The following is a 72,089-nucleotide window of genomic DNA, read 5'->3' on the forward strand; positions in this document are numbered from 1 at the left end:
AGTTTGCTCGTTGGAGGCAACCGACGTCTGTCTGCCTGGTTGGATTTGGCAGTAGGTTTTAAATGGATTAATTTCCTTTCTACTTAAATCCTTAAGAACGACTGAGCAGAGGGGCAAGGGCCCTTTGAACCCCGAGACATGTGAGAAGCTAACAAGGCTGCCCTGTGAACATATGCAAGAGCAGACTAAATAAGGAGTAGCATTTGCAGAAATGCTTTTGGAATGGCAAAATCAATGGGGTTATTTGCTGACATATTCCAGTCCTCCCCCTAAGCTGTGTAAAGTACAAGAGATAGTCATCAAAGTATTGATCAACCAATTAGTCATCACAAGTAATTACAGCCTTGGACTCTTGAAGAAAATTTAGTTCACTTAATTACTCTTCAGACCCAAGCCCCGCTGTTTATTTTGGGCTCAGGAATGCTTCGCTTGTGTAATTAATCCGGAGGGGGAGCAAAAACTCCAGCAGGCAGAAGCAACCGTAGCTGTACATTTCATATTTGTTACAAATGAGCTCAGGTCGCATCATGCCAGTCAGCAGGCAAGCAAATAGATGACACTTGGCTCCTGTTGCTCTCAAGGAGGATGTCAGATGTCATGTCCAAGCTATTTGTTTCTCTACTGCTTTTGCAGGTTTCCACGCAGAAGGCTTCCCCCACCCTCTTCCTCCGACTGTGTTAAGAAATATGTTTGCTGCTTTGTTTTGCATTGCTGTGACATTGGAATGCTTAAGATCAAAACCTTCCTATCTGAGGAGGCAGCTCTGGCCAATTGCTGTCTATCAGATAATACTTATTAACCTCAAGCCTCTCTCCTTGTCAACTGTTTTTACAGACTAGCTCTGCTTGCTGCCCTGGGGTTCTGCAGAAACTCTGCCAGGCTCCACAAAGGTGAGCGATGCTTTGGTGTGTGCATGCAACAATTTGCCTTCTAAAAACAGTTTGATTCTCCCAGAGAACTTCTTCTTTCCTTTGACGTTTTCATTAAAAAGAGAAAGGAGAAAAGATAGAAGTTGGAGATAATTTGGCTTTAGAATCTCCATACCTAAAAGAAGCAATGTGCTTATTTATGCTGTTACCAAATAGCTGTAGATGATCGAGTGAACAGTCCCAGTCTCAGCTTCTCTTCTGGGATGGCTTTTCCCCAGTAGTGATATATGGAAGTGAGAGCTGGACCATAAAGAAGGCTTAATCTTCGCAAGAAGATTAAACCTCTCCATTCTGAAGGAAATCAGCCCTGAGTGCTCACTGGAAGGACAGATCGTGAAGCTGAGGCTCCAATACTTTGGCCACCTCATGAGAAGAGAAGACTCCCTGGAAAAGACCCTGATGTTGGGAAAGATTGAGGGCACAAGGAGAAGGGGACGACAGAGGATGAGATGGCTGGAAAGTGTTCTCGAAGCTACCAGCATGAGTTTGACCAAACTGCGGGACGCAGTGGAAGACAAGAGTGCCTGGCGTGCTATGGTCCATGGGGTCGCAAGGAGTTGGACACGACTAAATTACTAAACAACAACAATTTCCCATGGCCTCTGTTTCTGCCAGCTGAATAGGTAGGGATAGCTGGACCACTAGTTTTGGTCTGTATCAGGCCAGCTCCATAGATCTTAGATTTTTATGTCAATTAGGAGGGAATATTCTGGAGCAGGCACTGGGAAATGATGGGAAATGGAGCAGAGAAAAGGATTGCTGTAATATTCTCGCACAGTGCAAAAAACCGAATATAACTGGGGTGCCAGGCTTAAGAAGTATTGTGTGTGAAATTCACACTGACATTTCTCCGAAAATGAAATGTAAAGGAAATTCAGATTTTGGGCCTCAGGAGAAACATCTTACAGATGTCAAAGGAAGCTAAGAGTGTTTTCATAGAATCATACAATCGTAGAATTGGAAGGGACCCAGGGGTAATCCAGTCCAAAATGGCAAAAATGTATAAATCTAAATCAAATAAGTGTTGGAAATGTAAAGAGAAAGAAGGTTCTTTTTATCATATGTGGTGGTCTTGGAGTAAGGTTAAAGCTTACTGGGAAATGATGTAAAATGAATTGAAAAGGATGTTTGAAATAACGTTTGTACAACAAAAACAAGAAGGTTTTCTTTTGGGAATTATCGGGACAGAACTACCCAAACTGTATAGAAACTTATTCATGTATGCTACAACAGCCGCAAGAATTCCACTTGCCCCAAAATGGAAAGACGCAGAAGTCCCAGCAAAGGAAGATACAAAAACTTAAAGAATATGCAGAAATGGCAAAACTTATTGGAAGAATAAGAAATCAAGATAACAATTTTTTTTGTATAAAAAAATGGAAATGGTTTATTGAATATGTACAGACAAATTGTGAACAGATAAGAACATTGGCAAGGTTATTGTAATAAGCTGCAGTTTGATAAGAGTATATATTTAAAGTAGATGAATAAATGAGCAAATTAGCTATTTTGGATATGCTTGTTGTTTAGTCGTGTCCGACTCTTCATGACCCCATGGACCAGAGCACGCCAGGCACTCCTGTCTTCCACTGCCTCACACAGTTTGGTCAAACTCATGCTGGTAGCTTCGAGAACACTGTCCAACCATCTCATCCTCTGTTGCCCCCTTCTCCTTGTGCCCTCAATCTTTCCCAACACCAGGGTCTTTTTCAGGGAGTCTTCTCTTCTCATGAGATGGCCAAAGTATTGGATATGCAGAAGATATTAAAAATAAATTTAAGGAACTGCAGAAGGGGGGGAGGAAGTCAAGTTTTGAAAGATTAAAATGATTGTAAAATTAGGGAAGTTTAAAATTGTAAAAATAGTAAAAATACTGAATACATCTAAAATTAGTGAGATGTGTATATATGGTAGAGGGACGCAGGTGGCGCTGTGGGTTAAACCACAGAGCCTAGGACTTGCTGATCAGAAGGTTGGCAGTTCGAATCCCTGCAACGGGGTGAGCTCCCGTTGCTTGGTCCCTGCTCCTGCCAACCTAGCAGTTCGAAAGCACCTCCAAGTACAAGTAGATAAATAGGTACCGCTTCGGCGGGAAGATAATCGGTGTTTCCGTGTGCTGCTCTGGTTCGCCAGAAGCAGCTTAGTCATGCTGGCCACATGACCTGGAAGCTGTACGCCGGCTCCCTCGGCCAATAAAGCGAGATGAGCGCCGCAACCCCAGAGTCGGTCACGACTGGACCTAATGGTCAGGGGTCCCTTTACCTTTATATATATATATATATATATATATATATATATATATATATATATGGTAATCCAGTCCAACCCCCTGCAATATGTCACTTCAGGGCCTTCTGATGTCTACTGCCAGTACGCAGTCTGCCAACCACCCATTTTGCAGGTGGAAGGGAATGGACTTTGCTGGCCACAGGAGATCAGCTCATCCAGGATAGCTGAGAAAAAGAAGATTTCTATCAAATCCAACCCTTACTGCCTGGCAGAATGGGGTGGCTTTGATTTCAAATCAGGGACTAATTATTTTCCCAAGAAACGAGGGGGGTAATGATATGCATTTTGCTCCACGGGTAGAAGCTATTTGGGAAGACAGTTACAATCAAGAATGCTGGAAACCATAACGTTTTCTGCCAGGTGATTGCTAACTGAATCGAACGTTCCCCATGCACACAAAAAAAGCAACTGTTTACAGCTGAAAGCCCATTTCAGATTGAAGAGAATAAACAGGGCTAAGTGAGTTTAGAAAGATGGACAAAATCTCTCTTACAAAATAAACACAGATATTGCTACATCATAACAGGCACTTAATGACCAGGTCTTTTTGGAGGATCAATGGAGTAGATCAATACCATAACCCTGATCCTCATGGAAACAAATGGGGCTTCTGATAGTTCAACGCTTTGTGGAAAGTGCACGCTCATCTTCCTCTGCCTTGATATATCATCTGTAAAACAAGATCAATACTTTCCCCTTTACTTGTAAGACTACCGTGCTATGGGGCACAATGAAGTTATATCCCCTGCAGTGAGACAGGTGTCAGCTGGCTACTGTGCGAAGGCCTCTAAACATTGTTATGAATTACATATCTGTATAAGCAAAGCCCCCATGTGGAAGACAGTAATGCGCCACAGTGGTGTTCAGCTCTTTTTAAGGCACATTTGTCTAAATGTAAAAAATGAGGCATTGGCAGACGCGAATGCCTCCTTTTTTAAACAACGCTTTCAAAGTGTTCTCTTACTCCATCCTGTGCTCTTTTGAGACTGGTTGTTGTCATTTCTATTTTCTATCTGGGATTCTGAGGATGAGGGATTTTGAGTTGCACCCTCTCTCCTCACTGAATTAAATGATTCCCTGCCTGAGGTGCTGTTCTAATTTGCAGTGATAAAACGAGTTTGGGCTGTGCTACTACAGATTATGGGTAAAGGTAAAGGTAAAGGTACCCCTGCCCGTACGGGCCAGTCTTGACAGACTCTAGGGTTGTGCGCTCATCTCACTCTAGAGGCCGGGAGCCAGCGCTGTCCGCAGACACTTCCGGGTCACGTGGCCAGCGTGACAAAACTGCTCCGGCAAACCGGCACCAGAGCAGCACACGGAAACGCCGTTTACCTTCCCGCTGGTAAGCGGTCCCTATTTATCTACTTGCACCCGGGGGTGCTTTTGAACTGCTAGGTGGGCAGGAGCTGGGACCGAACGACGGGAGCTCACCCCGCCGCAGCGATTTGAACCGCTGACCATGCGATCGGCAAGTCCTAGGCGCTGAGGTTTTACCCACAGCGCCACCCGCGTCCCTGCCACAGATTATGGGTAGGACTCCCTTCATTTCACAAGGGGGGATGGGTATTGCCACGGAGAGAGAGAAGCATTAAATTAAGGGAGTCCTACAGATTACGGGTAGGACTCCCTTAATTTAATGCTTCTCTCTCTCTCTCTCTCTCTCTCTCTCTCTCTCTCTCTCTCTCTCTCCGTGGCAATACCCATCCTCCCTTGTGAAATGAAGACACCAGACACATTGTTTAAGGTTAATGGGTGAAAAAAAGGCCACAACTTTATTGATTACAGGAATTGCATGGTATTGGCCTTAGGCATTGGCTCCTATTGACTACCCGGCATGGAGACTGGGAAGGGTTAACCACCAGCCGGGGGCTGGGACGGGGAAGAGAGGGCAGTCCCCGGGCACGCCAGCCTTAAATGCGCCAGGCCACACCTCCCTGGCCCGCCAATTGGCTGGCCAGGTCGGTGACGCGCCCAAGGATTCCCCTGCTCTCGCGGGGGCTGAGAGCCAGCCCCACGTGCGTGGCAAGGGGGTGGGCCCGCAACCCCACCTCCTCTCCAGCTCGGAAGTGGCTTTCTCTCTCTCTCTCTCTCTCTCTCTCTCTTTCTCCTTCTCCTTCTCCTTCTCCTCCTCCTCCTCCTCCTCCTCCTCCTCCTCCTCCTCCTCCTTCTTCTTATTCTTATTCTTATTCTTATTCTTTGTCTTTTGCTATCACTCATAGCCAAGTAAGATTGTCTTCCATGAACACGGTCTTAACAGTGAGTCCATAAGTGACTGTGGAGGCCAATTCTGGATCCACATGTCCTTCCACAGGTTTCCGGGTGGGAGCTGATCATGGTGAGAGTTTGCCAAGCATGTCTCCCTCTTAGCATGATTCTCCCTTTCGTCCTGATTTTGAGCGTGAACGGAACGGAAGCACTGTTTACCTTCCTGCCACAGCAGTACCTATTTATCTACTTGCACAAGCATGCTTTCGAACTGCTAGGTTGGCAGGGAGCTCACCCTGTCACAGGGATTCTCTTCCCTTGCTGAGTTCAATGAGTCCCTAAATTGTTTGGATGGCATCTTGTACACCTTCTTCCAGCGACCCCTGCAGCCAAGCTGGTGCCAGATGTATTGCTCTGCTTTCCTTTGGACCACATCGGTGAGGCTGAGTGGGCAGTGGGTCTTGTCAATTGGGCAGCCCAGGATGTCCATACACACTGCCCAGGCTGCTGTCCCGGGGAGATCGCTTTGGTGCTGCCTAAGAAGTGGTTTGACTTCTGCCCCAGAGGGCTGCTGTTGTTGGGATGCGTCCAAGGAAACGGGGGCAATTGGCAAGCCCCCAGCTGGCTCCAGCTCACGGGCCGGCAGCCGGGTGATCTCTGGTCTTTGGATCAGCATGTAACTGTGACTCGAGCTTCAGAAACCTTCAGAAGCTGAGCAGGCAAGCCAGCAGAGAAAACTCTTCGCAACAGAAGGACAGATAGAGGCTGTGTAAAGTGTATTTACAGGCATCTTATTCAGCATCAGGACAAAGGGGGAAACATGTCTTCTCCCCTTTGTGTCCAAGCAAACAACATAAGCAAAAGCTATATACACAACGGAAGTTCCCAGCAAGCTGTGCTGGAAGGTAAACAGACATGTGACATACAACAACTCCACATATCTGTTAAGGTGGAACGGAATATCGTAACAGCTGTATGTGATGATTATTTTTGTTCTAGTGGAAACAGAAGGTGATGCTTGTTGGTTTTCAAGCCAAAAGTCAGAGGAATTGGCCACCCTCCAGGTGCCCGGCTTGAAACCTTGTTGACCTCCCTGTCAGCGACTCCCGGCAAGAGCAAGGCGAGGTCTCAATCGGCGATCCTCCTCAACGTGAGAAGAACACACCACTTCACCCCTCCCATTCCCAGGGAGGGGAGAGAGACAGACAGAAATGTATTTACATGTCTTTATTTCTGTCCTTCCAGCAGTACAGAGAAATTGTGACTGCTCTCTCTCATCACCAACAGCAGAGAGAGAAAAACTCCACCCATGTACTTCCAGTACAGGGTCATGTGACACTCTGAGCTAACATCCGGCGCTCAGTGCACTGAATAGACTGTCCCTTGTTCCCACGGTACAGTCCCATAACGTCAACATCCTGTTTGGCTTTCCAGCCACCTGGAGCTCGCTTCTGCATTGCTCCTTTTTCGTAACAATGCTTACAAAGTTGGCATTGTTGCCTTCAATATTCTTAGCTAAACCTACTGGAAAACAAACTTGCTTCCTATCTATTTTTATTCTAAGGTTTTCTAATCTTTTAAACATTATGTACAGGGCTTTTTTTTCAGCCGGACCAGAGTTGTAACTAGGAGATCTTGCGCCCTTGGCAGAACCGTCCAGATTGCCTCCCCTAGCCATGGACAAATTAGCTCTTATTTCTGCCTCTCCTCCACCACCCTTCAAGTCACCCTCTATTTAAAACATTTTCTTATGAGGCAATAATCAATATTTTTAGTTATAAATGTATTTATGGACATATTTTAAGCTGATTTTGTACACACACACCCTTGCCTGCACCCCTGACAGCCCCCCAACCCCCTAGCTGTGGCCCTGGCCGGAACTTACTAGAATTCAGTTCTTGCACCTCCTAGGTGGGTGCTATTGTCATTCTAAGAGAACAAGGAGGGTGTTCGTGGTGAGTTCCAGCACATCTTTTTCTAGAAAAATATTACTGATTATATAACAGTAATTATTAAAACCTCTATTTGCTGAAGAAAGAAAGTATGTAGTGCTTCATTTTTTTCTGATAAGGTTGGGGATTAGCAGCAGAATTTGATAATGTTCTAGATAATAATTCCCATCTCAAGTTTTTTGTTCATTGAACAGATTAACTGACATTTGAAATACTTTTTTTCTGCTTTGGGGAAATTGAGAGCCTTAGATTCCTCTTGCAAATAGAATGGTTTCATTTAACTCCATGAGAAACTTTCTCACCCCAGAGCTAACTGTATTTTCACTTTATTAACATATAATTTATGTTCTGCCTTCAAGTGGCTAGAAAATACTCAAATACATTTTGCATAATCCTGATTATTACAGGCTTTGACTATCTCCACTGCAAACTAGTATGATAAAAGGTATGTTTTTTATGATTTAGTGTCTGATTATTGACAGTAGAATTAACTTGTGCACAATAGGTAATAGGCAATCAAGAATCCGGCTATTAAATTTCCTTAAATGTTGGAATTCATGTACAAAATAATCCCCTCCCTTTTTAATCAAAGGGAAATATGTGAATTAAATATGTGAATTAATTACTGTTGGCACAGCTAATTATCCTGGTCTGATTCAATTTATCTATCAAAACTTTCCTCTTGAAACTGAATTGATATCGTAGTCAATTTGGAGGAACTTTCATTGGATGTCCTTTGCTATTTGTTCCTGTTCATCACAAAAGATCGGGTTTCCCATGAGAGGAAACAGTGGAGCAAATGGAGGTGTGAAAGGAACAGGCAGGGTTTGTCTGTGAGTTAGGGACCTGAGTTTTAGAATTAGGGACTTTATATCTGAGTGGGCAGCAGGGGGTCACTGGCTATTTGAGCAGACTCAGATAGGGTTTCTCTGTTGGAGGGAACAGATTGCAAAGCGGATCTCAGTTAGAGTTAGGAATAGTTTTTGGCTTGGCAACATCTACATGTCTGATGGAAAGTCTAGACCTGCAAGAGGGGTGGAAGTATTTTATGGGTAGGTTAAAACAACAGCCATCCTATAAATAGTTTCTCTGTCCAGTGGCAGATTTAAAGTGTTGAGTTAAAACGGTTACTCGTAAATCATCACTGTTAGGAATGTCTATTTGAAACAAAGTGTCATGCCTTGGAAAAGTAACCACTAAGCTACAGCCGCTTTTGTTGTTGTTGTTGTTGTTGTTTTTATTAAAGATTTTCTTGTTTTACAGAAGTATGTGTAATGTCTCTCGTATTTTTTCCATGCAACATTTTTACAAATCAGTTTCATTTGTTGAGACATTAGGGGGAAATAAGGGGTGGAGGGGGGGAAAGATGGGTGGGGTTGGGGTTGGGTGGCAATGTTTCTATTTTGCTTAATGTATGTAGGGTTTGGTGTCAGCGTTGCTCGTGCAGGTTCTCTGCTGTTCATTTGTGTTTCTTTGGTGGTGAGAGAGGTTGGAGTTGGCCTAGGGTGTGGTTGTTTGTTTGTGATTGGCTATGGTGATCTTTGTTTTCGTGTGTGAGTGGGGTGGGTGGGTGTTTTGGATCAGGTTAGCCATATTGATTTGTATGCTGTTGGTGGATTATTGTCATTGTCTTGTTGGGCTGTGTATGTGATAAAGGGGAGCCATACCGGGGTAAAAGTGTCTTCTTCTGTTTGTCCCCATGTCAGTTTCAGCTTATTGGTTAATTTTTCTAGTAGGGCTGTTTCCCATACTATTTGGTACCATTGGTCCATGCTTATGTTGGGATACTGCCAGGGAGATAAAGTCCATCTTGGCCCCCAAGCTCGGTGCCGGACGATCCATCGACCTCCCGTAGTCAGGCAATATCAGCAATTCAGCGACACTAAGCCTCAGGCTTAGTGCACACTATATCAGCAGAATTCACACAGCAGGAAGTTGCACAAGCAGAGAGCAGAACATGCATATTTACAGTTTATTAGGCATTGGTCAGAACAAAGAAATCATGACCGTCTCCTCCGACTGCTCAGGCAAAACAGGCAAAAACGAAACGAACTTACAACATAAACATCCTGTGAGACAGGAACTTACGCAGGCTGTTATACAAACATCCTGCTCCCTTTTAAGGTGGAACGGAAATATCCTAACATCCTCCCCCTTTCCGTGTAACCAGTAGTACCTGTGGTTCAACCCAATTGCAACCTTTGTGCGTAAACCTTCAGTTGTTCTCTGTTAACAACCTTAGACAACAGATCAGCAGGAATTTCATTTCCTGGCATGTAGGACACCTGAATGAGTCCTTTCTGAATACACTCTCTTGCACGATGTAGCTTAATCTGCAAGTACTTGGTTCTTTGCTTGCAACTCTCTGAGTTCAGCAAAGCCAAACAAGATCTATTGTCTTGATACACATGTATAGGACATTTCACAGAAACCCCAATGTCCTTAAACAGTTGCATCAACCATTCACAATCCATGAGTGAAAATGACAGAGCATTGAGTTCTGCTTCACAGGAACTTAGGCTAACTGTCGTCTGCTTTTTGCACAACCAGTCAAACAGGCAGTGGTTGTACATGTAGCATACTCCAGAAGTGCTTGTACCATCCGTGGTGTCACTTCCAAAACTTGCATCTGCAAAGATTTCAAGACCTCCAGTCTTCTGACTGGTGAACCTCAGCCTGTAGTGCATAGTCCCTTTCAAATACCGGGCTATGCGCTTCAGAGCTTTCCAATCCTGAACAGTAGGATTGTTAGCATGTCTGCTAAGCAGGTTAGTGCTTACAGCAATGTCAGGTCTTGAACATCTAGCAATGAAATTCAACTTGCCTAGAATGCATCTGTACAGCGTTGTGTCAGAAAATGCTTCAGCAGTACTGTCTACCTGGTAACCTGTCACCATCGGTGTGTCTGCTGGGTTTGCATCAACCAAATTCAACCTGGTTAATACATCAGCAATTTTCTGTGTTTGGTGTACCAGAAAATTACCTGCTTGGTCCCTCTCCACCTGCAGAGAAAGATAGTTGGATACCTCACCAAGATCCTTCATGTCAAAGTGCTCCTTCAGCTGAGCTAGGGTGCTTTGGTAAAAAGCCTGATTCTTCCAAAACATCAGAAGATCATCAACAAAACATAAACAATACAGTTTGTTTTGCCCCTCCTCCTTGACAAACACACATGGATCAGCCTTGCCCTGGTGAAAACCTAGAGAAAACAACGTTTCAGTGAGTTTTGTGTTCCAACACCTGGCACTCTGCTTGAGACCATATAAGGATTTCCGCAGTTTACAGACCATTCCCTTCTGTATCTGCATCCCGTCAGGTGGAAGCATGTACAGCTCCTCCCCCAGAATCCCGTACAAAAAAGCTGTATTTATGTCATGATGGGAAACATGCAGTTTCTCCTCCGCAGCGATCTTGAGCATCAGCCGAATGCTCTCATATTTGACCGTGGGTGAGTAGGTCTCGTGGTAATCCTGCCCTGGTACCTGTGAAAAACCTCTGGCAACCAATCTGGCTTTGTGTCTGACAACCTTGCCATTCTGGTCTGTCTTGGCCTTGAAGACCCATTTGCTGCCAACCAGTCTCATTCCTGGGACTACCGGTACCAGCTCCCAAGTTTGGTTCCTGTTCAAGGAATCAACTTCAGCCTTCATGGCATTAAGCCAAGGCTCAGCATCTTTAGAGGTTAACTCCTGGACCTCTTTGAAGCTTGAAGGTTCCCACACCTTCTCTGAGCTACTAAGAACAGCAGTTGCCGTCTTAGCAAACTCATCAGCAAATCTCTTTGGAGGTTTGCCTTTGGTCGCCCTTTCAGACCTGCGAACCAGACGCAAGTCTTCTGGACTCATCTCCTCCTTCTTAGGAGAATAGTGACCAATGGTGAACAGTGGTTCTTCCAGTTCATTGTCAGACTCATCAGATGGTCTGACTGAGGCCTTTGCGCTCTTGTAGTCTGCTGTGTCATCACTGTCACTGACAGCAGCAGCAGCGCCGCCCACTGAACTGGAATCCGAACTCTGATCATCATCATCATCATCATCATCATCATCCTCATCCTCAGTTTCCTCAGCTTTCTCAGCATGATCTGCTTTCTTCACACCACCTTCATCCTCCTCTGGGTAACTCTGGAAAATTCCCACATTTTCCCCCCACTTAGGATTGTACTCAACACTCCTTGTGAACTTTATGGATTTAGAGTTAGTCATCCATACTCTGTATGCACCTTTTTCGTACCCCATGAACAAACCATGTGCCCCACGCTTCCCAAGCTTGTTGCTTTGTGGGGTGTGTACCCACATGTCAGAACCAAAGATTCTCAAGTGCTTGACATTAGGTTTCTTACCAAACATCTTCTCATAGGGAGTGCAGCCAATAGGTGATGACAGTCTCCTGTTAAAAGAATAAACAAAATTCGCCAGAGCCTCCCCCCAAAACTTCTCAGGGAGATTGGCATCATGCAACAAGGTTTTTATCCCTTGCAGCAACGTTTGATTTGCTCTCTCCGCAAGCCCATTCATCCATGGCGATCTAGGCGTTGACAAGTCATGCTGGATTCCCTTCTCAGTCAGGAAAGCTTCAAACTGCTGAGAAGTGAACTCCCCGCCTCGATCAGTAAACAGACAACCAATACGTTTACCATGAGCATTCTCCAACCAAGCACAGAATGCCTTGAACTTAGGAAATGCTTGCGATTTCTGCTCGAGCATGAACACATGAATGTACCTGGAAAAAGAATCAATTAGAACCATGAAGTACCTTGCTCCTCCCAAAGAGGGCGCTAGAGGACCTACCAGGTCTGCGTGAACTAGCTGGTAGGGTTTGGAAGCCTGCCTGCTAGACTCCTTGCCTTTTGGAGCAACCTTCACCTTGTTCTCTGCACAAGATACACATTTCATGTGATATTTACAAGGTTTGATGTCCAAACCTTCAACCAACCCAGGCATCTTGGCTAGCGCTTGCCAAGAGAGGTGACAAAACCTTTGATGTGCATCATGAATGCAACCTGCATGAAGAACCTTGTTAGTTTGTGCAACACAACAAGTATCAGCATTAGACATAGCAACACCATTGTCATCATAAGTTAGACAGAACAAACCATCCATCAACTTTGCATGCCACATGTCCTCTTTGCCTTTTCTGATGACACAGATAGTCTTCTTGAAGGATACCTCAAAACCACGCCCAGTCAGCTGTGGTACACTTATCAAATTGTCCACAGCTCCTGGAACAAAAAGAACATTACTAATCGTAGTATGCAGACTTTCAAGTTTCACAGTCCCAACTCCTGTAGCTTGCAAAGTCCTTCCATCAGCCAGCTGGACCTCTCCATCTTGAGGTGTGAAGGAGATGAACAGATGGCGGTCTTTGGTGAGATGGCGCGTGGCCGCAGAGTCAACAATAAACCTGGCCTTCCCCTTCGAAGCAGCTTTGCTGGCAAACAAAACCTTGTTTTCCACCAGCGTGGGCTTTTGCAGCTTGCCTTTAGCCTTTGGTGAAGCTGTGCCAGCAAACATAGCCTTGTTTTCCACTGGCGAGGGCTTTTGCAACTTGCCCCCCTGCTCCTGGCCATCAGACGTGCCTTTAGCCTTTGGTGGAGCTGTGCCAGCAAACATAGCCTTGCTTTCCACTGGCGTGGGCTGTTGCAACTTGCCCCCCCGCTCCTGGCCACCTGCAAGCATCTTGCTCTGTTTACGTCTGGTCTTCCGGCCTCTGCAAAGGCTCTGACCTTGGTTCTCATGAGAAACAGAGCTCTCAGCTGCCGACTCCTTGGCTCCCTCTGGAGGCTGGAATGCTGCCTGGGATGACATCACAGTCAGCTCCCCCTGCAGCTTGCAACCGGTGCCCTCGGCATCTGTGCATTCACTCGCATTCTGGGAAACAGCCAGGACCTCCGATGCATTCAAACACTGGGTTGGGATTATTGGCTGGTGGGCCTTTTTTAAAGCATCCCACATGTCACGTGCCGTGAGATTTCCAGCAAGCGTCTTTATTTCCTCCAGAGAGACGGATAAGACAATAATATCCATGGCCTTCGAATCCTGGCCCTGCCATTTCTCTGTCCGAGGAACTGGAGTGGCCTCAAATACAGTATGCCAGACTCCAAACTGACGCAGCAAACTCTCACACCATTTAGCCCAGGTCTCATAATTGTCCCGATTTAACTTTGGACACTCAGCAGCTTCAGAGGCTTGGAAAAACTCCATTCCACCTCTTAACGCCAGCCGTGAGCCTTTATGCCACTTCAGAGACTCCTTATCTTGGCACCCATAAATCACGAAGCCTGCTTGGCTCGGCTCCCAGGCCAATTAGTTTTGCCGGACATCAAAGACGTCTTCCGCGGCAAACAGAAAAGCCTCTGCTTTCGCTTTTCCAACATACCTTTCAGCAGTCTGTCGCTGTCTTACTCTTCTGCAAGTGCCGTGAATCTGGGCCCGAAACCTGTTGTTGGGATACTGCCAGGGAGATAAAGTCCATCTTGGCCCCCAAGCTCGGTGCCGGACAATCCATCGACCTCCCGTAGTCAGGCAATATCAGCAATTCAGCGACACTAAGCCTCAGGCTTAGTGCACACTATATCAGCAGAATTCACACAGCAGGAAGTTGCACAAGCAGAGAGCAGAACATGCATATTTACAGTTTATTAGGCATTGGTCAGAACAAAGAAATCATGACCGTCTCCTCCGACTGCTCAGGCAAAACAGGCAAAAACGAAACGAACTTACAACATAAACATCCTGTGAGACAGGAACTTACGCAGGCTGTTATACAAACATCCTGCTCCCTTTTAAGGTGGAACGGAAATATCCTAACATCTTACTCCTGACAGGTCTCTCCAGTGTCTGGTTATGGTGTTTCTGGCTGCTGAAAGTAGGTGGGTTATGAGTTCTTTGTGGTGTAAATGGGCATTGTTGTCTTGGAAGATGTTTAGTAGGGCCAATTCTGGGGTGATGTCTAATAATTGCTTAGTTATTTTACATATTTCTCGTATGGCTGCTGTCCAGAATAGTTGGATTTTGGGGCACTCCCACCACATGTGGAAGTATGTGCCTTTGGAGGTGCATCCTCTCCAGCATTTTGGTGAGGTTCCTGGGCGTATTAGCGCTAGTTTTCTTGGTGTTAAGTACCACCTGTAGGAGAGTTTCAGAGTGAGTTCTTTTCTTTTCGTTGATATGGATTTAAAGGGGGGTTTAGACCACACTGAATGTAAGCAAATTGAGTTGTTATTTTGCTTTCAAAGTGAATCATCAGTTCGAAAGCATGCCAGTGCAAGTAGATAAATAGGTATTGCTGTGGCGGGAAGGTAAACAGCGCTTCCGTGTGCTCTGGTTTCCGTCACGGTATCCCGTTGCACCAGAAATGGTTTAGTCATGCTGGCCACATGACCCAGAAAGCTGTCTGTTGACAAATGCCGGCTCCCTCGGCCTGAAAGCAAGATGAGCGCAGCAACCCCATAGTCACCTTTGACAGGGCTTGACCGTCCAGGGGTCCTTAACCTTTACCTTTTTACCTCTGTACTTGGAGTTACTATTGGTAATAAACAACAAACATTTGGCATGCATGCCAAAGTCACACATTAAGGCTGTATACAATGGGGCAGGGGAATCACACTTGAACCAGCCTCCTTGGCTCTGATGGAGGGGAGGGGGTCTTCTTCTTGGTGTCTCAGAACAACACCAGGCTTCACTTCCGATCCAAGGCAGAGGGTCACCTTGACTTAATTTGCAAAGCCTTCTATGTCTTCTCTGTTGATTCCAAAGTTGTCTTAGTATCTCTGAGGCAGGGACCCTAATCTTGAATGAAGTATGAGTCCACGACAAATGTGCAGCTTTAGCATGTATCACTTTTTGCTTTAAAACAACTATCTGAACCATATTGATAACTTTGAAATGGTTATTGTGTTAAGGATATATATATATATATATATATATATATATATATATATATATCCTTAACAGATGCTCTTAAAATATACCGCTCTTTGTTAAAGAGGAGCACAATGCAGAAGAAGCCAACTAAAAGTGTTTTCATAATGCCAAAATGAACTAACTCCTGCTTGATACAATACTGAACAAGATCAGTTAGATATACCATTATCTACTTTGTGCTAGCGAGGTGCAAGAGATAGACTTTCATGTGTAAAAACCCAAATTGCAAGTCCTAGTTCTATTGAACATTTGGCATACACAATATCTCCTGATCTGCCTCCTTTGATCTTTGGATTATATTACCCACAATATGATTGAATAAGAAAAGACGTAGAGTTTTCATTCTGGAGGGGAAAGAGCTTTTCTAAATAATATGGCTTAGCTCATTTTATTAAAATCTTTTGCATGAATCAAGGGTCATGGGAATTTTCTCCTTTTGAACGAATTCTAAAATGAACAATAAAGCTTATAGAATTAATATCCAAAACATATGGGATTTTGATTAATTAGAAGGTAAAGCAAAAATATTCTAGGAAAGATTAGACATTTTGGAATGGTTTGGGGGCTCTATCCCACTCCATTTTACTTACTTACTTATCAGTCCCATTGGACAAATTTACTACATCCAGTGGGGTTTACTTCCTAGTAAATATGCTTAGGATTGCAGATAGATCGATGCTGCTTTTTCCTGAAGCAATTAGTGCTATGTTTTACTATTAGAAGCTATTATGGCAGCCAGTATAATAGTTTTATGAAAATGAATCCCTTAACCTGCTCCTACCTCAGTTAGAATAACTCATTAAAGTCAAGGGATTAGATTAGAATAAGCTGTACGAATAGAAGTTTCATGCTGTCTGGATGCAGAAGAATGGTGGGAAGAACCAGCTGGGGAACCCCCAGAGTCTGGGGCTTGATGGTTGGACAACAATGAATGGTCACAGGGAGAAGACTAATGGGAGGTGTTAGAAGCTAAAGAGGTAACAGGGCTTAGTGAGCAGGAAGAGGCTGTGGTAGAGAGCAGTCCAGAATCAGAGCTAGAAGCTTCAGCAGGAGAGTATGACAAGGGAGGCCAAGGGGCAGAGATGAATCAGGCTAGTGAAGAGTCACAGGTCTCTCCCCATCCTGCTGTGCTAAGTTCCCCTGTCTCCCGGTATCTCAGAACCAGTAGAGGCATGAAGCAGGAGGAGCAATGACAAGCACACAGGCGCAGTCTCAGATTGCTTGGGGGAAACTGAAGAGGAGGGGACATAGCTGTGGGGAGGTGGGGACCTACAGCCTCTGCAACTGCTACATATGGGGCAAGACCTACCGAAGAAGAATCACTGTGCAGATATAGTTTGACTACAACTCCCATTTTCTCTGTCCATTGGCCATGCTAGCTGGGGCTCATGGGAGTTACACTCTAACAATATATGGTGGGGCACACGTTCCTCATCTATGCATTAATTAGATTCGCTAAAATCCTAAAGTCCCATGAAGCAATCTGTTTATTAGGGGCAGCCATTGCTTCTAGGAGTGTTCTTATACTGAGTCAAACCATTGGTTGATCTAGCTTAGTTTTGCATTTTCCTGTCATATCTGGAGATGCCAAGGGCTTAAAGAATCATACAATCATAGAGTTGGAAGGGACCATGAGGGTCCTCTAGTCCAACCCTGTGCAATACAGGAATCTATTGCCCAGTGCTATTTTTCTAGAAAAAGGTGCCATAACTCACTATGAATATCTCCCTTGTTCTCTGGCAATGGCATCCACTTGGGAGGTGCCAGAATGGAGTTCCTGTGAGTTCCCCCTGAAAAAAGCTCTGCTTTTGCCCAATGTGGGACTTAACTTAGGACTTTTTGTATGAGAAGCATGTGCTTGAGTTACCTTTTTTTTTTAAAAAAAATATTTTTATTAAACAATTTCAACCAAACAAATTATTCAAATAATCAATTACATTTCCCCCCGTTTTATTCCCCCCATCCCTCCCTCTCCCCCGCAAGACTTCCCTCAGCTCCCCTCTCTGATTTATTTGCACATATTGCTCTCTGCATGTAAAAGAACTGTACATATCATTCGGTCAATGTCCTATATTCTATTAATAATTTTGTGGATGTTTATTCAAAACCTGCCACAGAGTCCAAATCATTTTGTTGTTTTTTTAAAATAGTCTGTAAAAACTTCCCAATCTTCTCTGAAGTCCCGATTGTCCGTAACCCGTAGGTTATTTGTCAGCTTTGCCAACTCTGCTTGAGTTATTTTTTAAGTGGGGTGGTCATATTGGGCCTTCTGAAGGACTGTGTGGTTTTGCAATGACACCCCCGCTGCCGCCAATTCTTAAAGGCATCTTTTATATCAACCAGTTTTTAGCTTGGATAATTTTCTTATATTTTCCAGTGTATATATGTTGCTACAGCAGGCTGGGCTGACTTATTTAATTTTATGTATGAATTCATTGTTTCTTTTCGTCTTAAAACATGAATAAACTACTGATGTTGTATTGACCCTCGTAGAATAATTTTCCCCCAATGTACTCAACCAGAAGTCGAAATATGTGCATATCCCTTTTCGTTTTGAGACGCTGAAATGTATCTCCCTTCTCAGCTTCTCAGCTGTGGAGAACAAAAAGCCTCCCTCAATTCCATTGGGTAGAATGTCCTGCCAATACAAATAAATAATGATGAAAAAGTCAATAGAACAGCATATTATTGCTACTATATAATATAGTGGAGAACATAAATGTTAAATTAAGATGCCCTTGGCTCCTTGGTTTTCTACATGAGTTGTGGGTTATTACTCTGCAGAAATGAACCATCTAGCAGCATCTGTCACAGGAGGAAAAATTAGTCAAAGGTATAAGAGAACAGGAATGTGGGAGCTGATATGATGTAGGGCACTCTGTTGGTCTTCAGCTGGTGATTTGTGGTCCAACCTAAAATGGACCATGCTAACATACTAGCACAATTATTAAAAAAGGTTTCTACTTTTTAAAGAGATGGAGTGCGTGTGAATGTCTGCACTTGCAGACAGCTGGTGAAGAGTGAGAATGGGAGGTAGAGGGATAGACGGGAAAAATGTAAAGGTAGGTGTGATATTGCAAGTTAGGGTTAAAGGTATACCCCAGCTTTGAAAAAATTAAGCAAATCAGTCTCTTAAGCTTAAGCCAAGAAATAGTATTCTCTATGAAATTGAATATCAATATACGTATCAAGGCTTTGAGATTAGACCACTGAAGAAGCCTGGAAAACTACCTTGGGAGTTTGCTACCTGCAAGCCCCAGTAAAAGGGCCCATCGGGGGCAAACAGCGGCTTCTTGATTACTTGGACTGCCAGGGCGAAACAAGTGCAAAACGCTGGCACCCTGTCTACAACTTCATTAACATCCATCTACAACTTCACTAGCATCTCTCGGTACTGTGAACACCAAACTTACCTTTGGTTGGTATCTTCATGAACTTACCTAAAAAGATAAAGAAAACAAAAGACTGAGTTAAGCACTTGAAAAAATCCATTGAAATCAGACATTATAAGTTCACCTTAGGTTGGGTAGTTCGCAAGTCTCTGTGGCTTTGCATAAGGTTTTGTATTTTTCTCAGAAGATTGATCAAGAAAGCATAACCATTTTGGTAATTATTGTATGTATATTAGTCGCCAATGTGTTGCATGAGTCGTACTACTTCTATCAGCTGCACAGGTTGCATTTTTCTAGCATTGAAAAAATCAATGGCACTGAAGGTATTGCTGAATGAATGTTTGGCTTCAGTTCTTAGCACTGACAACTAACAGAAGTGCAGAGGAACCAACTCCCACAGCAGGTTGCCAGGAATGGACAAGATAAGGGAAAGTCCTTACCACCTGCTTTTATTCAATATTCACAGACAGAAGCTTGGGGATGTCACCTCTCGGAATAATGGCGTTGCTCTGAGTGAATCTCCACCCCTCCCACTTCCTCATGAGTCATCACTACAGGTGTTGGGACGTGCCGTCTGCCTTTGAGCTCTTTGCTCTCCTACCTTCAAGGCCCGCCATGTTCTGGGAGTGAAGGGAGGTCTGGAATGCTCTCTAAAGACACTGAGTCCATCAGCTGTCGCTCCCCTGGTGCTTCTTCTTCCTCATCCTCCTCTCCCATTATTCCCCAGCTTTCCCCCTCATCTGCCTCTGAGCTGTGATCTCCCTCAAACCCCTGTTGTAATTCTGAACTGTCTTCTTCTTCTCTGGAAGGGACAGGCTGGGGAGGCGGTCTCCACCATTCCTCCTCTGCCTAGTCCCTGACAGTGGGGTAGGGGAGACACAAAGCTAACTTTCCATTAGTGAGGTCATCACCACTTACTGATAGGGAGAGGGGAGAAATAATGGGGAGGGAAGCGCCTGCCCCCTTACTTCCTCACCCCTCACCCTCCCATTAATTGACTGCAACTGTCCTGCTGCGAAGCTCGCGCCGTGACTCTGCCGCACTGGAGGATGCACTTATGCTGGCTAATAGCATCAGAAATTTAAAGAAGAAGAAGAAGAGGAGGAGGAGGAGGAGTTTGGATTTGATATCCCGCTTTATCACTACCCGTAGGAGTCTCAAAGTGGCTAACATTCTCTTTTCCCTTTTCCACAACAAACACTCTGTGAGGTGAGTGGGGCTGAGAGACTTCAGAGAAGTGTGACTGGCCCAAGGTCACCCAGCAGCTGCAAGTGGAGGAGCGGAGACGCGAACCCGGTTCCCCAGATTATGAGACTACCGCTCTTAACCACTACACCGCACTGGCTCTTAAAAGAAGTTTGAATCAACTACCTAAAAAGAAAAAAGAAAAAAAACCAGAGTGAGAAAATTGCTTTAGAAATTCCAGAACACATCCCATTTTTTTTTTTACAAGGAAGGCAAGTAAACATACTGAGGTCTGAATAGCGTCTTTCTCTCCACCCCCAGCCTCTGTTCCTTGTACTTGGTCCATTTCTGCCACAGATCTCCTACAAAACTAAGGCTGGCTAATGAAAGGAAAGAAAGAAAGAAATGTTGGAATGGGTAAGCCTCAGCTGAAGTGCCTGCAGGCAAAGGAACAGAAGCAGGTAATTAATGTGTTGACATAGGAGCAGATGTCAAAACTGATTTTGTAGCTGCCCTGATGCCAATTCCATTGTGTATGTCAAAAAAGGAGAGGCTCGTTTGTGCATATCCATTCTCCTCATTGTCCTCATTCTTTTGTTCCCAGAATGTTTTGCTTGGACAGTGAGTGGGAAGACAGAAGAAATGGACAAACCCTCCCACTCCCACTTTGGGGGTGTGTGTGTGGCAGGCACGCTGCCAGAAATTCTGAAATTGAGAGCTTCTCTTCTTAAGATCAACGCTCCGGTCAGAAAGGTCACATATTCTTTGAACCTCTGGTCACTGGCGTACAAAGGGGGGTGGGGGCGGATCCCCCAGGCACCATTTGGGGAAAGGGTGCCATCACGGCTGCCCCCTCCCGGGATGCACACCGCACAACCCCAGACATGTGCCACGCTCCCGCAGGCAATGCGCCACGCCCCCGCGCCACTCACCATGCCCCCACGGGCAACACACCACACCCCTGGAACGCACGCCACGCCTCTGGGACACGCGCCAGCAATGCCCCCGCCTGTTCTCTGCTCCGGGGGCTGCAGCAAGTTGCTCCACCACTGCCTCTGGTTACTATTACCCCCTAGTAATTATTTATTAAAGTTCTTCAGCATGCAAAACTAATGCATAATACAGGTAATACTCTTCCGTGAGCCAATCCTTTCTCCTCCCGAACACTTTCATCATATTCATCATATTCCCTGTACAGTGGTACCTCAAGTTAAGAACTTAATTCATTCCGGAGGTCCGTTCTTAAGCTGAAACTGTTCTTAACCTGTTCTTAGCCTCCTGCTAAGACCTGTTCTTAGCCTCCTGCGGACCACAATTTCTGTTCTCATTCTGAAGCAAAGTTCTTAACCCAAGGTACTATTTCTGGGTTAGCAGAGTGTGTAACCTGAAGCATCTGTAACCTGAAGCATCTGTAACCCGAGGTACCACTGTATTATTAGGTTTTGTTTAGTTATTAAAAGGTTAAGTAGACCCTCCATGTTTAGAGATAGTGTACCCCTGATTTCTGGACCAACACTGGGTCCTGAGTGTATGGGGAAAGTATAGAATGTGGTCCTGGGTGCAAAATTGAGATCTCTGAGGATCTCAGCTTTAATTTATTTAAAGAAACCAAGTTTCTGGTCCCAATGAAGAAGGAAGTAAGCCACCTGTGCTTTCCATTCAGTTGCTCAGAAATAAGCCAAATTATTTCAAAATTCAGGAAATTGCCTGGGAGTTTTTCTGAACTAATTAAAGGTCAGCCTGATTTTCCCCACCATGAGGCTCCAAGCCCCTTTCACCCCAGCCAGCCTTCTTCCATCCCATAATAATAATAATAATAATAATAATAATAATAATAATAATAATAATAAATTTATTATTTATACCCCACCCATCTGGCTGGGTTTCCCCAGCCACTCTGGGCGGCTTCCAACAAAACACTAAAATACAATAACCTATTAAACATTAAAAGCTTCCCCAAACAGGACTGCCTTCAGATGTCTTCTAAGAGTTTGGTAGTTATTTTTCTCTTTGACATCTGATGGGAGAGCGTTCCACAGGGTGGGTGCCACTACCGAGAAGGCCCTCTGCCTGGTTCCCTGTAACTTGGCTTCTCGTAGTGAGGGAACCGCCCGAAGGCCCTCGGCGCTGGACCTCAGTGTCCAGGCTGAACGATCCTCAAACCTCATAAACTTGGTTGCTGTGGCTAACGATAAGCAAACACAGGTAAGGGAAAGAGACAGAGAGGATGCACATCAAACTCCCATATCACCCCTATGGAGGGACACATCTACTATGCACAGACACATTATTGAGTTTTGGAGGTTGCACAGAGACAAAAAAGTCTCCTCCAAACCACAGGTGTGTATTGTGAAAGAGGAAGTCCCAGCTCCCTCCAGGGATGCCCTTGTTCTAATCGGTATTTACTGATGGACGATATTCCTTGCCTCCTTTCCAGTTGTTTTCAAAACCGTAGCCTCTTAGTCCAGCTGCCTGCGATGGCTGGCCCAGTTGAATTTAAGGGAAGTGGGCAGGGTTGGTGGCTGTGGCCTGTTTTGGTGCTGACTGGTTATGAGGGGCCCCCGGCCATCTAAGAATTTGTCTCCAGCTTAGATTTTAATCTGAGCCAGAGAACAATTCAAGTTGTTTACACTTCTCTCTTCTTTGAGCCCCTGGACTCCATATCTTGGTCTGACTCCATGAGCTTCAGTGGCAATTCCTAGTCTTTATGGCTGTAAAAATCTGCCCTGAACCATATTGGCCAGTGTTTGCTGACATAGATAAAAAATAGTCCTTTATTGTGAAACAACCAGTTAAAAAGCCGTTAAAGAAAAAAATCCAATACATTTCAAGCCCCTTAGAATTTCCTTCGGGGACTCCTAAAATTGTTTACAGTGAGGACAAATACCTTCTTCCAGCCTCCTGAAAGCTCTGGAATCTGGAGAAGGGAGAAAATGCTTATTTCCGTCTCTGTAAAGTGATCAGTGCCTTATGTTTTCAATGGCCAGCCCCCTTTGAAAGAGCAATAGCCTCTCTTGTGGGCTTTGTGCTATGTGGGTGCTGGCGCCTGCCTCACAAAACTGCATGAAATATAGTCCAGAAGTGACACAATAATGTGATTACTTCATACGCAGCGGTGTCGAGTGTGAAATTCACCAAATGATTAACGGTATGAGCCTGCTGTAAAATATCATCCTGATGCTTTGCTGTTGCCCTGCTTGTCCAGTTTTTAGCACTGCCTTTCAAACAGTCAGAAAACTAAACATGATTATAGCAAAACATGGCTTCATTAGTCCCCTCGGGGAATTAATTACCTGCTTTATCTGAGAAACTGTAATAATCCTCTTAGGTCGTGAGTTGTTAATCTATGTTAACATTGCAGTGTAGGTCAGAAGTGTGGAACAAGACAATCTATATCCTGAACAATCCTATTGGTGACATTTCTTTTCCATACAACGACCGAGACAAAGAGATATCAGAAAAGCAAGCTTTTAATAAATTTCTCCTTAGCTTAGCTGACCAAAGGCAAGGACATACACGGATGTGCACTTCATATTAGCCTTTTCATTGCAACTGTCATAGCAGCATCTACTATGGTTTAAAGAGATCCATTCTCAATTTTTCTTAAAACTTTATTGTGTGCTATTCAAACCTAGTGCAGGAGTAGAGTCACTTTTCCTTTTCTTTTTTTGCAAACAATGCCAGAAATGATAAAAAGCCTGTTTGTAGGGTTTGCACCTACAGTTTCTGCTTGCGGAAAGGGGGAAGCAGCTTACCAGATGGGGTGGAGCAGCTATGCAAGGAGAGAGAGGGGTGAGATGGTGAAGTCAGTGCAAATACAATAGTGGAATCAATTTGGTGATCCTGCCAGTGGGTTTGCACCATGCTGACCAATTTGGTGATCCTGCCAGTGGGTTTGCACCATGCTGACCTCCCTGCCTCTTTCTCCTGTTAAGCAACAGTTACCCAAAGCTAGGATAGCATTTCCACACTGTCCTGCCTCTGCAAAAAAAATGTTTATTCATTAAATTGCCTTCGGTGAAATTGTTGTCAAATCAAGCTGGCTGGTAGCATCTGCCTCCCTGATTTTATTTAGAGTTGCACAATATTTGTACCGAGGTATATTTTCAGTGCAAACATAGTCCTCAGAGCTGGGACCTGACTACTCGTATTGAGTGAAGGCCACTGGTGGTGCTACAGAAAAGAAAGAATGAATGCAATGCTTTCAGAATCTCCAAAACATACCAGGAAAAAACCCTTTCCTCGCCTTGTTTGTAAGCCAACTGGCTGCTCCTTGATTGGCTGCTGTTTCAGGAATATGAATCTGATGATGAAATGGACTGTGCTCCACAAAAGTGTTTGCCATCCAAACTTTGGTCATCTAAGGTATCTCAAGGCTGTTTGTTGTTTCACATATTATCCTTTGTGCTTGCACTGCAGCAGCTGAAGCCTATGGCCAGGACTGGGCTGTAAGGAAAGTCCTTAGAAGCTGAAGAAACAAAGAAAATTGTTCTTGTCAGTGGTGAACCACATTTGCAAAAGAAACTGTACTTGAAAGTGCCAGAGAATAACATTGTTTGACAATCTGTTCCTATTACTTCTTACTTGCACTAGGCATTGTGACTTTCGGATCTTTCAATCTTTGCAAACTTGACTGCTAGAGTATTTCGTGATTTTAAATTTAACACAGACCAATAATCACCTGATGAATTCTGGACTCCTCATAAGGAGCTCAACTTCTCTTTAGCACAATATAAATGAAATACAATCCCCATGCATCCAACTGATGGAGATCCTTGACTTTTTTCTTAAGGCATTGTAATTACTCCTTGATTCATTTTCCTTTGAATGGAACAGTTAATAGAAGTTATTTTTAGCGCTGCTCCTATGCAACTCAGGTTGAAATAAAATGTTTTATTCCCCCCAAGGAGCAATCTGTTTAAAATCATTTCTCAAGCCCGGCTACTATCAGTAGCACTGTCAAAACCTCATTATTACTGACTTCATGTTTTGAATTTTATTCAGCACCTTTTCAGCCACTGGTCACAGGAAGCTTCTCCAGGCCCAAATAGCTGTTTGCAGTATTCATATGGGAGCATGAATAGAAATTAGGCAGAGCTAAGGCAGGATAAGAATGCAGTCAGACAGACAAGGCTAGCAGTGGCTGTGTGTCAACCAAAAGAGAATATCTCCATCTACCAGTAAGTGAGCTAAAAGGGCAAACAGGAATGGCAGCTTGAAACACCCTGTCAGGAATTGAGACTGGAACTGGGAGATGAGTTTATTTTGTTGGATAATATCTGAATGTGATGTAAGTAAGGTCCATGTAAGTAAGGGAGTGAGAAAAGGAAAGAAAGAGGGTTGGGGATGAAAGAAAGAAAGAAAGAAAGAAAGAAAGAAAGAAAGAGGCACAATGGGTAAACAATGTCTGTCCAGTTGCTGTAAAGCATTACAGTGGTACCTCAGGTTACATACGCTTCAGGTTACATACGCTTCAGGTTACAGACTCCGCTAACCCAGAAATAGTCAGGTTAAGAACTTTGTTTCAAGATGAGAACAGAAATCGTGTTCTGGCGGTGCGGCAGCAGCAAGAGGCCCCATTAGCTAAAGTGGTGCTTCAGGTTAAGAACAGTTTCAGGTTAAGTACGGACCTCCGGAACGAATTAAGTACTTAACCTGAGGTACCACTGTATAGCAGAGAGACAGAGATAGAGATAAACTATTAACTATCAAACTACATATTCTGCATGGTAGGTTCCTAGAGAAGCTGGGACAGGCAGCAGTTTTATTTATTTTTTATTTCTTTAGAGCAGGAGTGAGGAAACATTGGCTCCCTAGGTGTTGTTGAACTTCAATACCCATCACTGGAGACAGATAGTCAGTTTATGCATCCACAACAGTGACCAGAGGAGGAGTGACTCCTGGGAGGAGCTTGAAGAGATAAAACACCATGGTGCACCTGTAGCAGTAGAACATGGATACCTTTATCTACCCTCTGCAACAAAACATGTCCCTCCCATATCGGTCTCTACAGCTACAGCAGGCGCTGTGACTGTCAGGGACTGAGCAGAGGAGAATGGTGGAGAACGCCTCCCCATCCTGACCCTTCCAAGGAGGAGGAAGAGGAAGACACTATAGATTTACAACAGGGGGTTGAGGGAGGTCACAGCTCAGAGGCAGATGAGGGGAAAAGCTGGGAAGTCATGGGAGAACCAGTACAACACCCAGCTGACATGGTGTCATTAGAAAACGATCCATCTCCCAGAACCCGGCAAGCCTTAAAAGTAGGAGAGCAAAGAGCTCAAAGACAGAGGGCACATAGCAGCACCAGTAGAGGAGGTGATGAGAATGACGAATGAGGAAGTGGGAGAGATGGGGGTGGAGATTCACTCGGGACAACGCCATTATCCTAGAGGCTGTGTTCTATAGCATCTCTCTGTAAACATTGAAATAATAATAATAATAATAATAATAATAATAATAATAATAATAATAAGTTTTTATTTATACCCCGCCCTCCCCAGCCAAGGCCAGGCTCAGGGCAGCTAACAAGCAATAATAAAAACAAGTTGAATGAATACAACTTAAAAACAAAATTAAAATACAACATTAAAATATTGAAACATTAAAATATTAAAATGTAGCCTCATCGCAGGAGGAGAAAGGAAAAGAAAAAAGAAAGAGGGGGAGGGAATCAAATTGGCTCCAAGCCAAAGGCCAGGCGGAACAACTCTGTCTTACAGGCCCTGCGGAAAGAAAGAAGATCCTGCAGGGCCCTGGTCTCATGAGGCAGAGCGTTCCACCAGGCCGGAGCCAGTGTTGAAAAGGCCCTGGCTCTGGTTGAAGCTAATCCAACTTCCTTAGGGCCCGGGACCACTAGGGTGTTGCTATTTATGGACCTTGAGGCTCTCCGTGGGGCATACCGGAAGAGGCGGTCCCGTAGGTACGAGGGCCCTAAAAAAGGACGGTAAGAAACTTTCCCTTGTCTTTATACTTACCTGGGCAACCAGCTGGGAGCCGCTGACAGCATCCTGACAGTAACTCTCCAATGGTTTGACTTTACCCCCGAAGGCACTTTCTTCCATCATCTCCCAAGACAGATGGATGCCAGCTCTCTCAACTCAACAACTCCCATCAACCCTAGGAAGCTCACTTTATAGCCTTATGAGACGTTCTCTGAGCGGCTTATAAAAGATTCCCAGATGAAAAACGGCAAGTCTGGTTTCAAGCAGAGGAACTCAGGTGACATTTCCTGCCCTCATTCTTGGGTCTGCCCTGATTTTGACCTTCACCCTCAAACCGTAGAGGCAGCAAAGCCTACTGAGAATCTTGGAGGACAAAGGAGTGGGAACTGAGCAGCTTGAATTCACTCAGCTCATAATGGAGGCAAGTCTTTCCTTGCTGGCAATTGGCCGTTGCCTGGCAACAATTCTCACTGAGGACCGCGAAGGCAAAGGAGTGGGGCTGAACTACCAGAACTTGTTCAGCCCATGATGACCCTACATAGACATTTTCTATTGTCTTTGCTCAGTGTGCTGTGCAAACCAGCAGTTCTGATTGCTGAGAATGGGAAGTACAGCATAAAAGAGGCTAAGAGAAAGCTAAACCACAGTAAGGCTACAATCCTAAACTCACTTACCTGGCAGTAAGGCTCTTGAACTTGGAGGTACTTGCTTCTGAGTAGACTTCTATCCTATGTATAGCATTACACTGCCAATGATCTTTAATATGGACTACCTAATTGTGCTTTTTCCTGGGGGTACTCAAAGGTACATGGTATTGGCATCTTTTTTTCTAGAAGAAAAGCACTGCAGATTTATTTTTATTTTTTTAAATATATGTTTTATTAAGTTTTCCATATTTTATTACATTTCAGTATTAAAAAATAACTTAAGACATTGCTTAAATAAAGCATCGACCTATTTCCTTCCCTCTAACAGACTTCCATATCTCATTACCAATTTCTCCACATTCCTAAATTCACTTTTTTTACCTTAAATCAATATTTTAACAATCACCTACTTATAAGTAAATCAGCTCCTTAATTTCCCATTACCAAACATTTCAAGTTAAACCTACAAACGTATTCAACTGTTTGCAATTTTCTTTCATATAGAGTATAAATTTGCCCCAGTCCTTTTGGAACAAATCATCACAGCGATTCTGAATCTTGCCCGTCAGCTTCGCCAGCTCCACGTATTCGACCATCTTTACTTGCCAATCTTCCAATGTGGGGAATTCATGTTGCTTCCATTTCTGGGCCAGGAGTATTCTTGTGGCCGTTGTTGCATACATGAACAAATTCACATCTTTCATTTAGATTTCCTCAATTAACCCCAACAGGAAAGCCTTTGGTTTTTTGCTGAAATTATACTTAAATATCTTTTTCAATTCATTATATATAGCACTGCAGAGTTATGTGTAGGGAACATAAGACAAAGCTAAACTATGGCTGAGAACTGGGTCCCATCTTGTTTTCCATCATAATCTGGAGATTACACCCAAGATATACCTCCTTTTTTTTATTTAACTGCTGGGCAAATCTAGCCAGATGGGTGGGGTATAAATAAAATAATAATAATAATTATTATTATTATTATTATTATTATTATTATTATTATTTACATGAACAGTAGGACAAATGTACACACTGAAAGCTGAATAAAGATGGATTGGAATTGGCTAAATATATAATATAATGGAAACATTCTGTGGCGGAGGGAAACTAGGTTATCCATTGGTGTCTTTCCAGTTTTATTGTTCTTAAATTTAGCTATAAAGCATTCACATAAAATGTTGTCAATTCTAATGCTCAAATGGTAGTGATGTTTAGCACTTATTTTGTGTCTTAAAATCAGTTCATGTACATTACCTCGCAAATCCTTTTAATAGCCCTGAAAGGTAAGCCAGTGTACTACTTTTCTAGTGTTGCATATAGAGGGTCTTAAGCTGAAATTTTCGGCTTGCCCAAAACCACGCAGTAAGATTTGAATGAAGGACTCTCCAGCTCACACTCAAGAGTCACTATGCTCAATCAGTTCCATGTAACATCACAGACGCCATTAAGTGGTATTCTGAGTAGGGATATCTCAAGACCCGTGGAGGAATGTGCCAAGCCTTCTCAGAGCTCTTCTGGGTCTACTGAAATCGGTTGGCTGTTTTGCCCAAGCAGGAAGCTCATGTTGACATTTCACATTAGGTCAAACTCACTACATTAGATCGAGGCTTAGTCATACTTCAAGTAGACCCATAGAAATCAATAGGACTGACTTAAGTGCAGTTGATTTCAGGGGGTCTGCTTTAAGAAAAAGCAGCATTGGGGCACAGGTCTGCAATATGGTCCTGATCCAGATTGAGAAATATAGTCCTGATCGGAAATATGGTCCTGATCCTGGCCCAGAGCTGTCTTTTATCAAAAATTGCCTCCTTCCTAGATGTTAGCTCCAGAAGCGCCATTTAGGGGCAAGTAGGTGGGACGCGGCAAGTAGGTGGGATGCGGGTGGTGCTGTGGGTTAAACCACAGAGCCTAGGACTTGCCGATCAGAAGGTCGGCGGTTCGAATCCCCATGATGGGGTGAGCTCCCGTTGCTTGGTCCCTGCTCCTGCCAACCTAGCAGTTCGAAAGCACGTCAAAGTGCAAGTAGATAAATAGGTACCGTTTTGGTGGGAAGGTAAACGGTGCTTCCATGCACTGCTCTGGTTTGCCACATGACCCGGAAACTGTACGCCGGCTCCCTCGGCCAACAAAGTGAGATGAGCGCTGCAACCCCAGAGTCGGCCATGACTGGACCTAATGGTCAGGGGTTCCTTTACCTTTACCTTTACCTAGAATCAGAGAGAATCAGAGAATTCTAGACCAACCCCCCTGTAGACCAACCTCCTCCAGTGCAGGAATCACAGCACAAGCATCTCTCACAAAACAAATTTGCTCCATCTTCCCCATGAACAGCCCTTCAGATACAACAGAATAACAGAACCATTCACAGAGTTGGAAGGGAACCACCAGGGTCATTTAGTCCAGCCCCTGTCGTACAGGAATCTTTTGCCCAAGATGTGGCTTGAACCTATGACCTTCAGATTATAATTCTCCTGCTCAGTCTCTACTGATTGAGCAATCACACCTGGATATGGTGATTTTGGGTAGGAATTAGGTGCGGGCCTCAATCCGGATTGCAAACATTGTTCCCCGTGGCTTTTCCTTTAAAAATAAAAGTGGCTGCTTTAAGCACACCCTTTTTTTCTTCCAAAGTGTGAGTAACATGGCATATAGTGGCCCTAAGCATTCATTAAAAAGTTGCCTTATGCAAAATGCGATGGCAATGCCTACAGATGTATTTGTAATGGCAGGAATAATGTGTTCTCTGTTGAGAATTTTATTGTCCATTTCTGAATACATGAAACAAACCTCTTTCTCCTCGCTGTATTCTACCTCCTTTTCTTCTTCTGCTACAATTTTGGGTTGTTTTCATGGCCTCTTCATGTTTCTCAATCCTTTATTGGCATGTATTCCGTCTCTCTTTGTCACCACTCGCATGGCACAGTCAGTGCCGAATCTGTCTAGCTCATGATTTTGTATTCCTAAAGGAGACTTTCATTTAAAACTGTCCTTCAGCTTTTGTCCTCAGAGATGGACGGGGGGGGGGGGGAGAGGGAGAGAGAGAGAAACCAAAACCCAACACATTCCTTCAGAAGCATAATTGGGGACAATGGCGCTGTGCACTCTGTAAAGAATGACATTCTTCTCTTCAAAGTTCCCTTAATCTTTACAATCCTTTATTTTCTGAATCACTATGTCATCTTAAGAAGGATGGTGCATCTGCAGATTTATATTATGAATAAAAGCCAGCCAGAGCCTTGGTTTTCTGCATGCAAACATTGAATTTCACAGCTGATGGACTTGGGTCTGGAGTTAATGATGTGCAGCATGAATACTTTATGAAGATCAGATGAAGTGTTTAAGTGAAACACTTCTCAAAAACCTTCCCTGTTTTCTTCAGGGTGCTTTTGAATCTTTCAGTTCATCAGTCACATATCTTTGGGGTTCTGGTTTAAAATTGTAATATACTAGACAGGTACCCTAGATTTAAGAGATTAAATTATACAAGTTTTGGTAATGTAGGAGGGGTTTTTTTAATACACTGTCTGGTGTGGTCACAGGTGGCACTGTGGGTTAAATCACAGAGCCTAGGGCTTGCCAATCAGAAGGTCGGCAGTTTGAATCCCCGCGACGGGGTGAGCTCGCATTGCTCGTTCCCTGTTCCTGCCAACCTGGCAGTTCGAAAGCACGTCAAAGTGCAAGTAGATAAATAGGTACCACTCTGGCGGGAAGGTAAACAGGGTTTCTGTGTGCTGCTCTGGTTCCCCAGAAGCAGCTTAGTCATGCTGGCCACATGACCCAGAAGCTGTACATCGGCTCCCTCGGCCAATAAAGCGAGATGAGCGCTGCAACCCCAGAGTCGGTCATGACTGGACCTAATGGTCAGGAGTCCCTTTTCCTTTACCTGGTGTGGTCAGTGCTATTTTTCTAGAAAAAGAGATACCTGAACTCACCATGAATACCTCATTTGTTCTCTTATAATGGCAATTATAATGGCACCTGAGAGGTGCTGGAACTGAGTTCCAGTGAGTTCCGACTGGGGAAAAAAGCCCTGGGTGTGGTTATCACAGTTGTGACAGTCATTACAACAGAATAAAGAGGAGCTTGTGTTGTCTGCTATGTGCTTGACTCTTAAGTGGAATGGTAATTGAACTTTAATGTAGTATCTGTGCTTTTCATTCATTTGCCAACCATGTGAGCCAATTAGTTTCCATATGACCACTAGCTTTATTGAACGATACTGATTAAAAAAAAAATAGCACCAACTTAACAACAATATTTTCAAACTCAGGCCATTATACAAAAAATACTCTGTTTGTTCTCATGGTTTTGGAATTTACATCGGATCCAATGTGCTAAAATGTGATATACCCTCCAACACTGTCAGGCTTCGGGGAATCGAATCCCTCCCCCGGTGGCAGTAATTAAGAAGATCAAACGAAAGGAACATTCTTACCAGATAGTTTCTTTAATAATCACAGCGAGAGACAAAGGAATGCATCTCTCTCTAAAAATGGCATTGCTCCCAGTTCCCTCCATCCCCATTAATCTACGTAACTCCTACGCCTGGTAATCTGAGTTTTTTGCCTCTGCGCTTTCTGTTCTATCACTCTCAGAGCCCGTCTAGTCCTAGGCGAAGGGGGGTCAGGAATGCTGTCCAAGGACACTGAATCTGCCAGCCATCTCTCTCCTGGTGTGCCCTCTTCTAGCTGTTCCTCACCCAGTATTTCCCAGCTTTCCTCCTCTGGACTATGCCTTTCTGCAAACCACTGTTCTAAATCAATACTGTCCTCCTGCTCTTGGGAAGGTTCAGGAGAAGGGAGTGGGGTGGCTCCCACCATTCCTCCTCAGTCCAGCCCCTGGCAAACACATTGCTGTGGAAAACCAGGACACACTGCTACATGAATCACATGAACTGCATGAGATCGCCGTGCCCTTAAATGTGTGGTTTTGGGCAGCCTGCTCTTGAGAAAACAGCACGCATAAACGGGATGCAGTTGAAGGGTATGAAATGAAGGTAGCTTAACATTCACTGTTAATGTTTTTTATCCTGTCTCCCTACTTATATAGCTTTCTGTTATGTGTGTGTAGACATTAGTAATGCTTAATGGTACCAGTAGCTTTCTTTAAAAGAAATAATGATTTTTTGAGTTTCTCTCAGTCACATGCATAGTCTCATATGCTGCTATACAAAACTGAGGTCATTCTGAATTACATAAATTTTATTTCATCTCCTCAGCTTTCATCCTCAGTTCATCATATATTAAGACTATGTTTTTCATTTATTTCTCATACAGATGAGGAAACAATACACACAACTTTCTCCAAAGAGAAAGTTATAATTCCACTATATAATTGCATTATAATTCCACCCCTACCATTGCACACCCAACCGAATGTTTAAATGTGTGAAATGTTTGAATGCTTATGTTTAAAGTTAGGGTTGTCACATTGGAATACTCTTGTCGGTACCAGTGTCCAGGCAGAAATCGCTAAAATGTCTGGGAAATTCTGGACAGATGTCAACCCATGTCGGATTTCTAGATTTTGCCAAATTTCCTTAAAACTAGCTCAGTGGCAACCCTATTTAAAGTATCAATTTTTCTAAAAATAATAAATGTTAATGCTGCTTACTTATATTGATCAACCAAATGCATATTTGTCAAAAAATGCTTTTATTTCTAAAGAAAATGATTTTTACAAACAAGACTTAAAATAAACAATGCAGATCCCTCCTGCAAAACAAACAACGCAGTTAGGGTCAATGGCACAACTGAGGATCGATGATGGAGTCAACTTGAAAAATAGCAAAATAGTAAAATGAAGTACTTTGTTCAGCTGTATTTACATGCCACATTAAACTCCCAAAGAAAATAAGGAGAGAAGAAGGGGTCACATCAAACCTAATGTGACACCACAAGACAGACAGATTACAATACACCTGGAGGCATGCAAATTACTGCTTGATGATGAGCAATGAATAACAGCAGCAGTACTGTGAAGAACTACACCCATTGCATAAATGCTGCAATGCTTCAAGAAGGTTCAAATCCAAAAATGCTATTTTTGCAAACCACCAATCATGGTGTGTTGTGATTCCCATTTCTTTAAGCTTCAAAATTTGAGTAACGATCACTCGGTCAAACGATGAACAGGTACAGAACAGCTAATCCCATCCCTACTGATGAGTCCTTGTTTATCGTTGGAATATAAGGAGCTGTAACTAGCACTATTGCCTAAAGTTTGCGAAGTGGGCACATTCATGCGCTGAATAATTTTGGAAGTTGTTTGTTTTTTAATTATGTAAAATGGTGTGTGTGTGTGTGTCCACATATTCACCCATATACTATTTTTTTTTAAAGGTGGGGGCAATGGAATAGTATAAATATAACCATTTCATCTATATGCTGCCGTTCAACAAAACTATTCCCCCCTACTTTCCCATCCTAAATTTCCTCTCATTTTATGGGAAGTGATTCTTAAATGGAATTAATTAATAAACAAACTCATTGGACCAGAAATACCAGTCCAATTCTAGATTGCCAGCAGATTTGGCTGGTGCTGATGGGAATTGTAATCCAAACCATCTGCAGGACATCTGGTTGGCAAAGACTGATATGATATATATACCAATAGAACTCGTTCCTTATGTAGTCAAAGTGGTACCATCCATTTATAAATGGGGGTGGTAGCAGGATAACGGTTTTACAAACAAGGGGTTCTGCCCAAATGTTCGGTCTAGAGGGGGCTGAACATGATGAGTGGTCCCAGTATGCTGACTATTTTGCAGAGGATAAAAAAACTAAGCAAAGAGGGAAATGCAATGGATTATCCTCAAAAAGGTAATGTCTGGAACCCTGAACCGTAAACTTTGATGCAGGTCCAACTTGTGGAATCAATTTCACAATTCAGTGGACTAGGGACTAGTTCTCATTGAGGTGCTACGTGGCTTATGTTTCTGAAGGACCAGTTTCTCCTGTATGAACTTAGCCATTTGCTGTGATAGCCATGAGCAGAGGCACTGACTTGCGCCCCAGATTGTGGGTGCTCAGCAGCGCACGTGCAACGTGACGTTGTAAAATTACTCGTGCATCATGTGCTCATGACGCTGGGCTCCATGCTTGGCTGCTGCCCACTGCCTTGCCTCCGCTGGCTTGCTGCTGTGGTGGTGGCTGAGCCAGGGCCTCCACCTCCACCACGTGGCCTCCGTTGGGGCCCTCTGCAGATGTGGTTGCGCTCCTGGAAGTGCAGCCTGGCTTCCTGGGGTGCGGCTATGGCTGTGGTGGGACTCGGTGGAGGCCTCACGCTGGAGGTCTTGGCCTCGTTGCCGAAGAGGCCATGGAGGTGAGGGCGGTAGAGGCCCTGGTCTGGTCGCTGTGGCAGCGGTGGGGGTGGTGCAGCCAGCCAAGTGCATATCTTTGGGATGAGACCTCCTCTACCCCCTCAAGATTTGGGGGGCCTGGCCCCCTGCTTACAAATATTGAGGAGGCTGAGACACCCACAGCCCCTTAGAGATGGTGCCATTGGTCACTAGAGACCTTTCTCCAAGCACCCCTGCTTTAGTAAATAGACAGGTAGCCACCATAGCTTAGGATTTTCCTGTGGTTGGCACCCAGATATACTGTATTTTTCGCTCTATAGGACGCACCCGACCATAGGACGCACCTTGTTTTAGAGGGAGAGAACAAGAAAGAAAGAAAATCTCCCCTCTCTGCTCAGCACCCCTTCAGTGAAGTGGCAGGAGAAACGGAGTCCCTTCCATTTCTCCTCCCGCTTGGCTGAAGGGGCGCTGCGCAGCTCTCCCTCTCTGCTGAAGCCAGGAGAGTCTTGCTCTCCTGGCTTCAGCAAAAGGAACCTGAAGGCTTCGGAGCGCAGTGCAAATTCCCGCTGCGCTCTGAAGGCTTCAGCGAAAGCAACGTGAAGCCCCCAGAACGCGGAGGGAGCGCTCCCTCTGCGCTTCGGAGGCTTCGTGTTGCTATCGCTGAAGCCAAGGAGCCTGCATTCGCTCCATAGGATGCACACACATTTCCCCTTAATTTTTGGAGGGGAAAAAGTGCGTCCTATAGAGCGAAAAATACGGTATTTAATTACTCATCCCCACCCTCCCCAACAAGCATTAAATCTGCTGTGCTTACATAAGATTTAACAGTCATTATCATTAACTTTCTTTCCGATCTCACACTTCAGAGGAAGCGCTTCAGCCCCTGCTATCAAACGACCCCCAACATGAAATTTCCCCTTTCCACGGCTGCTCCTAGATCAGCAGGGAAATAAGTGCACATAGCAGACAAATAATATATTGCATCTGTCTGGAAGTAAAGTGAAAGGTGGGAGGACAGAGCGTACTAGGTCCATGCTAAGCAGAAGGGAGAAAAGTCACTTGTAAGACGGTTGTTAGTCTCCACGTGAACACAGATTGGCAAAACCTTCGAGATATACTCCTGGGACAGCTCTTTCCTCAATTCAGAGAGGCAGCTTTGATAGAATATCTTGTCTATCACTGAGGACTGAGTTCAAAAATTACATTCTGTAGAGGAATCACAGAGCCTACAGTACCTCTTAAATTCTATCAGGTCAGACTCAGTATGCACCGGCAGATTGATGCTTTATCCTGAAACAAGGTTGAGACTCATCATTCTGACATGTAACTGCTGGGCCCCTGAAAAACCCATGAATATAGATAAGAAAGGACGAGTGAGTGAGTGGAGCCTGGCTTCTAAAGACGACATAGTGCTTTTCCTCCCTTCACTATCTGCCTTATGCAGGTATCGGCAAGGGTTGGAGGGGGAAGGGATTTCCATAGATTTCTCTCTTTGTAACTTATATTGCAAATTTGATTCCATCTTCTTTCTTCTCCCATGGTTTTCTTACACCTTTGTGTCCCAGAATGTCTAGGGAATAAAGAAAATGTGGTTAGTATTGTCACCCCGCCCTACTCTGTATGCTTATGTAACTCATCTGCCTTAAGAATGTATTTTTTAAAATTAAAATCCCCCTTCTCTCCCCACCAAAAAAAGAAGACTAGTGAGATAACTGGCTGATCTAAGTAGACAATCTGATCCTTCTTGGTATTCTTTTCCATTGAAACTCCATATATCCCAAATATAGGTGATATTTACCTGACTGTAGTATTTTCAATTCAATCTTCAGCAGCAACTTTAATAGTTTTTCTTAGTTTAAAAAACCCGCACAAGAGTGCTTTGAACATGGTGACTTACCACAGCCTTGCAAATATGTCTGCAAAAGCACTAGCTCAAGAAAATATCCCACTTGCTATATCTCCCCAATTTAAGTCTGCGGTAGGGAAATGTTTTCAGCCTGAGGGACACATTTACTTCTGAACAGCCTTCTGGGGAGGGTGGGGGCTTGTGTCAAGAATGGGCTAGAGGCAAAGTGGACAGATCCATGAATGTAAATGTTATCATTGCACGGTAGGATAGTTTCTGTATACTCAGACACCCCTCTCTGTCCTCTACCCAGGCAAGTTAAGAGCCGTGAGCAGAGTCTGAGGACACATCTCTGCCAGACAAAAAAGCATTCAAAGAGTGCAAGAAGCAGGGCCATTGTGGATTGTTTTCATTCCCATCCAGCCAAAGTTTCCCTTGAACTCCACCTAGTGCATTGTCCAAAACATGGCAACTGGAACCCTCCTAACTGGTGGAAATGGTTCAAGGGAAGAACACAAGATGCCTTTCCATAGGTTCCTAACTAGACCAAACACAGTGTAACAAACATGGAAGGACAATAGAAAATGCTGGCGAAGGTAGAAAGGGGAGCCAAACTAACTTTGCCTGGAAATATCTGTCCCAGGAGAGATCTCATGAAGACTGAATTGTGGGGTTCATGGGGAGAGGACTGTGGTGTTTGCCTGTTCTTTTGGAAATGTCTGTACAGGGGGAGAGAAAGGTTTAATAGGTAGACCAATAGAAAAGCCCAGAGATGGAGCCTACCTGTTTTTAAAAGGCTTAGCCAGAGGTTTAGACAGCTGGAAAAAAGCAGTTGGGAAAGCAGTTGGAAGACAGTTGGAAATAGAGAGACAGTTAGCGCAGTTGGTTCTTGTGTGAGGGGAGGTAGAAGAGTTAGAGTGAGTTAGAGACAGGAGAAAATAAGACTAAGAGGGTAAAGGGTAAGAGCGTTTTGAATGCATTTAAAGTTTATTTGTGTTTGCAATAAACTACAATCTTCGTTGTTAACTTGAGAACCCGACTGAAACTAAGTGTTTTACCAGGGAGAACCTGGCTGGTGGCAGCGGATTAGTGGTGTACGGGTCAATAGTCCGTGAAACGATCGGGGGCTCCGTACGAACACCACAACTCTCCTGCTTCCTTGGCCAAGAGATGTAGCCTTGACAAAGGGAGAGTGATTTAGCAGGAAAGTGATCTGGAGTCATTATCCCACCATGGAAGCTGGTGGACACAAGTTCCCTGGCTTTTGGTGCGGGGTAAAAAGTTGAAGGTGAGTTCTGTGTTGTTGTTGTTTAGTCGTTTGGTTGTGTCCGACTCTTTGTGACCCTATGGACCAGAGCACGCCAGGCACTCCTGTCTTCCACTGCCTCCCGCAGTTTGGTCAGACTCATGTTTGTAGCTTCGAGAGCACTATCCAACCATCTCATCCTCTGTCGTCCCCTTCTCCTTGTGCCCTCCACCTTTCCCAACATCAGGGTCTTTTCCAGGGAGTCTTCTCTTCTCATGAGGTGGCCAAAGTATTGGAGCCTCAGCTTCACAATCTGTCCTTCCAGTGAGCTCTCAGGGCTGATTTCCTTAAGAATGAATACGTTTGATCTTCTTGCAGTCCGTGGGATTCTCAAGAGTCTCCTCCAGCACCATAAGGGGAGAAAGGTCAGCAGAGCTTCTTCCTGAACTATTACTGCGCTTTTGTGTGTAAATCCTGGGTGGGAGTTCTTGAACTTTTGTGGTGTTAATGACTTGTAGATTACCTTACTGATAGGGAGGGACAATGCTTAGGGACAATTCTAGTGAAGAAACAGCCTGCCCACCTCTACTGAGACTGGGTGGCTTAGCCCTTGCTGACAGAAACTGCAGTCCCACCTGACACACAAGCAGACACACAAACTTTTCTTGTCTTATTGATATCCAGAAGTGAAGGAACCACTATATATCCAGGGGGGAGAGATGTCAGGCTATGGTTGTAATGAAAACTAGCCCACTTCATCATGGCTATGGGAGAGAATGAAGCCTCAATTTCTTTATCTTTGTCACAGGAAAATCTATGTGCATAGTAGAACAGTAATTGGGTACTCATCTTGGGAAACCATTTACTGTACTGACAGTTAGCAGCAATAGAAATGGGGGGTGTAGAAGGAGGGGATAACTAAGGAGGAAACCTAGAACATGCAGCAGGCAGAATAAGAGACACATTGGGCAGATTTTTAATTTTGCAGTTAGTGTTGCCTCATGTGCTCTAGAGATCAGAATGATTGCAGAATCCTCAAATGTTGCTTTAATGATGATTGCACAATCCAGAAAATGCCCAGGCACGTCTTCCATAATGGCACAGAATAACTACACCCCAGGAGCTATCAGGCTTGGCAAATCACAATTTGCATGATATTTCCTCTTTTTAAATGGCTATTTCAGTAGGCTTGCATATGGACAGTAGCTGTATGTTTGTCCATCACTGTATAACCACTTTGGGCACGTTAAAGCATCCATCCATCTGCAACTTGCTTCTTGGCTCAGACAAGTGAGGGCATATATTGGCCAAGAAACACACCTGGTCCTGTGTTATTGCCTACTTTATGTTCATTATCTGCGTTTTCATGAACAATTAGGGGAATAAATCTTCTTCAGTGGCCAATTTTATAACCTGAAGACTCCTGCTGTAGAAATGTTATGGCGAAGCTGATGCAGTTCTGGCAGTATAAAGTATATATCAGCAATCCCCAAACTGTGTGCTAAGGCATCTATGAGTCCAAATTATCTACCCATCTAGGGTCTGCCTGCTGTGCCTTTGCACAGTTCATGGAATCAAAGAATCATAGAGTCGGAGGAGGTCTTGTAGGTTGCTTAAGCCATCCCTTCTGCTTAGTGCAGAAATTCACAAATAGACCATCCCCAAAGCAGTGGTGGTTGGTGCCCATTAGGACTGGTGGGCAGAAGGCAAGGAGACCAAGGGAGCCAGAACAAAGGACACCCTCTTCCCTGCTGAGCTTCAGAGGCAAAAATGAGGCTAAAGAGGAAGAAGCTGACAGCAGTGCTACCCATTGGACTGGTTGTAAGACGACAGGGAGACAGGGTGTGATCAGAAGGTGGTGGACGTATTCTGGATATTAAGCCCATTCTATTCAGTCATGTGACCTGAAAACACACTGCAAATTAGGCTGGAAAATTGGGTAGCATAACTCAAAGACTATTTCAAAGGCTTGTTTCACCTCTGCCAGGCTTAGGCTAGCTCAGCCAGCAGCAATTCCTCTGCTGAATGGAGTTTGGATCTGGTGTAACTTTACACTAGCTTAACTTATGCCACCCTTGCTTCCCACCAGCTTCTTGTCTATTGCATTGTTCCTTTAGGGACACATGCAGTTTGGCCATTAAAGGTAAAGGTACCCCTGACAGTTAAGTCCAGTCGCGAATGACTCTAGGGTTGCGGCGCTCATCTCGCTCTACAGGCCGAGGGAGCCGGTGTTTGTCCATGTGGCATTTGCCCTCCTAGGTGTGTGACATCATACTGGGTCATAAGGAAAGGGTTAACTAAGTGTAAAATGATTAACCAATAGGAACCCAAGGGGAGGAGTTAGAGTTAGAGTTGTTAAGAAGTCACTCTGGAGTTAGAGAAGGGAGAGGGAGGAATAGTCTGTGGGTTGGGCTAGTTTGATGTTAAGAGGAGTCAGTTAAACAGTTGGGATAATCAGTTAGAAGATATTAGGAAGGTATAGGTCAGTAAAGAAACTAAGATTAAGAAACTGACAAGAAAAATTATCTGAAACCATAAACTTGTTAATGCTTATAAAATAAACTTGTTTATTTGGTCTAATGTTAACAACTGTCTGGACTCCGTGTGTACCCAAGAGAAACGGGTTGGTGGCAGCGGGGAAGCAATCACAGTGGTGGCACAGGGATCAATAGACCGTCAAACGTCCGGGGACCCTGTGTGATTGCCACAGTCTGTTTCCACAGACAGTTTTTCCGGGTCATGTGGCCAGCATGACTAAGCCACTTCTGGCAAAGCCAGAGCAGTGCACAGAAACACCGTTTACCTTCCTGCCGGAGCGGTACCTATTTATCTACTTGTACTGCGTGCTTTCGAACTGCTAGGTTGGCAGGAGCTGGGACCGGACAACAGGAGATTGCCCCATCGCGGGGCCTCGAACAGCCAAACTTCTGATCGGCAAATCCAAGTGGCACAGTGGTTTAAACCACAGCGCCACCTGCGTCCTAGTTTGGTCATTACTCATTTTAAAAACAGGACGGTTTCAAAGAACATCTGCCAGAGCCAAGTATGTAAACATATGGATTTTTCTCCGTTCACAAGCCTTGAGCAAGCTTTTTTTTCTTCTGCTGGGGTTGCCTCTGTCTGTTTGAGGCATCTGCACACAGCTTGTGCAGCGAGTGCCAGCGCAATTCACTCTTACACATGAATAAGGGTAAAAATAAAAAGCTATTTTCAAATGTAAGAGCAAAGCGTGCCTCCAGTTTTAATGCCGAGTGAGAGAGTGGGAGGGAAAGTTTGCCTCGACTATCAGGGGCCTGGGAGAACTTTAACAATTTCCAAAGGCGTTTTTGCATTGTGCTTTCGGCTTATCCATATTGGCTGCAACAATCCTCTGAACAGCTGGATTGTTTAAATTCCGCCGAAGCCACTGGGATTTCAACAGCCTAACCGTCTATAGGGTTTCAGCGATTATAGATTGTGCACCCAAAAGGCTGTATTAAACGCTCAGCCTTCCTTCCCCATTCCTAAAATTGTTACATCTACAAGTTTGCTGCCCCCACTCCCAACCCCAACCCAAATATGTGCCAGCGAGCAGGAGGAGATTGTGCTGGGCGAATGCGGCTACTTTGAATTACCTTGTTCAATTGAGGGCTTGCAAGCTGTACCACAAAGAAAATAGGATCAAGTTACAAAAAAACTGCTGCTGATGCTGCTTCCAGAATATCCGAGGAGGGGGCAAAATGATTTAGGGAGGTTTATCCTGCTAACCGGATTTACTGAGCTTAGTACACTTTTTGCTCTCTCTCACTCTCTCTTTTAAAAGTCTAATACAGAACAGGTTTCCTTACATAGAGATTTGGCAAACAAACTTCATTTGATCTCTGAGAGGAGCTTAAAGGGGACTTAAAAGTGGGGATGGAAGACTGCTCTTTCATAACATAAGAAGTGGTTGAATCCTTCCTTCTAATCCTTAAGTGGAGCATGGCTAAATATTTAGGTCAATTTCGTTAAATTGCCCTTTTTCCCCTTGCGGAAAATGAATTTCTCATTTTATATTTTGGCCTGGCTTGGATTGCTTAAATATAAAAGGAAGAAAAACTTAAATTACTTGATATACATACATTCAGTTCCGCAAATTACAAAATGGAACAAAGGAGATGTAAAGCGTATATTCAAATGGAATGAAAATGTCCTTCAGTTGTCCCGCCGCGGTTTGAATCTCTTAGGGAGCAATGTGTAGGACCCTTTCTTTCTTTCTTTCTTTCTTTCCATTTTATTTATGTTTTCAGACTTATACATTTCACTAATTTTACAATCATGTTAACCTTTCCAAACCTGACTTCCGTCCCCCTCTTTCTGAGGTTCCTTAAATTTGTTTTTAAGATCTTCTGCATATCCAAATTAATTCAATTTTCTCATTTATTCATCTACTATAAATATATACTCTTATAAAACTGCATGTTATTTCAATAATCCTGCCAATGTTCTTATCTGTTTACAATTTATCTGTAAATATTCAATAAACAATTTCCAGTATTTTGTAAAAAGTTTGTTGTCTTGATTTCATTTCTGCATGTTCCGTAAGTTTTTGTATCCATTCTTCCTTTGCTGGGACTTCTGCTTCATTCCATTTTCCAAAATGGAAAATGGTGTAGGACCCTTTCTGAGTCATGTCATTCGTCTTTTCCAAAATCCTTTAATTTCTCTTAAAAGTTCTTGAATGACGCTCCTCAACAGAAGCTTCCAAGTCTGCCAGCTTTGGACAACACATGTGGATCCAGCAACTACAGTAAATGCTGCAATGTGGAGTTCTCTTGTATAGTGATCCAGTCACCCAGCCAGATAGTCTTGACTTCCTTCATGATACTATTCCCCTTCTCCACCTGGTTTTCCTGACTCACACATCTACAACAGTCCATCAGCATTCCATGGACAGTATATTCAAATTTCTACGTGGAACAAGTCTGCCCCTGCGGCTTGATGGAGGTAGAAACTGTCTCTCATGCCTTTTTACACTGCTGTTTCTACGGGGATATGCGCTGGGTATTTATTACCGCTGCTATGCAAAAATCTCCAAATGAATCCAAACGTCAATGTCTAAAATCCCTGGAAAAGGCAAGGATCCTGAGATCACGTTAAGGGTAGCCAAATTCTGTGCAATTGCCATAAAACTTAGGGAACAAGCTGTGCTATCATAATGATTAAGGCCTTAAATGATAATTTTAGGTTATATGTTAGTGACTAAATTTTAATTTGTATATTTTAACTGTTCCTATATCTGTATTGGGACGCGGGTGGCGCTGTGGGTAAAACCTCAGCGCCTAGGACTTGCCGATCGTATTGCACCCTTAAGTGCAAGTAGATAATTAGGTACCACTTTATAGCGGGAAGGTAAACAGTGTTTCCGTGTGCTGCGCTGGTGCCAGTTCGCCAGAGCAGCTTCGTCACGCTGGTCACGTGACCCAGAAGTGTCTGCAGACAGTGCTGGCCCCCAGCCTCTTAAGCGAGATGAGTGTGCAACCCCAGAGTCGGTCACGACTGGCCCGTACGGGCAGGGGTACCTTTACCTTTATATCTGTATTGCCCCTGTTATACCTAATTGCAGATTCAAATGTATCCCTATGGTGTTTTATGACCTTGATATTGTATGTGGGCTGGAACTGGTCTGTGACCAAAACAAAAAAATTCATTCATTCATACTTCTGAAAAAATTGAGGTTCTCCGAAGCTCCCCCTTGTGTTTTGCTTACACAAGCATTGGCACTCATGCCTAAATACTGGAAATAGAAGTTTAATGGATCTGTGGGTGACCTGACTCCCTTGGTTTTCTGGGTGACCTTCCTCACCCTTGATCCCTGGGTGCTGGGATTTAATTGATTGCTGCAAAGCATTATACGTAGGGCTGCCTTTGAAGACAGTTTGGAAACTTCAGCTAGTGCTGAATTCAGCTGCCAGGTTGCTCACTAGAGCAAGATGGTTTGAGCATATTACAGTGATCCTGGTCCAACCGCACTGGCTACCAATTAGTTTCTGGGCCCAATTCAAAGTGCTGGTTTTGACCTACAAAGCCTTAAATGGCTCAGGACCGTAATACCTCAAGGACCCCCTCTTTCCATATGAATCTACCCGGACCCTGAGACCATCTTCAGAGGCCCTCCTTCATGTGCCTCCTCCTTGAGAGGTCCAGAGGGTGGCAACATGACAATGGGCCTTCTCTGCAGTGGCTCCCCATTTGTGAAATGCTCTCCTCAGGGAAGTTCACCTGGCACCTTCATTATACACCTTTAGGCACCAGGCAAAAACGTTCCTTTTTAACCAGGCCTTTGGTTGACCTGGTTGACATCTTATACCCTTTTAAAATGTGGCTTTTTTCTGGGAGGGTGTTATTGGGTTGTTGTTTTTATTTTGATTTTCTATATTGTGATCGTTTCTGTGAACCGGGTATAGGGTGGTATATACATTCAACAAATAAATAAATAAAATAATGAGTGTTTAGAGAGTTAAGATGGAGCTGACAGGCAATGGGTTTAGCAGTGTAGAAACAGAGTCCATACCAGTAACTTTCTTAATGTTCTCTATGACAGGCAATATGTGGATAAGTGTAGGAGCAAGACCTACATGTCCTGCAAGGAATTGGAGTCTCTGTGTGTGCACATGCATGAGCAATGCTTTGCAGGGCTGAGCCATATAGCTCAGGGATAAATTGGCCTTGTGTTATGCTAAATGTGAGTTATTGTTGTTTAGTCATTTAGTCGTGTCCGACTCTTCGTGACCCCATGGACCAGAGCACGCCAGGCACTTCTGTCTTCCACAGCCTCCCACAGTTTGGTCAAACTCATGCTGGTAGCTTCGAGAACACTGTCCAACCATCTCGTCCTGTTGTCCCCTTCTCCTTGTGCCCTCAATCTTTCCCAACACCAGGGTCTTTTCCAGGGAGTCTTCTCTTCTCATGAGGTGGCCAAAGTATTGGAGCCTCAGCTTCACGATCAGCTTCAGGGGTGGGTTTGTTAATTACCGTATTTTTTGCACCATAACACTCACTTTTTTCCTCCTAGAAAGTAAGGGGAAATGTCTGTGCGTGTTATGGAGGGAATGCCTATGGGTGGCATGCCTACGGATTTTCCTCCTCTAAAAACTACGTGCGTGTTATGGTCGGGTGCGTGTAATAGAGCGAAAAATACGGTAATCACAGGCATGGGTGGCCTAATTGTCAGGACCACAGCATGCTAGAAGGAGAAGTTCATCCCTTCCATCCCAAGGCACAGTCATTGAGACTGCCCACCAGCATATGGTACTTGAGGCGATTGCCTCATTCTGAGTAATGGCTTTATCCCCCATGAATTTGTCTAATCCCCTGTTTTTATTGATTTATAAAAGTATTTATGAATCACCAACTCATGAACAATATCATGGCAGTATTCAATAAGATTATTAACACCTCATGGAAGACAGGAGTGCCTGGCGTGCTCTGGTCCATGGAGTCACGAAGAGTCGGACACGACTAAATGACTAAACAACAACATAAAATACACAGCAGACCAATATAAAAACATAAAATACACACATATAAAAACATAAAATACACAGCAGACCAAAACTGATTCAAAACAATTCTCTAAACAGAAAATTTTCAGCAGATGATGAAATATCAGAACTGTCTTATTTCAGTAGGAGCAGCATTCCAAACTAATAATAATAATAATAATAATAATAATAATAATAATAATAATAATAATATATTTATATGCTGTCCATCTGACTGGGTTGCCCAAGCCATTCTGGGTGGCTCACAACAACAACAACAAAATAGTAAAAACACAACACAGCATCAAAACGTCCCTAAACAAAGTTGCCTTCAGATGTCTTTTAAAAATCACATAGTTGTTTATCTGTTTGACATCTGCTGCGGTGGGTGCCACTACTGAAAAGGCCCTCTGTCTGGTTCCTACTGGTGACACTATGCCAAAAGCTATAGTTTGGGTAGAAACTAAACCGTGGAACATTTAGGAAGCTTTCTCCGAATGATTGCAATGATCTGACTAGTCTAAAGTTCCCTTTCGTTGCTAGTCTTGTTATTTCAGGGAGCCAAGAAGAGAATTTTTGAACAGGGAACAAGAACTCGTTTTAAGATTCCAAGCCAAATTATTAAAATATAATTGCCATCCAGTGTATTCCTTTTTTCTTTTCCTTTTTAAAAAGGTGGCAGCACTGGTCTTCTCTTGAAAATCAGAAAATATATTTCTCTCTTCCATTTCTTTTTGTGATAAATACTGGTAATCAAATTTTTCTACTTGAAGGGAAGAACAATTCTTATGCTGCAGCATGTCACTAGGAAATGAATGGCTAGTATTTTCAACAAGCTTGGGGCCAAAGAAAAGAAGCCTTCAAACAAAAAAAGCCTAATAATGGAAGTTTTTTTGGTTGGGGATATAATCTGCTCTGAAAGGTTGGTAATGTGAGCCAAGATGAATATCTTACATTTCAGCTTCTTGAAGGCATCTTCAGGCAAAGTGAAAAGAGACCGTTTCAAAACCTAGAACGATTCCTCCCCTAAGTTTCTGTTAAATGTTTGAAGAATCCCAAAAGACATGAAGGCATAGTGCAGTACTTTTTCAAAAAAACAACAACAAAGCAAACTGTGCCCAACCTGTTCCCTCTGAAATGTTGTCCTATCATTAAAGGTAAAGGTAAAGGTAAAGGGACTCCTGACCATTAGATCCAGTCGTGGCTGACTCTGGGGTTGCTGCGCTCATCTCGCTTTATTGGCCGAGGGAGCCGGCGTACAGCTTCTGGGTCATGTGGCCAGCATGACTAAGCCGCTTCTGGCGAACCAGAGCAGCGCACGGAAACGCCGTTTACCTTCCTGCCGGAAGGTACCGGAAGGTACCTATTTGTCAACTTGCACTTTGATGTGCTTTCGAACTGCTAGGTTGGCAGGAGCTGGGACCGAGAAACTGGAGCTCACCCCGTCGCGGGTATTCGAACCGCCAACCTTCTTATCGGCAAGTTCTAGGCTCTGTGGTTTAACCCACAGCGCCACCCGTGTCCCTTGTCCTACTCTGGAGCAATTAAATCTCATGTATTATAGCGTATTTCTGAGACGCATGTTTATAATGCTTCCAAATCATATATTCAAGTTTCCATCACATTTGTTATAAATGGATAGGGGCGGAGTGTCCCATTTTGCCACCTGAGGCAAACGGTAACTGTCCCTGCCACTTTTGTCTCACCCCTCCCTTACCTGGGTTGCGTGGCAGCACACGTGAAGTGGTGGCAGGCTCCGGTGAGATATAGCATGATCTCATGCGCTCCACAAGATCTTGCAAGATTTCAGCAAGATCTTGAGTATGTTTCCAAGCACAATTCAAAGTGTTGGTGCTGACCTTTAAAGCCCTAAATGACCTCGGTCCAGTATATCTGAAGGAGCGTCTCCACCCCCCTCATTCTGCCTGGACACTGAGGTCCAGTGCTGAGGGCCTTCTGGTGGTTCCCTCACTGCGAGAAGCCAAGTTACAGGGAACCAGGCAGAGGTTACTGTATTTTTGAACATATATCTTATATCTATCCCACTTTTTCATAAATTTTTGTTTTGAATTTTTTGTCAGACTATTTGTCAACTGCACCATTTCAGCAAATTCTTGTAGCTTGTTATGCCAATCCATTATTGTCGGGTCTTCTTCTTTCTTTCCACCCCTTTGCCACCAAAGTCAGAGCTCATATGGCAGTTTTCTATGTGCCTATGCTCCAGAGTGAACATGACAGGTTCAAGTACTAAGATGCACTAAGTACAGAGTCCATGGCAACTGCAGAACTCTTTTATCAGTTGTTACATCATGCCAACTAATTATCCTGGCAACAGTGCATGCTCAGGCCTCAGTGCACATCACCATTTGCTCTGGCTCCGATGTGCTTGTACTATTAATTTCTGAAGCCTAATATACAGTTGCCTGTTGTCTTTGTCCATGGAGTTTTCTTGGCAGGGATACTAGAGTGGCTTGCCGGTTCCTCCTCCAGGTATAGTAAAAGCTATGGTTTTCCCAGTAGTGATGTATGGAAGTGAGAGCTGGACCATAAAGAAGGCTGATCACCGAAGAATTGATGCTTTTGAATTATGGTGTTGGAGGAGACTCTTGAGAGTCCCATGGACTGCAAGAAGATCAAACCTATCCATTCTTAGGGAAATCAGCCCTGAGTGCTCACTGGAAGGACAGTTCCTCCAATACTTTGGCCACATCATGAGAAGAGAAGACTCCCTGGAAAAGACCCTGATGTTGGGAAAGATGGAGGGCACAAGGAGAAGGGGACGACAGAGGACGAGATGGTTGGATAGTGTTCTCGAAGCTACCAGCATGAGTTTGAACAAACTGTGGAAGGCAGTGGAAGACAGGAGTGCCTGGCGTGCTCTAGTCCATGGGGTTATGAAGAGTCGGACACGACTAAACAACAGCAGTATACAATTTATATGTATCCTGTATATTTTTGAAAAAGTGTGAGAAATACAATCTCTTCTGCAGCTATGCTTGTCATTTCTCCTTGTTTCTCTTATTAAATTCATGGTAAGTAATAGAATCCTCTGTGTCCTAACCTTGCACCTGTAGTAGACTATCATGAGAGTTCACTTGTACCAGTCCATAAGTGTTATGGCTTTTATGCTATTATATGATAATACTCTTTAGCCTTCATGGAAGGCGGAGTCTTAATTTCCATAATAGGCAGTTGAGCTCATTCTTGAACTCTTACTATTGAATCCAAATGAGTCTGATTTGATGTCAAATGAAACCATCTCACAGTCTTAAGAAGAGTTTCCAGACCTATTATTTCTATTGCAATAATAAAAAGGACCGTCTTTCATACTATAGTGGCTTTCAAAATGCTATGTTTCACAATGAAAGGCAGACCGTTCTTCTTTGACCAATAGCTCAAAATAATAAGATCCCAAATCAAAAGGAAACCTGTAAAAAGGAAAAGGAAAACAGAGTTCCTCGTGAGATATATGTGTGTAATGTGGCTGAAATCCTTAAATTAGATGAACTAAGGTCTGAAATATGAATTCTATCTGCCACAGGAACAGCCTGAAATCTTGTAAGTTTGGGTTCTGATTTTCAGACTTTGCTGCCACTTTGAAAAGCAGCTTATCAGGGTGTAATGTGGGCAATTAGATTCCTAAGCAGCTCTGAATGCCTAGGGAAGAACTAAGTGAATCAGTGGCTGGGGGGAGGAATCCAATATATATATGTATGTGTGGGTCTTGTGGGTCTCTATTACACATCATTAGAATCAGGCAGTTTAAACACTATAAAGCAAGATATCCCATGACAATTACAGTATGAGATAGTAAAATTCCCATAAGAATTCTGTCCAAAAATGTATTAGGGTGCAGTTTTGTGGTCCCTGGGAGGGCATCAAAGGGTACATGGGCTCTCCCTCCCTCAGTGCATAGAAAGAGGTCCATCCAAGAGAGAGAGAGAGAGAGAGAGAGAGAGATGCCACCTCTCTGAGGTGGTGGTAAAGTCCTCTACCATGTTGGACTTCCGACTTGGAGAGGGAAAACAAGAGGCATTCTGGGGGGCATGTCAGGAGAGGCATGAATATACATATGTAATTTTATTGCATGCTGCCTTTCCAGAGCTCAAACCATGCTCAAGGCAGCTTGCAACATAAAATACATAACATAATAATAATAATAATAATAATAATAATAATAATAATAATAATAATATTTTTTCATACCCCACCCATCTGACTGGGTTGCCCCAGTCACTCTGGGCAGTTTCCAAAAAAATATACAAAAGCACAACACAACACCACACATTAAAAGCTTCCCAATACAGTGGTACCTTGGGTTACAAACACCTCGGGTTATAAACACTTCGGGTTACAGATACCTCAGGATGAGAACAGAAATTGTGCAGCAGCGGCAGCAGGAGGCCCCATTAGCTAAAGTGGTACCTCAGGTTAAGAACGGACCTCCAGAATGAATTAAGTTCGTAACCAGAGGTACCACTGTACAGGGCCACCTTCAGATGTTTATGGATGGTCATATAATTATTATCCCTTCCCTCTCTTTCCTTTTCCTGCTGCGATGGAACCCCTATTTGGGGATTTGGCTTTTTTCTGGCCCATGTAGGGCCAGTCTGGCTAGTTGGCATTGTTAAAGATTTGATGTTTTCTCCCCCCAAACAGTTTTTGATCTGGACTTCCGCTGAAATGAGGCTGCATTTTAAGTTGTATTTTATTCCTGTTTTAAAGTTGTATTTTAATCAATTGTTTTTATACTTGATGTAGGCTGCCCTGAGCCCAGTCTTGGCCAGGGAGGGCAGGGTATAAATAGAATAAAATAAATAAATAAATAAATAAATAAATAAATAAATAAATAAATAAATCTCTTTGACATCTGGTGGGAGGGTAGATCACAGTGGTAGATCAAGGTACTGTAGATCGTTGCAATAGTAGTCATAAACAATAAGGAAAACAACCAAAAAATACACAACCAAACTAAACAATATCTACATGAATCACAAGAACTAAAATAAAGATACAAAAAACAACAGCAACCCACCAACCACAGCAACAACCACCACCCCTACACCAAAAAGCCTCAAACAACACCCCAGTTGAAGAGTCAGTTCAGCAGCCTCAGGTTTTGTAGGTGGAGTCAGTCCTCCCAGGCCAGGTGGGAAAAGGACTGCAAGGAGCAGGTTTTCCAGGATAAAATGGTCTCTACGCCAAGTCCAGAACCACTGTTGTTTGTTTCAATGGGAGGGAAATGTGTGTGTGTGTGTGTTGGGGGGGGGACCTGGAACTGAACATCAACAGGGAAAATGAACCCTACACTTTCTGCCCCATCCTTAGTCTGTCTGCTTCTTGTATCCTATGAATGAACTTTATTACGGTCTCAGACCAGGATTAAAAAAAGCATATAGATAAAATAGCAGTTAGGATTTTTTTGACTGATAATTGTTAGAGCAAGTGAGGACAAGGAAACAGGCATAGGATAAAACATCTGGATAAAATACAAGATTAAACACGGATAATGGATGGATAAAAAAACTGATAATTAAAACAGATAAGAAATAAAAACAAACAAAGACACAGTTAAAACAACTGTAAGAGCAGAAGAACTAAAAGACTCGCAGTTAAAACAACTATAAGAGGCTGCAGAGTAGAAGCCTCTTAAATAGAGGACACTCACAACATTAGAAACTGCTGTGCAAATATGGTTAAAACAGACAATTAAAACAATGTACAACACTAAATTTAGCAACAATGTACAACAATAAACTGTCCCAGGGAGTTGACTCAGAGTCACCCATGGAACCGTGTTTGGGGCTTTTCATGCCGGACTATTTTGAGTTGGGCAATGGTCTGCGCCTACAGATCTGTGCACAGAATCTGGCGACCATCCAGGTCATCTTCTGATCTTTGCCTAACAGCAAAAGGTCAAATTTTTGCTTTTGTGGGAGGTTGGCGAGCCTCACTAGCAGGGGATCCATGATCTTACTACGTGCCTCTTCATAAAAGGGACATCTAAAGAACAAGTGTATCCCAATAAGGCACGGCCCCTTCCATCTCTTCCCAGTCCCACTTTCTATTGCTTCTTCAGTTCTTTGTCTCTATCTCGTCTTCTCCATGTTTGGTGTACATGTTGTCTTACTGCCTTGTGCTATGTTTTCAGTCAACTGTTGTTTCTTATTCTCCCTCCTCCCCACAGGTAGTGTGTTTCCAGTTGAAACAGCGCTTGATGAAATTTTGACCTGTCTTCCAAAGACAAAATATTCTCAGGAAACGTTTAGTATGGCATTCAGCTAGACTTTCACACCTGACTTGACTGGCTTTAACTTGCACCGTGTTACTTAAGACAAATTTGAGAGCATTAAAAAACTCTTTAAGGTAATGGGCTTTCAGACTTATGAATAAAGGAATGAAATTGGGACTGAAAGATTAACATGAGAAAAAATCAGACTGCGTGGAGGGGCTCCCGGTGAGTTTGCAAACAGATTTCCCCCCCCATATGTATACTGATTTAATAATTAACTATATGATGCCATTTATTTCTTTTGTTTGCAAAGTCACTTTGCATAGGTCAGAAGCACATTTAAAGGTTCACATCCAGTTTTCTCTTCAATTTTTCCAATTTGTTCCACTGCTCAGCAAGCCGGGGTTTTTTTGCAGACTCATAAATTTTCCGTAGATTGTCTTAATGGCTGAGTCATTTTATTTCTTTGGTTTATTTTCCTTGCAAAATAATCAATTTTCCAGTTATTGACATATGAACAAATCTGCTTGCCTTGGCTGGAATATTTCATTAAGCCTTAAACATCTAACTTGCAGATGATGGATGTACTATTATTCTTAGTAAAATGTAGCCCATCTGCCTTAGTTTCCAGCATCTAGCCGCTCACATTAGAAAGTTATATGAAATTGCACTCGAGTTTTGTTTTGGTTTCTTAAATGAAATAAAAATCATCGCTGGCCATTACTTTCCGCAAACCCAAAATAAAACTAAGGAACTCACTTCCCACAGGAGGCAGTGATGGCTCCCAACTTGGAAGGCTTTAAAAGAGGACCGGACACATTCATGGAAGAGAGCGCTATTGATGCTCTGCCTCCACAGTTGGCTGCAGCGATAACAATAACAATAACAATAACAATAACAATAACAATAACAATAACAATAACAATAACAATAACAATTTATTATTTATACCCCGCCCATCTGGCTGAGTTTCCCCAGCCACTCTGGGCAGCTCCCAATCAAATGATTAAAAACAGTACAGTGGTACCTCGGGTTACATACACTTCAGGTTACATACACTTCAGGTTACAGACTCCACTAACCCAGAAATAGTGCTTCAGGTTAAGAATTTTGCTTCAGGTTAAGAACAGAAATCGGGCTCTGGCGGCGCAGCGGCAGCAGGAGGCCCCATTAGCTAAAGTGGTGCTTCAGGTTAAGAACAGTTTCAGGTTAAGTACGGACCTCCGGAACGAATTAAGTACTTAACCTGAGGTTCCAATGTACAGCATTAAATCTTAAAAACTTCCCTAAACAGGACTGCCTTCAGATGTCTTTTAAAGATAGAATGGCTGCTTATTTCCCTCACATCTGAAGGGAGGGTGTTCCACAGGGTGGGTGCCACTACCGAGAAGACCCTCTGTCTGGTTCCCTGTAACCTCACTACTCGCAATGAGGGAACCACCAGAAGGCCCTCGATGCTGGACCTCAGTGTCCGGGCTGAACGATGGGGGTGGAGACGCTCCTTCAGGTATACAGGACTGAGGCCGTTTAGGGCTTTAAAGGTCAGCACCAACACTTTGAATTGTGCTCAGAAACGTACTGGTTTCAATGCTTCTGAAAACCAGTTGCTAGAAACTGCAGGAAGAGAGAGAGCTTTTATGCTCAAATCCTGATTGCTGGTTTCCCACAGGCATCTGCTTGGCCACTGTGAGAACAGAATGCTGGATGAGACAGTCAGGTTATTATGTTATTAGAACGGTTTCCTGGGTCTAAACTGAGTAACTCATATCAACTTCATTTTTCTAGCAAAGTATTTCACCCTCTCATGGTGCCCAGAGTGGGTGCACTCCCAAGGGGCATGAAAGGTGCCCTCCCAGGCGTGAAATAGCCACTTGGGTGCATGGAATGGTGCCCGCACCCTGCAGCCAGGGGTGGAGTGAGCCGCCGATGGCTGAAATTTGGCGCGCCACCTGCCCGTGACTCCCAAGTCTCCCCCAGCTTTCAAAATGATGTCACCCCCCCTCACCGAAGACACCCGGGGCGGCTTGCCCCCACCGCACACCCCTTTCTCTGCCCCTGGCTGTCTGCCCTTCTGTCTCCTAAGATCAGAGCACCACGCACCAAATTCACAGCGACTAGCAACTTGCGGTTTCTGTCCTCAGTCTCAGGTAGCACATCGAAACTTCAGCCACTCCACTGATTGTAAGAGAGCCAGGGTTCTCTGCTCAGGTGCAGTTTAGAGCCAGGGTTCTCTGCTCAGGTGCAGTGGATAATGCTGTCCTGAAACCAGTCTTAATAATAATACTAACACTCAAAATGAAAAGAAAGAAAGATGTTAATGAACCAAGTAAATTTATGTGAAACTAGTTTTGGAAAACTGCTACAATGATGTATATGGAAACTCAGCCAGGGGGATTTGAGGAAGTCACCAACAATGATAACAAAAGTGGAGTTTTTATAGTTAGGATATGTTTGTTTGCTTGTTTTTCGATGTTTTCTTTTTATGTTTGTGGATATGTTTGTTATAAATTTGGAAAACTAATATTTTTTTTGAAACAACAACAACAACAACAACAACAACAACAACAACAACAACCTAAATTCAGCTCACAGTTTGCTTTGGTACATGGGAAGTGGTACAAACCATCTTGCCTTTGAATAAACACAATTAAGACCAAAAGACAGACTTCGATTGGCATATCTAGATCCTGGGAGGAGGCGGGAAGCTCTGAGGTTTTGTATATTTCTGTGGTTTTGTCTAATACATTGTAGAGAGAGGGAGGGAGGGAGAGAGATTTCATTCTATCAATGTTCAATTGTTTTTAAATATTTTTGGTATGTCTTAAACATTTCTTATTTTTAGCTGCAAGTCATCTTGAGGGAAAATGGTGGGGTTTAAATAAATATATATTAAGACATCCAAACTGGAGTCCCAGATTTTTGAAGCTAAAACTGGATATGCACAAAGGAAAATAACCTGCAGATACTGAACCTGGCCCTGGGTTTGACACAACAGGAAATTGCTGCTTGTTGTGGATGAATGTTTTTCTGCACTGCCCACAGCTGTTTACTCTTGTCTTGTAAATAATCCCTTAGGTTTTGCATTGCTTGGTGCTGTTTGCCTTGCTTAACAGTGTTTTCAACTCTGCAGTTTCTGTCTTTTCATTATTTGGTCAATCCATCAGGCCACCAGTGAAGGTTTCTAAAGTCATGTTTCTTTTTATCTGCATCACACCCACAGGGAAAGCTTCATGGAACTTGATTAGAGAGACGCATGAGTAGTAGAGCTACTTCCCTCACAAGGTTCTGTTTCTTCTTGGGTTTGTCCACAGTTCCTTTAGGCTTAATCTCCTCTCCTCACTTGGAGCTTTATGTGGGGCTTTGCCTGAGATACAATTATTGCCTATGTCTTGGAGAAAAAGGAAAATGAAGAGAAAAGTCTCTGTATGGAATCCTTCTAAGCCGCAGAAGAATTTCTGAGGGAAGCCATTCAATTTGTTGTATATGTAAGAATGACAAGCTAAACCAGGCAACAGAGAGTTCTGCAACATCAGTAGCTGGCTTGGAAGTCATGGTGCCTCCAGCTACTCTGAGGTCACAATGGCCCACAGCTACCAGCCAGTCATTGGGCAGAGGAAGCATAGGAGAGAACAGGTTAGAAACAGTAACATATTATCTCTGGATGTCAAGGCTGGGAGAGTGGGGAAAGGAAGAAACAGTTTAGCTGGGACTTGTGAGAGAGAAGAAAGCAAGTCTGGAGTTGGAAACAGTGGCATAACATGGTTTGCTAGTGCCTGGGTCCTTACGGAGAGGGGTATTGGGAGGGAAGGGGACCAAGAATATGCATGCACATTGAACTGCCTAATGGCATCCACATCACCCGGGAGATCGCAGCCACAGATATTCTTTTTTATTTTTAAGGAGTAGTTTCATTGTCTAGAGAGGTCACTTCCTGGTTCACATGGATAAACCATTTTCAATGGAGCCCAGCGACGGAAGCACACAGCTGTATTGAGGCAGCACCAGGGCTTGAAATTTTGTCTCTGGGGCAACCACCCTGTACCTCATGCCACTGGTTGGAATGAAGTGTGCTGGAAGGGGGAAAGGAGGGTTAGAAGGCACTATACAGAGATGTTAAGGAACGTGGTGTGTCCTGACTCTTGGCCTTATGAAGGCTTTGCAACAAAAAAGCTTAAGAAATTTGGCCACTTGTAGAAGAAGTGTCTGGGGGGGAAATGTGCTGCCTGTCATACTCTCCCCTCCCCAAGCCCCCCTCCCCACTTAGCAATAAGAACATACTTTAATTCTACTCACCAATCTGCTTTTGCTTGGTAAATGATCTCTCAACTGTTCATCTTTACCAATAGGATTCACAGCTCTGGGTTTCCAGTTTGCTGAAGATCTGCCGCTGTCAGTAAAAATTATTGTTAAGTGACATCATGTATGATATCAAAGAAAGAAAGAAACAAAAAGCACAAATTTGCATATTTTTCTTAACCATGACTCCCATGAACTCAGAGAAGGAATAGTATTAAAACTGGAAATGTTACTATTGCCACAATGGCATATTAATTTGGAGGCCTCTTCGTAATCAAATAAAAGTGACATGCTTTGTACAAGTGTCGAGTCCACGTTTGGCCTTTCTCAGTTCTTTAGCTTTCCTTTCTCCCCTCTTTACTGGTACTTTGTCAAACTGTCTTAATGTCTTCATCGAAAAGGCTCAGTGCACAGCAACTCCCCTTGTAGCCATAGAAACATTCATTACGCTATTCTCTCTGGTTTGGCTTCACACTCTCCTTGTTTTTCACACAAGACGGCAGAGGTAACCAAACAAGAGCTCTCTGTGTGAGATGCACACGGATTGCGTATCATGTTTTCTCTCATTCTTGCTTATTAATTTATTGGAAAATGTAATGTGAAAGGGTTCAAACGCATGAAGGCAGCCGCATTGAAACAGAACAAAAAAAGATAGCAGTGAGGGCGACACACCTTCAGGTGACATTCATTGGCAGGCCTTGAAACAAGTCTGGCACTTTTCTTCTCCCCCAAAGATGTTTTATAAAACAAGACAGCAGTGTTCAGTCAGGAATGCATATATATATATATATATATATATATATATATATATATATATATATGCATAGGGAAATGTATTCTTCAAGACAGGCTAAGGTGAAAGCTATTGCTGAGCTGAAGCTATTGGCAAAACCTATTTGGTGTTTCGCAACTTTCTGACCAGTTGCAGGACCTTAGCCAGACCTGGCAGAGTACATGCAGAATCCACGGAAGCAATTGGCAACTTGGCTGCAGGCAGGATAGACGAAGCAGGAACCAGGAACTTGTAGTTAGGTATTTATTATATACAGTGGACTATTTACAGGAACAGAACACGGATCTTTTGCTAGCTCTCTCTGACACGACTCACAACTCCTACACTGACACAGAACTCTGAACTCAACCACTGAATACACACATTCCAGTTAGTAGGCCATTAATTATCACTCCCTTGAGAGAGCTTGACCAATCAGGGAGCTGTCTCCATGCCTTCGTTATCACCAGGCAGACTTACTCCTTCACATGACCTTCTGGCTGTCTGCCAAACCTTAACTGACTCTGTGTGAGTAGCTGCACGTACACAGTTTCCCAACAGAAGCAACCCTTGGTGTTGCAGCCAAGTTCAAAAGCTCTGAAAGTAGGAGCAGATTGCTCACTTGAGGGATGGGAGTAAACTCTGGTCAGTATATATTTTAACATGAACCAACCTAATTTGCACTTTGTGAACTAATGCAGGAAGTGAACAACAACATTCACCCTTGGCCAAATTTTGTTATTATTAATTTTTAATGGGTTTTTCAAAACTTTTAAAAATTTTTACTACGCAGACAATTTATCATTCACTTATATTTTTTCTTTTTGACTCCCCACCCCTCCTGCACTGGTGTTTTTATTCTTATCCTTAGTTGCTGCATTATACTTGTTACTAACCCCCCTAAGTCCATCTTAACATCATTTCATCCCCACACTGCTCATATCTCAAATCCTGCACACAATTTCATATCGCTAAAATATTTTGACAGTCCAAAAAGGCCTCCAGTTTTCCATAAATAGTTCATCATTTTGATCTCTTAGTTTTACAGTTTGCCATTTCAGCATAATCCATTAATTTTATATAAGCCATTCTTCCTTCGTTGGAGTCTCTTCGTCTTTCGATTTCTGCATGTATAAGATTCTGGCTGTTGTTGTTGCATACATTAAAATATTAGTCAACATCTTTGGAACCTATGTCCCAATTATCCCTAACCAAAAAGCTTCAGGGTTTTTTTAGGGGGGGAAATCACCAATTTAAACATCTTTTAAAAGTAATTATGTCTTTGGCTGAATTTTGCAATGCAATCTGCAACCTAGAAACATGTACAAAAAAAGTGTATGTTAGGGAAAAGAACACATACAGATACAAGTGCTGATAATCATTAAAACAACGAACAAAATGCATTATATGAGAGGAAATGTGTCTTTTAGGAGAAATGCACATGGAAATTCCCTACGAATTTTCATGCAGATTTATTTATCTTTTAACAAAAGGAAACACAATCTGGAATGTGAATAGTCACTGTCTCCCAATCCTGTTTGCCATCAGAATGATGGGAAATTATTGAGTCACAGCAAAGAGAACCTCTTGGACCTCTCTAGCTGAAACATCAGAAAGTCATACCCAGCAGCAAGGAAAGAACATTGCGAGAGACAGTGCATCTTTTTAACTCGCAGATTAACAGTAGAGGAAATGTGAATAACACTGATAATATTGGGAATATATTGAGGCTCAGTGAGAAGGATTTCTGGGTGCTGCGTCCTGTTCACACCAAACCATACAGGACAAGATTGCAAGTAGGAGGGGGGAACGTTGAATTGTAGCTGTACTATTTTCCAACTTGTAATTACAACAAATGATGGTGATGATGACTGCAAAGTAGTGTGTTAACAAGTAATAGTGACATTAAGCGATGATAGGAAAAAATGAAATACGAAGAAGGTCACTCACACCAGACCAAACAGGGGGGCAGAGTTGAGTTGGGAAGGGCTCAGGAACATGGGAAGCTTCCCTGAATCATCTCATAATTTAGGGTACACATAGAGCCAAAACATAGGCTTAGTACAGTGGTACTTTGGTTTTTGAACGTCACCATTGACGAACATTTTGGTTTTTGAACGTCATAAACCCGGAAGTAAATGCTTTGGTTTTCGAACACAACTCGGAAGTCGAACATGCCACACGGCTTCCACTGAGTGCAAGATCCTGAGGCCTAGCTGTCGGTTATTGAGTTTTCGATTTTTGAACATTTCAGAACTCGAACGGTCTTCCGGAATGGATTACGTTTGAAAACCGAGGTACCCCGTATATAGTTTTATGGTTCTTCTCTGTTGCTCCATTTCTCGTTGTTTGCTTGACTTAGCCAATAAAAATTCCAACAACAAAAAGTCTACCTTTAAAGAGAAAGTGTACACACACTGTCAGGTTTAGCACTTCTCTCACACAAGACACAACATTCTGGCAGTTTAACTAGCTGAGGTTTATTAGCAATAACAGGCTTCCAGCAATCCGAGCTTCCCACAACTCATTCCTCACTGTCGGAGTCAGTTGACTCAACTGGCTTCCTGCCCTTCCCAAGGCCAGATATACCCCAGGCCCACCCCTGCTTCCTGCTGATCGTCCTTTGTTCTTATCGCTTGCTCCGCCTCCTACTTCTTGGAGACTCGGGTGCAGCCAATTCCTCCTCCTCGGGAGTTGAATCCAATTCCCTCCCACCACTTGCCTCCAGCTCCTTCATCTCTGTGCTGCTGCAAAAACTTACAGGCAGCAATCCAGAGCGAGAAGGGCATATCTCACTTTCATTGCGTGAAAGAATAAAGTTTCTATTTTCCTCTGCCTCTTCCTCCCCCTCTGCAGATTCCTTTCTGCTGGCCATGTGTGCTGGTCCCGGGGGGCGGTTACGTGCGGCATGGTCTGAGTCTGGTCTTAGGTCGAGGGTATGGAGGCTGTCCATCAAGGGCGAAGCGGGGTCCAAGGCAAGGAGCCGGGCGTGGTCAGGAACTCTGGAAGAGCAGGACAGGGTGCTGGCAGGAACAGGTTACCAACGATGTTGCTCCCGCAACCTGGGACTAGGCTGACTGGCCTGACTGGCCTTTATCTCCTCTGAGGCATAGGGCGGTCCCGGCCCACAGGTGACTCGCCTCTCCTGGCCTTAAGATGAGCACTCCTCCTGTGAGAACTTAGTTCCCTCCGCCTCTCTGCCCTGAGCCTCTGCAGCTCCGGAGAGGCTGGAGGGTTACTGGACCCAGAGGCAACCTCACCTTCCCCTGACAGGGCTGGGAGAGGAGCACCTGCAGGCAATGGGTCTTCGATCACCTCCAGAGCCAGAGCGGATTCAGCTGGTGTCTGCTCCTGAGGATCCGGCACAGGTGAGGGCCCTTCAGGTTCAAGCCCCTGCCCCAGCTCAGCCGGCCCTGGAGGCGGGGACTCCTGTGCAGGTTCAGGTTCTCAGGTTCAGCCTCTGAATCAGATTCCCAGGCCATCACACCATGTCTCTGACACACATACACACACACACACACACACACACACACACACACACACTTATGCCTTCTCCATTGCCATTCCCTTTCCTGCACACCTTAAAGCTCCTCAGCAACCCTTCCTCCAAGCTGTGGCGCATTTCTTCACCATTAGTTTTCCCCCTGCTATTGGACATCTGTTGGCTCTGTGCAGCCACTCACCCACTGCCACCCCTATTGCCCCGAGGCCTGGATGTTCGCTGGACCAGTTCATAAGATGTGTTGCCTTGGAAGCTTGAGTCATTTCTTGTCTCCTGCATTTTAAACCTAAATACTTTCAAGCCTTCAATAAATGGAATTACCGTCTGCTGTAAAGCTGCGGATGAGGCACCGCGGCTTCCCAAATGACTTAAATCTTTATGTAACTCGATTAGATATGCCAATGAAATTGTTAAGGGATTTAGCACTGAGGCTTGGGCATAGTCGGTATGGTGTATGGAGAGGGAAAAAACACCCTAGAAAATCTATTTCATAAGATATTACAAACAGCATTTAAAATTAGCATGCTGCAAGGTGTATTGAGTTGTATTCTCAATGGAGGAGAATGCAAGTCTTTTTCAAGAGAAGCCACAGTAAGTTGTTCCTTAAAAATAAAAAATAAAACAGGGACAATCATTGTTCTCAAGGTAAAACACTACTGTTGTCGTTTAGTCGTGTCCGACTCTTCGTGACCCCATGGACCAGAGCACGCCAGGCACTCCTGTCTTCCACTGCCTCCCGCAGTTTGGTCAAATTCATGTTCATAGCTTCAAGAACACTGTCCAATCATCTCATCCTCTGTAGTCCCCTTCTCCTTGTGCCCTCAATCTTTCCCAACATCAGGGTCATTTCCAGGAAGTCTTCTCTTCTCATGAGGTGGCCAAAGTACTGGAGCCTCAGCTTCAGGATCTGTCCTTTCAGTGAGCACTCAGGGCTGATTTCCTTCAGAATGGAAAGGTTTGACCTTCTTGCAGACCATGGGACTCTCAAGAGTCTCCTCCAGCACCATAATTGAAAAGCATCAATTCTTCGGCAATCAGCCTTCTTTATGGTCCAGCTCTCACTTCCATACATCACTACTGGGAAAACCATAACTTTAACACTACTATTTTCCCCCATTCTCCCTTTTTTGGGGGGATGCCTTTTAAACACAGCAGTTATGTGTTAAAAATTGCTCAGGATTTAGCCTTTGGATTTCTTCGAGTTAAATGTGGGTATGAATACATTTATACAATGAGTCCGTATGTGACTGTGGAGGCCAATTCTGGATCCACACATCCTTCCACAGTGGGGACATTGGTTTCCAGGCGGGAGTTGGTCACGGTGTGGATTTGCCAAGCATGCCTTCCTCTTAGCACATTTCTCCCTTGCGTTCTGAGTTCGAGTGTCTTCAAAGCCCACAACACCTTTGGTAAAGGCTGTTTTCCAACTGGAGTGCTTGCAGGCCAGTGTTTCGCAATTGTCAATGTTTATACTACATTTTTTAAGATTTGCCTTGAGACAGTCTTTAAACCTCTTTTGTTGACCACCAGGATTACGCTTTCCATTTTTAAGTTCAGAATAGAATAGCTGCTTTGGAAGACTATCATCAGGCATCCACACAACATGACCAGTCCAACAAAGTTGATGTTGAAGAATCATTGCTTCAACGCTGGTGATCTTTGCTTCTTCCAGTGATCAACACCCTCCTGGAAACCAATGTCCCCACTGTGGAAGGACATGTGGATCCAGAATTGGCCTCCACAGTCACTTACGGACTCATTGTTAAAACCGTGTTTATGGAAGACAAACTTACTTGGCTACAAGTGATCACCAAAGAAGAAAAAGATAGTATTATTGACATTGATATGAGTATTTATTAAATGGTGTTAATGTATTTGTAGTATATTTTGAAACAAACATGTATTTCATCATTAACCCTGACATATTTATAATATTGGTATTGTTAATTTGGTATTGTGAATTAGTTGATTGACATTGATGCGTATTTAATTAGTTGTGTAGAGAAGGGAATTTTACACAACAGAATATACTCATGAAAATTATTTTATTCAACATTTTTGCCGGGTGTGTGTGTGTTCTAAAATGAATATACAAATATTTTTTAAAGATTTGGACTGAAATGCAAAAGAGTGAGCTATCAAGAAAATGGTTGCAGGATGGTTCTTTCTTTTCCTCCAGAAGAGATTTCTCAAGGGCATTTACTTACGTTGAGAGTGAATATTGAAAATATGCTTTGTGAGGCTGCACCTTTATTAAGTGCCTATCAATGCAAGACAGTTTAAACTAAGTCAGCAGCTAATGAAACTTGTCACAGAACAAGAGGGATTTGAAGAAGGGCTAATCCTAAGGGTTTCATTTCTGCTGGCATCCCAGCTAGCCTTAGGTCTTTGGCTTTGTTTTCTAGGTCATCAGCTTTTATCAGAAATTGAGTAACTTTAATTACGACTGACATTCATCGTCCAAGGAAGCTGGGAAAACTGGAGGCCAGGCCTAACACATGGACTTTCCTCTTTGTTTTCTGTTCATGTGTGTCAAAGAATGCCATGAAAGATAGTATGGGATGTCACATGTACCTTGTTTTTCCATTTCACCACTCACAGTAACAGTATTCTTATGTGGACTCTTGACAGGGGACAATGACTGTTAACTGATTGGTTGTCCTGTACTTAGCTCATTCTCTAGTTTCCTCCCACCTTTGCCATGTTATCCTCACAACAACCTGAGGGAATTGAGAAGGAGACAGAAATATAGTGATTTTCCCACCGCCACCCAGAGTTCGTTCTTAACCTGAAACTGTTCTTAACCTGAAGCACCACTTTAGCTAATGGGGCCTCCCGCTGCTGCCGCACCACCGGAACACGATTTCTGTTCTCATCCTGAAGCAAAGTTCTTAACCTGAAGCACTATTTCTGGGTTAGCGGAGTCTGTAACCTGAAGCGTATGTAACCTGAGGTACCACTGTATTAGGAGGTCAGATTATTTACTCATCCCTTCTAGAACATGTTTACAATAAGGGCTAGAAACAGGATCAAGGCAGTCCATTGAGAGATGTATTTTATAACAAGTTATGCTAACTTCACACCATTTGGGGGGTGGGAATCATATTGGTACCACCGCAACGCTACTGTATGCGTATTCAATTTTCATTCCATGTAAAGTAGCTTGAAAGTCAATGCATGGATAGCTCAGAATAATTTCTTTAAGAATTATGACAACTGCACATTCTTCCATGGGGATATAATAATAGTGTCCTCATCTGGCAGTATGTATAGGAAATTTGAATACATAAATATAATGAAAAATAAATAAACATGTCCAACAGGGTTGGGATCAGTGCTTTCACCAAGGATAAAATATTCAGGGAAATGCTATCCTTGAATTGTCTATAACCATTTACATGTTAGCTTATGTTTTAGTAAGTATTTTCCAAAAGCTGTTTTGACTGCTCAGTTTCAAAAAAATCACACTACCCTCTTCCAAATCACACTAATCAGATCCATCATCAATTTTAATGGTGTGATTAGGAACTTTTTCTCATTCGTCTCACTATCTGACACGAGCATCGATCAGTGCAACATAGTTCCAGCTCCAGAGATGTGACAAGAGCACTTCCTCTCTTGACATTTTGCATGCATTGCAATTACAGGAGACTGCCCTCGTTAGATGATCAGATGCAAGGCTTCCTGTCATCCAGGTGATGGCAAGCATCTTCTCTTCTAAATGGGTGAAGGAGCATTCATAATGCAAAATGTATATCTCAGTTGCATCATATCCGGACTATGCAATGCACTCTTTGTAGGACTGCCAGTGGAAAGTGTCTGGGGAAAAAACATTTTATTTTCTAAGCACTCCCCCCGCCATGGCCTATTAATTATCCCTTCAAGACAAGCATTTTGAAGCATTCTTCTTACTGTTGGAAGTACAACAGCAGGGGTTACTCAGTACATGACCTAAGGGTTCTGTTGTTGGCTTGGATGACAGCAGATGTTGATTGGCTGGAAGTTCTGGTCAGTTAGGAGTTAGCTGTCAATGAGGAAGATAGCTGACCTTTGACAGTTGGAGGAGTTGGAGGGAAAGGTACTTCCGAAGGAGTTTTACCTCCGAATGTGTGGCTGCCCTCAACTAGGCCTGAAAATAATGTTTCCCATAATATGGTTTATGTTCCATTCATCTAACTAAAACATTATCCATTTATTTACTTTCTGGACTCTATCTGCTTTATTTCAGTCACTCTGCTAACACTTACCCATGTCCCTCCCCCCCCCATTCTGTTTCCTTGGGAACCAGGGGGAATACTGGATGAGCAACATCGGTTGTGACTGGGAACCATGGGAACCTGGTGCTTCTTAAGTCTGAAACTCTTTTTTTCTGGAATTGTTTCTAGAAGACTGAACCTATTTCCTCCCCAATCCCTGCCCACTGGAATTATCACCCCTACTGTGGCAGTATGAGCTCATAATTGCCTTCCCATTAGATATATATGTGGCTGTGAACCAAGTTATGACTTAGACCAAGTTAGCCCACTGGACAATTTAGCTGAGAAATCTAGCACTGGATGCTACCACATCAAAATTCACCATGTTGGTAATTCAAACAAAATTATCACAAATTATACTCTCTCTCTCTCTCTCTCTCTCTCTCTCTCTCTCTCTCTCCCCACACACATACACACACTGATGTCTAAGAGGGAGATTTCACTGTGTTATTGTTTGACAATAGAGTCAGCAGGCATTTCCTTAGCCCAAAGCTCTGGTCAAAATAGTCACTATTTGCCTTACAACCAGTTGTTTTGTTCATTTTCATTTTGTCATTCGATAAAACTGCAAATGAGCAGTGTTTCCTCCCCTGAAGTCTTCCTACTGTGACACCTTTTTTAAAAAACCACACACTCTCAAGTAGTTTAATTACACAGCAGTAGGGTATGAATTATTCTTCAGATGTACATTCATCAGCATCAAATGTAAATTACTTTTGGGCTTTACATTCATCTGGGTTTAAGCTCACAGAAAGTTGTCCGGTTAGCTGAAATGGTTTCGTGTGTTGCCTTCTAGACTCTCACCCCCCCATGTTCTCACTGCCATTTTAAGTTGTTTTAGGTACTTGACCTATGGTCGTCTTCTGGGACTTGGCACGATGAGAAAGTAGTGAACTACTGGTAATTCTTTATGTGCCAAACAATTCCTTAGTATAGCAGGACCAAAGTCCTTTAAAATATAGCAGCTACCATGAAAGTACAAAGCATAAAGCCTGGTCCTTTTTTATTTTTTGAAACAAGATCTCCAGGTGTTAACTCTGTTCCATATTCTCAAAATCTTTACACCTGGCATTTACTTTAGTGGTGAGTGATCTTTCCTTGGTCCCTTGGCATTAGATAAATAGTATTGCGTCAGTGTTGTTGCCAGTCAGTGTGAAAAATGTTGAGTTACATGGATCACTTTATCCTGCTAGTTAATAATCTCACAGTTGTGCTTTGTTTGCAGCAATGGTAAATTTTTCATTATATAAATAGGGATTTCAACGGCATGGAGATCAGTGTTGCTGGCTGTGTGTTCAAAGGAAGACTGAGAAGAAAGAGTAATAGTATTCTTTCAAGTTCTGGAAACATTCCTACTTTGTAATATGGTATTTGATGTTCAATGTCATAATCAAGAATCAGGCAGCTATGCTAGGACTACAGTTGGGTTGGCTGAATAGTGAATCAGAGGAGGGAGATTATTTAGGGTAGATCTACACTTGTCATTTATAACGTTAAAAATGCGTTATTAAAATGTGAACCAGAGGGCACTGCCGAGCAGCAAGCCACCAGCAGTGGAAATCGGTTATTAAGTGTTATAGAATATTTTATTTAATAACATTTAGAAGATCACTGTCCATCCAGCCTTATATAAAGACAGAGAGTGGGCTGCTTCAGTCTCTCATTGTGGCGTTCCCCACCTGCATTCTGAAGTGGTACAGTCTGAGGTGTGGTCTACACATGAAGGTGGGTAGAATCTCAAAGTGATAAAATGGAATTTACTACTTCAGAGTGCAGGGGTGTTTTTAAATGCTCCTCCATGTTTTTTAAAAAGAGGCCTGCATACCATATGTTAATATGGTGACAATATCCTTTCTCTTGTGTTGTTCCCTGAAGTCTACTGTCATTCTGTCTTCATTCCACCACCTGATTCCCATCATTCTGCTGTACACATATACCAAGTCCCTCAAAGATTTTTCTACGTTATTTTCATAAACTCTTCATGGGGAATGAAAAACCCTGTGGACATACACAGGCACACATTGTTCAGTCTGATTCCAACTAATGCTGAGCATTAAGCACAAGTTCCAGGGCTAAGCTTGCCAAAACATGGCTGAATTAAATCCCTGATTAGTCCCTTCCGCACAACAGGCTACATACACAATGTGATATTCTGGGTGTTCTGTTTCCAAGTTTCTGTATAGCTTAGCACAAATTTGCACTTCTGTTGTTTTCTTTCCCATTTGGTATCTCTCAAAACTTGATGAGCCAAAATGAATCATTCCAACTGGAAAACATAAACAGCAAAATAGGACATGAAGAAGAAACATAGTGTGGACATCAAGGGGATGACGCTCAGAATGCAAAATGCCTGTAAGCACATGAAAATTTAAGGAAATTAGCAGGGAAGAATGTAATGAGGGAGGACAGATTGTCTATGGATATGCCTTAAAATCGGTTAGCCAATCTGCAGGAATCTTCAGCTAGAAGCCACAATGGGAATCTCCCACCAGATGTCAAAGAGAAAAACAGCTACCAGACTTTTAGACGACATCTGAAGGCAGCCCTGTTTAGGGAAGCTTTTAATGTTTGACAGACTATTGTATTTTAATATTTTGTTGGAAGTCGCCCAGAGTGGCTAGGGAAACCCAGCCAAATGGGCGGGGTATAAATAATAAATTGTTGTTGTTGTTAAATTGTGTACAAAGATGCAAGCAACAGCCTGGTAGCTTGGTAGGAGGTGTCCATAACATTGCTGCAGAGTGACCCTGCTCAAAAATAGTATGTATGTGGAACTGTTTATTTTATAAGGTTGTCTGAAAGATGGGACGCGGGTGGCGCTTGGGGACGCGGGTGGTGCTGTGGGTTAAACCACTGACTTGCCGATCAGAAGGTCGGCGGTTCGAATCCCTGCAACAGGGTGAGCTCCCGTTGCTGGGTCCCTGCTCCTGCCAACCTAGCAGTTCGAAAGCACGTCAAAAGTGCAAGTAGATAAATAGGTACCGCTCCGGTGGGAAGGTAAATGGCGTTTCTATGCGCTGCTCTGGTTCGCCAGAAGCAGCTCAGTCATGCTGGCCACATGACCCGGAAGCTGTACTCCAGCTCCCTCGGCCAATAAAGCGAGATGAGCGCCGCAACCCCAGAGTCGGTCACGACTGGACCTAATGGTCAGGGGTCCCTTTACCTTTTACCTAAAAGATAAAACGATAATAAATATGAATCAGAATTCACCAGATTTTTACTCTGGAACACATGACATTCTAAAAGGTAAAAGGTAAAGGACCCCTGGACAGTTAAGTCCAGTCAAAGGCGACTATGGGGTTGCGACACTCATCTCGCTTTCAGGCCAAGGGAGCCAGTGTTTGTCCACAGACAGCTTTCCGAGTCACGTGGCCAGCATAATTAAACCACTTCTGGCGCAGTGGAGCACCATGACAGAAACCAGAGCACATGGATATGCCATTTACCTTCCCATTGCAGCGGTACCTATTTATCTACTTGCACTGGCGTGTTTTTGAACTGCTAGATTGGCAGGAGTTGGGACAGAGCAATGGGAGCTCACCCCATCACAGAGATTCGAACTGCCGACCTTCTGATCGGCAAGCCCAAGAGGCTCAGTGGTTTAGACCACAGCACCACCTGCATCCTTACATGGCATTCTAATGTAATATAGACAGGTATGAATGAACTTTATTACGGTCACAGACCAGGATAAAAATAATAATAAAAAAACCCCATATAAATAAAATAACAGTTAGAATTTTATTTTTTTTAACCGATAATTGTTAGAGCAAATAAGGACAAAGAAACAAGCATAGGATAAAACATCTGAATAAAATACAAGATTAAACACAGATAATGGATGGATAAAAACTGATAATTAAAACAGATAAGAACTAAAAACAAATAAAAACACGCAGTTAAAACAACTGTAAGAGCATAAGAACTAAAAGACTCGCAGTTAAAACAAGTATAAGAGGCTGCAGAGTAGAAGCCTCTGAAATAGAGGACACTCACAACATTAGAAACTGATGTGCAAATATGCTTAAAACAGACAATTAAAACAATGTACAACAATAAATTTAGAAACAATGTACAACAATAAACTATCCCAGGGAGTTGACTCAGAGTCACCCATGGAACCGAGTTTGGGGATTTTCATGCCGGACTATTTTGAGTTGGGCAATGGTCCGCGCCTACAGATTTGTACCCAGAATCTGGCGCCCATCCAGGTCATCTTCTGATCTTTGCCTAACAGCAAAAGTAGACAGGTATGTGTTTATCAATACATACAGTATTGTTAAGCTGTTTGCTGAACTAGGTTTCCCATTCCAGTTTCCCATGACAAATTATCCCTCTGAGAAAATTGCAGGGGGCATTTCTGGTGCTTTTTTGGTGGGAGGGTGGCTAAAAAAATTCTCTGAAATTTTCAGGAGGTGGTTGCTGCTTACCTTAATGCAACTCCACAGAAAGTGCAGGTGGAAGAAAATTGTGGAGAGAGTTTCATGTTGCTTTGTGCTGGCCACAACTTCCTGGAATGCCTTTGGGAGCAATATGTTGCGTGCTGAGGTCCCCCAAAGCACCCTTACCCCAATAACTCACACATCACACATGAATTTTTGTTTAAGGTTTTTGGCATAAATTTTGGCCACAACTTTATTAACATACAAATTGTGAGTGGTTGCTTAGGCATTGGTTCTGACTATCTGTCCCCCCCCCCCCCGCCGCCTTGGGGACAGCACTGACTCCCGGATTCCAGCGAAAGTCAGTGTGGAGGAACAAGATCAGGGATAACTGGAGCTGCGGCACAGACCCTCAGCTTCTCCCCGCATGCTCCTAGGGGCTTACACGGCCGAAACCCGATTCCAGGGGTTTGGACAAAAGGATGGTAAGCCCCTGAATTCCTTTAACGGAATTCCCGTGCAGCAGCAGCAATGGAGGGGTAGGCACAGCCAATCCATACCCCTCCACCAACCAATTTAAACCAATGCCTAACCGCCAACCTTACAAGTTGTGACGATTTGCTACGCAGTAGGCAAAACCCAGAGGGCGCACACTAATCAGCCCAATGGAAAAATTCCTACCAGGCCCCCGCACCAATGCGGACGACCCCATGACAGGCATAGCAAGGTCAAAGCGCAAGCCCAACAAGGGAGGGCGGGCGGGAGATCCGATGTCCACAGCGAAAGAGAAAGTAGTCTGCAGTGGACCCTGCTTAAATAACTACTGATCCCACCCCTAAATTGGCAACAACAAATTTGCCCCAGCAACACCATTCACCAACCATTAATACCAAGGCTGCCTAATTACCCCAGGTGCTTTGTCTGTCCCCATCCGCAACACGTGCTCTCTTTTAGTGAAAACACGCTATATTGCACAATGTGTCAAGAAGTTATCCCAAGAAGTGTGGCTAGTGAGACACTGCAGAGAGTGGAAGTAGTACAGAGTAGGGCAGAGCTTCCTTTTTTTTAAAAATAAAAAAAGTGATAAAAAGGAAAGCAGCACACCTGACAATAGCTAGGAGGTGGGAAGATTTAGGAGACAACTTGCTATCTGAATGGTATGTAGCCTTATTAGACTTTACCGATTGGTTGGGGTCTGCGTTGCTCCCAGGAGGGAGGAAGGAAGTCAAATGACACTGAGGTTGATTCAGAGAAAGAGTTCTTTATTCCTGCTCTCTGGAGCAGCAGAAAGGCACTTGCATGGTCAGTTCACAGCAAGAGCACTTAAAGAGCGGTTACACACAGCTTATATACTCTTTCTGGTCTCCTTGCCCCCTCCCCAGGAATCCAGCCACATCAGCTTATACACGTAAGTTGACATCCCCAGGAATCCAACCACGTCAGCTTATACATGATAGTTCACATCCATGACCATAAACAGATGCTCCTGTTCCGGTACTCTTGACCATAAAAGGGTGTTCCTGTTCCTGTATTACTTATCTTGGGGTAAGAAGGTCACCAACTCTAAGAGCACTCCTGGCGCCGTTCCCGGACTAGGTCTGTGTGTCAGTGTGGTCAGGATGTAAGATAAGACCCAGATGTGCCATCCCTGCTCCACTTTTGAATGGACAAGGCCATTCATTAGGTGTCACAGACTGATAAAGGAGAGAGCTTTGTTTATACAGCTGGGTTCCTGTTATACATTTAATCAAGAGCTCAAGTTAATAGTTTTTAGCTAATGCACACAAGGAGGAGGAAAAATGGGATTTTGGGGCCCGTTTCAGTTAGGTTTTAGATTTGGGAAACCCATTCCTTCAGTATGCTTATTTTCTGCTGCTCCAGACGGTAGGACCTAAATCAATGGATTCAAATTACAAGAAAGGAGATTCTGACTAAGCATTAGGAATAAGTTTCTGATGCTAACAGCCGTTCAACAGTCAAACAGACTGCCTTGGAATCTCTTTCATTACAAGTTTGTTTAACTGAGTTTAGACAGCCATCTGTCAGGGTTCTTTAACTGTGATTCCTGCATTGCAGAAGGTTGGAGTAGATTACTCTTGGGATCACTTCCAACTCTATTATTCTATTATTCTATGAACTGGCAACCACCAACCACAAATGGTCTTCTGTGGAATGACGGTATAAGATGACAATGTAAACAAAACAAAACAATAGAATAAGTAAAGAAGAACAGAAGTTTTACAGTGTGGTGTAGTGGTTAAGAGCGGTAGTCTCGTAATCTGGGGAACCGGGTTCGCTTCCCCACTCCTCCACATGCAGCTGCTGGGTGACCTTGGGCCAGTCACACTTCTTTGAAGTCTCTCAGCCCCACTCACCTCACAGAGTGTTTGTTGTGGGGGAGGAAGGGAAAGGAGAATGCTAGCTGCTTTGAGACTCCTTAAAGGGAGTGAAAGGCGGGATATCAAATCCAAACTCCTCTTCTTCTTCTTACAGTGAAGCAGAGATTCAACTATATGTCACTTACATGCTTAGGATGTTGTATGTTGTCTTTTTTTAAAAAAAGGAAGTAAAATAGCAAACAAAAACAAAACACAACCCCTTGGCTATATTGTAAGATTAAATAAGGTGACAACCGACTCATTGATTTTGTGGGGGGGGGGGGTTGGTAGAAATTTCACCCCCTCCCATAATCTTTTGAGAGGGTGCCAGTTCAGCCCCAGCCACGAAAGAAAAGTTGAAAAATACATTTCTGACATTTTCAGCACAGTTCTAGTTACTTCTTAAATGAAGTGATTCGCTTTTGCTCTTTTCTATAGTTAACAGCCCAAGATGTCTCTTAAATGGGCATCCATGGCCAGAAGGCACCTCATTTAATTAGCATTGATGGTTTTTGATGGCTGGTGGTCACCCCCCACCTACATGAATAGAGAATGAAAAATAGAGGCAGTTGGAAGTTAGGCAGCGCAGGAGACAAAAATTTGTAGCATTCTGGCACGAAAGAGCTATGAGGGAAGCAGGAAGGATATGCTATGGATTCTTGGGGAAAGAAATGTTGCTGTAGAGATTAGTTTTTTTCTGTTTCAGTCTGTGTCTACTTCAGCTTGTATGTTTGTAAATAAATCACAGAAAAAGACAATAGACAACCTCTCCTCACAAGGAAACCAATCTGGCAGTAGCTTCTTCCTGAACTACTTACCATTGAAGCTGGGAAGTGAAAAACAGCTTCATTCACACCATCAAATCCTGACTAACATGTGCTTTGTTGTTTAGTCATTTAGTCATGT

General features: G+C 43.5%; 2 long non-coding RNA genes across 2 annotated transcripts; one reads left to right on the forward strand and one right to left on the reverse strand.

The window, feature by feature from the left end:
* Positions 1–35,586: 35,586 nt before the first annotated feature.
* Positions 35,587–48,051, reverse strand: LOC128417919 (uncharacterized). The gene is made up of 2 exons (XR_008331610.1): positions 47,465–48,051; positions 35,587–36,341 (listed from the first exon to the last, which is right to left on the reverse strand). It is a non-coding gene; the product is annotated as an uncharacterized LOC128417919 (long non-coding RNA).
* Positions 37,804–56,195, forward strand: LOC128417918 (uncharacterized). Its single transcript, XR_008331609.1, has 3 exons — positions 37,804–37,905; positions 51,553–51,731; positions 55,944–56,195. It is a non-coding gene; the product is annotated as an uncharacterized LOC128417918 (long non-coding RNA).
* The last annotated feature ends 15,894 nt before the right edge of the window (positions 56,196–72,089 follow it).

The sequence above is a fragment of the Podarcis raffonei genome, chromosome 7 (assembly GCF_027172205.1).
Source record: "Podarcis raffonei isolate rPodRaf1 chromosome 7, rPodRaf1.pri, whole genome shotgun sequence".
In the NCBI taxonomy this organism is placed as follows: Eukaryota; Metazoa; Chordata; class Lepidosauria; order Squamata; family Lacertidae; genus Podarcis; species Podarcis raffonei.